Source organism: Talpa occidentalis, unplaced genomic scaffold, assembly GCF_014898055.3.
Source record: "Talpa occidentalis isolate TD23 unplaced genomic scaffold, MPIMG_talOcc4v2.1 talOcc4.12, whole genome shotgun sequence".
NCBI lineage: Eukaryota > Metazoa > Chordata > Mammalia > Eulipotyphla > Talpidae > Talpa > Talpa occidentalis.
This window is the reverse complement of record NW_023601212.1, coordinates 4,142,849-4,208,588: the sequence shown is the minus strand read 5'-3', so window position 1 is coordinate 4,208,588 and position 65,740 is coordinate 4,142,849. Positions and strand designations below refer to the sequence as shown.

Sequence of the window (65,740 nt, the reverse complement as noted above, 5' to 3'; positions counted from 1 at the left end):
AACATGAGTTCCCTGTGATCCAATTGTCTACTTCTGAGTATGTAGCTGGAAAATACACACAAAAACTACTAATTCAAAGAGTGTGTGTCACCCATGTTCACTGCAGTGGAATTTACAATAGTCAAGAGGCAGAAACTATCCAAGTGTCCACTGATCGACAAATGGCCAAAATGATGTGGTATAAGTAGATATTGGAAAACTATTTATTTATTTATATATTAAAAAGATGACCTTGTGCCATTTGCAACAACAGAAGGGAAACAACAGAATTATCCTTACTGAAATAAGCCAAGCAGAGAAAGTCAAATACCATGATTTCACTCACGTGTGATAAAGGAAACAAATAAACAGATCATAAGAATAAAACAAAATGAGAACAATGAGTGGCTAACAGAAAGATGGGGTAAGGGAGGTGTTTAAATCAGAAACTCAGGACAATGGTATAATGAAAGATAAATTTGAACTTTTTTAAAAAAAATATTTCTTTTTTTTTTTTTAATTTATTTATACAAGAACCAGGGTACAGGCCAGATGCGCGGGAGGGTGAGAGGATTCACCAGAGACAAAGCAGGGAACAGAACAGGCAGACTGACGACAGACACTAGTGAGAGGAGCAGCGGGCGAGACAGGAGAGGTCTGCTGCGCCATGTGGGACCCTCGCTGGCCAGGCGGGATCAAACCGGCACTGCTAGGCTGCAGTCAGCTTCACAGCGCTGTGCTCAACCACCTGTGCCACCAGGAGAGGCCCAAATTTGAACTTTTAGCAGTGAACTAAATGTCGCACCTACCTATGTTGATTAATAATCATGCATATCTGAAATTTATATAATGTTATAATGCAAGGTTACTTCAGTGTAATTAATTGAAAGCTAAACTCAAAGGAAATGGAAAGAATTCAATGGGAGTGTCTCCTTTAATAAATAGCTTTATATTAAAATTAACTTATGTTTCAAAGTGAATAATAAAGTTATTTTGTAGTATAAAATAAAATGTGAAATTACTGAATTGGAATAGCCATAAAAAATTAGGCTCACATACTACATGGGTCCCTTTATACATAATACACATAAGGTTACACAAGATTGAGTATCTTTCTTAAATTATTTTTTTAAAAGATGGCCCTAAGTCAGTTTTCTCTTGTCTGATAGTGTGGGAATAATAAACCAATATTCACATGGATGTTTTGAGACAAGTGCTTGTAAATAGTGGTTATTATTTTAGGATGAGTTCCATTTATGTCCAGTTTTTAGGGTTTTCAGCATACCTGGATTTGGATCTAATGATATAATAAACCAGTTCAGTTAAGGTGGCAAGATATAAACACAAACAAAATCAGCTCCCTTCCTATATATAAACAATGAGTTAGGTGAGAAAAAAATCAAGAAAGTGATCCCACTTACAATCAAACCAAAATAAATAAAAGTTAAATACCTAGTTAGTAACCTTAACAAAGGATGTGGAGGGCCTGTATAAAGAAAGCTATAAGACTGTCAAAAGAGATACAAAAAGACACGAAGAAATGTAAAGTTATTTCTTGTTCATGGATTGGAAGAATCATTGTGGTCACAATGAACATCCCACACAAAGCACTACACAGAGTCAACACAATCACATGACATTATCAGTGACACACTTCAAGGAATAAAACATACATTACTGAAATTCATATAGAACCACAAAAGACCCTGGACAGCAAAGCAAATCTGACCAAAAAAGGGAAAACGTCATTATTAAACCAGACTTAAACCAGACTTCAAACTATAGTATAAAGCTATAATAAGTAAAACAATACTGGATGATTAAAATGGTCTGGAACAATGGGATAGAATCAAGACCCAGAAACAAACCAGACTTATAGGAACAGTTACTCAACAAAATAGGAGCCACGAACATACACTGGAGCAAGAAGCCTCTTCAGGAAATGGTATTGGGAAAACTGGACACACATGCAGAAGAATGAAACTAGATGAGTCCATCTCCAAACACACAAAAATCAATTCCAAATGAATATAAAAGTCTTTCATGTAAGACCCCAAACCATAACACACATAGAAAAAAACATGGACAAAACACTCTACAATATAAATTTCAGATGTTTGTGGATTCATCTGCAGCAGCAAGGGAAATAAAAGCAAATATAAATAATTGGGACTATAGCTACCAAAACGACTCTGTACAGTAAAAGAAAACATCACTACAACCCTGAGACAGCCTCCTAAAGGGAGGATATATTTGCACAGCATAATTCTGACAAATAAACTCATACAAAGAACCTGGTGGGCTGAGGTCCACCCTCTCCTGTTCCACACCCACGGAGAGGTGTCAAGTTCAACATGAGCTACTCGGCTGGTTGGGAGACGTCTGGTGGACGGAGGGAGGATATTAGTCCAAGCGAGTGAGCCATTAGATTGTCAGACGTAACAAGTTATTTTCAAAAGCGTGCCTGACTTGCACAGAGACCTGGTATGGGGTGTAAAAACATCCCTACTGTGTTTTGTGGCAATAAAGTGGACATTGAGGACAGAAAAGATAAGGAAAATTGATTGTCTTCCAAAAGAAGAACTTTCAGTACTGACAGGAGTTCATGAAAAGGAGCTACAAGTCGTTCCTCTGGCTGCTGGAAAAGCAAAGGGAGACTCTCACTGGAGTTCGCTGTCATACCTGCTCCTGCCTCACCAGGGGCTGTCACGGACCCTGCTTTGGCAGGGAAGTCTGGGCATGATTTAGAGGTTGCTCAGACAACTGCTGCCGGGGATGAGGATGGTGACCTGTGAGGATGGTGACACCCACTGTCAGGAGTGGAATTTGTGGGCAGCCCCCAGCGCTGGCAGTGGCACAGCAAGTTAGCACTTCCCTGTGCTGCTAAGCAGGACACCTGCCTACTCTTTGGGGGGCCGAGGAGGTGCACGGGCTTCAGAGTGAGTGTGGCCGCTACAAAAATCTCTGCTCTTTAGACCTGCACATCAGCTGGTTAGGAACACAGTCTTTTCCTTCTGGCGTTTCAGACATAAGGCTGCTACACTCACATCACAATAAAAACAAAAAAGAAATTCCTATTGGCTTTTGCAAAAGTGCCATGAAAACAAGGAGCGTGGTTGCTAAGGTTTTATATAGAGGAACTTGGTTCTCTGTTTTATGAGAGAGGAACAGCACTACTGGACATATTCAGGGGTCTGTGCTTGTACCGCATTTGTGCCTTGATGATCCAGGGCATCAAGCCAAGACGGGCTCCTCAGGCACAGACATTTGGAAAACTTGAACACAGAGTGAGAATAAGGTGCTGGATGGTCACAGAACTGGAAGGTGCAGGAGTTCATGAAAAAAGAGTAACAAAAACTGGATGCACTTGACATCTAATCTAGTCTCTTGGGATCAGAGAATCATTAAGAAACTTTCCACTGTCCAGTCCAGTGTCCACAGGGAAATCATGAGCTCAGAGCTTGGAGCAGGAGAGTGAGGTGTGGCTAATGAGACCACGTGGAGGGCGGTAAATACCCTGTCTCCCTCGGTCCCTCAGACTGTCCAACCCGGGACCGGAGAGGACATGATTCCTGTCTGTGGAGCCTGACCTCTGCCCAGGGACCAGCCCTTGGCGCCCTCCTGAGATCCTGTCTGTGACACAGCCCAGATCCATCCTCAAGCGTCCAGGAGGGTCTCAGACGCTACATGGAGAAGCCCCCCTCACAGCCCCCACCCAGGTGAGTCTCAGAGCCCAGCAGGCACTTGGGACAAGTCCAGGGAAAATGCAAACTGAGAAGTTCTGCCTCAGGTCACAGAGATCAAACCAGGCCCAGGGACAAGAGGTTCCCTTGTTCTCTTGCTTGACTGACTCATCAATTTTTAATTAGTTTACTTAATTTGTGACTCAAAACTGTCCACTGCTCTCAACAACACAGAGATGGTGCTGACAGTGAAGAGACGGAAGGAAAATCTGTTAGGATGAGCCTGAAGGGGGAGTGGGAGGCTTAACACGGTTCCAGCAAAGTTACGACCCAGCCAAGAAGGTCTGGAGTTGAGGCAGCAGGAAATAAAGTGTTAAATATGAAGGGGATACGGGAGTGGACGGGGTGATGAGCAGGGCATCTCTGTTGGAGAGATCCGGAGTAATGGAGGCGGATGACCTCACAGAGCAGCTGAGGAGAGGGACAGTGTGTAGTGTTCCCTCATAGTAGGTGCTCACAGAAGTCATCCTTTTTCTTTAATGTCAGTTGGGGGAGACTAAAGTGTTTGACTTTGCAACCACTCTATTCCTGGCAAGTCTGCAGTTTTGCTTGTTAGAATTTTGCTTTTTTCAATTATAAATTGTGCTCATTCTTAGTGTTCATTGACGCACAGGTTCTAATTTTTCATTCTGGTTTGTAACTCAAATATTCAAACAGAATTGGAGTTTTTCAAAATAAGTGTTTTGTACTCAATTCCCCCACATATGTGGAGATTATTGGACAAAATGTTGAAAGTTTTCCATTTTGTGTGGGGCTCGGTAGATCCTATTGTGTCCCATTATGTATTTTAAACATCGGCTGATTTCTTGCATTCTTAGTAGTAATAACCTATTATACACCTTGTGTTCATGTCACATCTGCTTTTCCTCATTACTACATCTCACATTTGATTTGATCTGATGTTTTTTCATTGAGATTTAATTTGAAACGTAACAGTGTGTAAGTTGAGAAAAAAATTTTGATTTGATATATTTCTATATTGCAATATGATTACCACTGTAGTACTAGCTACCCCCTCCATCACTACATGCATTTCATATTCATTTTTGTCACAAAACGATTCAGAAATAATCTCTCGGCCACTTGGAAGGTTATAAGAAAGTACTGTTGATTATGGCACTATGCAGTAGATTCCAGAACCGTATTCATCCAGCAGCTTCTAGTGTGTATCCTGAACCAACTCCTACCAAATTCCCCACCCCCTCCATGTAACCAATTCAAGTCTGTGTAAGGACCACATACAGAAGTGATTTCCAGGATGGGTAGCTCTCTGACTTGTATCGTGGAGCAGAATGTTCTTAAGTGCTTGTGTTGTCGCAAAAGACAGGGTGTCCTTTTTCTTGACTGAATAGTAGCTCATATTTTATTACACAGAATGTGTGTTATAACCACACAAATTCCTGTGTGTGTAATACACATTATAAGTTTTACAAAATCCATGTATATTTATGTGGAAAATTAAGATCAATTATTTATATATATATATATATATATAGAGAGAGAGAGAGAGAGAGAGACCATATATATTTTATCTATACGTGTACACATTATTTTCTTTATTTATCCACTGATGGTCTCATAGGTTATTTCTAAATTTTGGCTCAATAGACAAGGGGTGTGCATAGCTTTCGGTGTCATGTTTTCATCGCCTTTGTACATGTATGAACAGATCATGGGGGGTCTAACTTTGCTATTTCTATTCTCTTTTCCACCGTGGCTGAAGCAGTGTATTAGCCACTGACAGCACCCCAGGGTTCTCTGCTCCCTACCCTCACTGCTGACCTTTGGTCATCTCCCTGGGAGCTCTGTCAGCAGCTGTGGGGTGACAGCTCCTGGTTTAGATTTGCATTTCCCTGGTGAGTGATCCTGAGCACCCCCTCGTGTGCTTGCTGACCATCTAGGTGTCTCCTCTGGGAATACACATATTTAAGAGCTCTCTGGTATTTGCATAGGCAATGACTTCCTGTCTAACTTGAAAAAGCAGGAAGCCACACTTGGTGCTACATACACTGAAAAGCTTCTGCATTCAAGAGAGACAAAGGGACACTGGGCAGACAATTTGTTCCTAAAAACAGCCCCCACCTTCCCATCTCCTGGATCACATTCTTCTGTATTCAAATGACAAATGATATTTTCCTCAAGCATATTGGAATCTATTTTTGTTTATCTAGGTAGAAGTAATCTTGGATCTGCATTTTTCACTGCTTGGAAAGAGTGTGATTTACTATTTTTCATTTTAAGTCTTCGCCAATTTATGTTTTAGAGAACAGTGGATGTGATTCAGTCTTGTTATATCTTTTTTCACAAGGTCTTAGATTTGTGTTCCATTGTGCTTAATGCATTCATGCTGATGCCGCTATATTTAACCAGGCTTTATTTTTCCTGCTGTTTCATTTATTTTATGAATTAAATTCCTTGACATAGTCTCTATAAAATCAAATAACAAAAGTGGGGAAACTAGCTGACATACTTGCTCATGTGGATGTTACGTTATGACAGAGAGGGTTGAGCACAAGGAATAGCGCATGTGGGATATGATGGTCTCAGGAATAAACAACACGGAGGAAAGGGACAGACTGTTGGGGCACAAGCAGGATTTTATGGAATATTGTCTGGGGAGGCCATTGCTTGTTGGACAAGGAGCAAAACAAGGACCAGTTTATTTGTGTCAAAGAGAGATCAAAACCCAAAGTCTAAGGGCCTCCCTGGTGGCGCAAGGGGTTAAGCACCGCACTGTGAAGCAATCTGCAGCCTTTGCAGCATGAGTTCGATTCCCAAGTTCAATTCCCGGCCGGCCAGGGAGAAACCCACATGGCGTGGCAGACCTCTTCTGTCTCTCCTGCTGCTCCTCCCCTCAGCAGTGTATTTCAGCAGCTCTGCCTGTTCTGCTCTCCACTCTGTCTCTGGTGAATCCTCTCTCTCCCCATCTCTGGCCTGTACCTCAGCTCTTGTATGCACATAAAAGCCCAAGAAAAAGAAAAGAATCTATTCCACAAAAATGAAAAACCAGAGGAGGGATCAGCTCACTCACTACTGCATCATGTACAAGTGTGTGGTCACATAAAGGGAAACAGTTACAAAAACAACACTCAGATCAGGAGTCCACTGTCAACCCCATTACAGGTGAGTGGAGTCACAGGGGATCAGTTGGCCTGGGGGCCCTGGAGTTCAAGGAACTGTTTGCCACCCGGCCTGGCTCTTCAGTTGGGGCCTCACTCACATGGTCTCTCCCTCATTAGCAAGAACTGACTTTTAAATATGTCTCTTCTGTATGCAATGTCTTTACTCTGTGATGAAGCTCACCTACCCGCACAGACATACAGAAATGACACACACATGTACACAGGTACACACAACTGATGGACGAGAACTGTTAATCAATGTCCACGGTGTGTTCAGACAATGCATCCAGACATTTTTGTACAGGCTTTGCTTGTTCTTTTCTACTTCATTCATGCAAACCCAGGTCTGACTCCCTAGTGGATGTGAGTCTCAGGATATGGAAATTCCTCTTGTGTGTTCTCCAAACTATTTTAGCATTTCCCTGTCTGTCTTTCTCAACTTGTCATTATTTTTGTGAGACCATATTGTTCATCTAGCTCATGCAATATGCATTTATTTATCTACTATTCCCAACTAAAGGAAATCAGGGTGAGGTGTCAGAGTACAGTGAATATATTAATTTCTCACTTACTATCATGGATATATTCCTGGAAACTGCAACTTTAAGAGAAATGATATATCACAAAACCAATTTTACCATAAGTTCATCAAGATAAACACAAATTAAATTTCCTATGGCAGATTTCTGGTCACAGATACATCACCAAACTTGTTGTGAGACCCTGTCACTGTTACTATTAAACTCTATTTGCTTCATCATCTACTCATTGATCTCCTAATCAGCTTTTTCCAGTGAAAGTTGAGGGTAACTGGGGTCTGCCAAGAAGCAGATGGTACAAAGGAACTGACCCTGACAGGATGCTGTTCAGATGCAGGGCAGTGGGCCACACTTGCTGTGGGTAGGAGTGCAGCCTGGTCCAGCCCTCACAGAGAGAAGTGAGGCTGCGTCTCAAACAGTAAACATGGAACTGCCATTTGACCCAGTCATTCCACTCTCAGGCATCTGTCCACGAAATTCAAAAAACTAGTTTGAAAAAAACTTGTACTCCCATATTTATTGCAGCACTATTTATTATAGTTGAAACATCCCAACATATGAATAGATCAAGAAGATGTAGTATATAGACGCAATGGAATACTACTCAGCAATCAAAAAGACAAACCTATGCCATTTGTGGCAACATGGATGGAGCTTGAAATCATGATGCTAGCTGAAATAATTCATGGGAAAGATAAATATCACATGGTGTGACAGATAATGTGGAATATAAAGTAACTAAATTAACAGATTAAGAGAAGCTGGGCCTAACCCTTGACAGTTGATGACAGAGCTGAGACACCAAAGGGGGAGGCTGGGGGAAGGGGAAGAATAAGGCAGGAAGGAAGCACCATAGTCTGCAGTGGTGAATATGGGTGAGTGGGTGTGGGCACACTATGGTGGCAATACCTGCTGGGGGTACCCCGATATGACCTCGGTTACAAAAAAAATGAATAAATAAATAAGGAGACAATGGCCAAGGTTCTGTTTGTTTAGGTATCCAGTGTTTTAAAATGCAGAAGAAAACAGCAACTTTCTTTACAACAATTCTGCACAGCTGATTCTTTGCAAAGTAAAACACTCCCCATCTTCACTGTCCATAGCGATTTCCAACTGTCAGCTCTGCCTCAAGGCACAGGACAAAATGCCCTAAGTGTGGATCAGAAAGTGTGTGTGGCAGAAATAAGGAAAATAATCCTGATGAGAGGTAGAGGAAGCACAGATCAGACATCTATCCCAAAGTTAAAGATGTCCTCTATAATCCAGCATTCAGAATTTAGATGAAATGGGAGAGAAACAAATTATAGTTTATTGAGGGATTCAATTACAGATAATTTATATATGTGATACATAATACCCACACCTAGGCACAGTGCATGTAACACAATCTAAACACTAGAAGATCAGCAAATGTACAATGTCATGTGCAGGAACTTCCAAGGCCTGAGGAAGTCGGACGTCCTGCCAAGCTCTCTCATCTCACCCCCAACCTGGAGCACGCCCTCCTGTCACACCCCTACTTCTGGTTCTGTAACTGTGCCAGGAACGCTCCTGTACTGACATCTTTTCCTGGCTATTTCCCCAAACCCAAATGTTCTTCTCGTGGATATATTGTTGTCACGTGATATGACCTTCATATAAAAAATCCCACTGACTTCAGATTTTTTTGTTCAAAGTCTCATAATCGGAAGTGATTATCAAGTTTCCTCTAGAATCCACCTCTTCATCCAACTGCATTATTTTACTTAACAATAGTAATCACCATATGAAACATTATTTACCCAGAACACACACATACTTAGAAGAAAACTTGTTTGGGGCTAGGATTTTCCTTTTTCTTCTTTCCTGGAAAAAAATTTGTTCATTAATTACGTGCGCATAGAACTGGAGTGCAGGCTAGAGGTGCCGGGAGTGAGAAGACTCACTAGAGACACGAGTGGGAAGCAGGACAGGCCGATCTACTGAAAGACACTCCTGAGGGAAGCAGTTGGCAAAGCAGGAGAGGTCTGCGCCGGGGTCAGCTTCCAGGCCGGGGATCGAACAGAGACTGTCCCGGTGGAAGCCGTGAGAAAACCCCTAGGCCACCAGGGGGGACCCAGAGCTAGGATATTTCAAAGTCGATCTCACTGCTTTTCCTCCATGATTTCAACAATATTTGGATAATATAATTGGTCAAACATATTTAAAAGAAGAACTCAGGAAATTTTCAAAGAAAATTTTGACTTGGAAAATGTTTTTTTAGATGTACCCATGGCTAATCATTTTCAGCAACAGGGAAAAGGCACTAGCTCAGTAACATGAAATTGATTCACTGAATGTATTTAAAATGAAATCACCCCATTTAAACTCATTCCGTGACTGCTCTGCTGTGGTGAAGTTGACATCACTTCTGTCTCCATCCCCCAGGCTCACCAGCGACCTGGCGCCAGGAAACCAAACCCACCCCACAGCGTTCACCCTCCTGGGGCTCTCAGAAGAGGCCTCGCTGCAGCCCCTCCTCTTCTGGGCATTCTTGGCCATGTACTTGGTCACGGTCACTGGGAATCTCCTCATCATCCTGGCCATCGTCACGGACCCCCACCTGCACACCCCCATGTACTTCTTCCTCGCCAACCTGTCCTTTGCCGACATCGGCTTCACCTCCACCACCGTCCCCAAGATGCTGCTGAACATCCAGACGCAGAACAAAGCCATAACCTACGCGGGCTGTCTCAGCCAGGTGTTTTTCTACATATTCTTTGGAGGACTGGACACCTTCCTCCTGACAGCCATGGCCTACGACAGGTTTGTGGCCATCTGCCATCCCCTGCACTACACGGTCATCATGAACCCCCAGTTCTGTGGCCTCCTGCTCCTTGCATCCTGGGTGATAAGTCTTCTGCATGCTCTGTTACACAGCTTAATGGCTTTGAGACTGTCCTTTTGCTCACAGCTGCAAATGCCTCACTTCTTCTGTGAACTGGACCAGGTGGTCCAGCTTGCCTGTTCTGACACCTTCCTCAATGAGCTGGTGATATATTTAGCAGCGGGGGTTCTGGGGGCCATTCCTCTCAGTGGCATCCTTTTCTCGTACTCTAAGATTGTGTCCTCTGTTTTGAAAATCTCCTCAGCGAGCGGCAGGTACAAAGCCTTCTCCACCTGCGGGTCTCACCTCTCCGTGGTCTCCCTGTTCTACGGGACGGGGTTTGGCGTGTACCTCAGCTCTGCTGCTACCCACGACTCCAGGGACAGTGCAATCGCCTCGGTGATGTACACGGTGGTCACCCCCATGCTGAACCCCTTCATCTACAGTCTCAGAAACCAGGACATAAAGCAGGCCCTGGTGAGGCTTTTCAGCTGCAGAGCAACCCCAACGTGACAGGGGCCGCTTCCTCAGATTGTCTGGTCGGGAGCAGCAGGCCTCAAAGTCCATGGGCTAAGTCATGATCCTGTCATCACTCAGTCAGAGATAATCTGTTTGTCTTATGTATTGAGCTTGATATCAGTGTTTTTTACGTTATAAATATGTTTTCTGTATTTCCCTAATTATGTTTAACTGGTCCGAAAACTGGGGTCTGTATTAAGTAAAGCATAGTCTCAATGAAGTTTTCTTTAGTAAAATGTTTAAAACAGAAAATTGGGTACTTACAAAATAAGTACAAAAAATTGGGTACTTACAATAATAATAAACTGGGTTCTTACAAGATATGAAGGAAAAATATGTACATCTGTTTCGGGTAAAAACAAGCAACTTATGAATTATCTAGTGAAAAATCTTGTCATATCAAAGTATCCATGAGTGTCCAGGGCTAATACTCAGTTGTACCTAATTCTGTCCTTCACTTTCTTCCTTTTGATGCTTTGTTGTTGACCCGTAATATTCCTCTTCATGTCATTTTGCTCAGGGTTTTTTCATTTTTTTCTTTTTTTAGAAGAACTCTTGTCCGCTTAGTGTCAGGCAGGCAGATGTGACAGTGATAAACTCCATGGACTTCTCTGTCTGGGGAAGCTTTTATTCACATTCATAATGGAATAATTCTGCAGGGTGGAGTATTCTTGGCTGGAAGTCCTTGTGTGTAGGATTATGAGCACTTCCTTCCTCTCCTGTCCTGGAGAGTGACTGGGGAAAAAATCTGAGGAAGCCTCCGTTGGATGCCTTTGCAAATCCTCTTTTATTCATGCATCCTGTAAAATTTTTTCCTTTTTTTCTGATTTTTAATAATTTAAATAGTGGAGTGTCAAGGGTAGGTCATTTTCACTTTGAAAATTGGGTGTTATCGCTACTTCCAGAATGTTCACGGTTATTTCAATCTCTTGGTCTGGAAAATTCTCAGCTATGATTTTTTTGAAAGGCGAAACTCCTCCCTTCTCCTTCATCCACTATCCCTATGTTTCCACTTCTAATTGAGTTTGACATTGTTTGTAGTGTTGCCTTATTTTTCCTGTGTCTAAGTCTTATTTCTCTTTTCTTTATTGGGTGATTTATACATTTGGATCCTCTATTTCTCAAGTTATTTTGTTTGCCAGTTTAATTCTACTTAAAACATTACTACATTTGTGTTCATTTACATTCAGACACTTTTGTGTGTCTTAACATTGTCCATCTCTTTGGTGAACACTCTCCTGTTCTTTATCTACTTTCTCAGGTCTCGCAGCTGCCCGTCTGCCCTGAGTCACCTCCCATAACTCACGGGTGTATTTAATGTTGTTGCTCCACGTCGCTGAGACTCCTCTGCTTCTCTCTCAGAACTTCTGTTCTGCTGCTGTTTTTCCTTCCTGCACTCAGATGTTCCTTGATTTCTAAATATTGATGTCATCTCATTTCCAGGTGTACAGCTGAGGTGCTGGGGGTCAGTTTGATTGTTTCTCTTCTAGTTTACCTTGGGGTGAGGTGGGCGGTGGAGAGTCTGGGACTTATGTGTTGTCTGAGTTTGCTGAGACGTGAGCTCTGTCACCTCCACCTCTTCCCCCTCCCTCCACAGAAGCTCAAATTGGTCTTCAATTGTCCTCACCTCCCTCCCCACCTCCTTCAGGTTGTTCCTGCCACTGATTGAGTCTCCTGGTGACTGGAGCTGGGTCTAGTCCACAGGGTTCCATCTCTGAACTCAGCTGGCCTGGATATGAAGGGGGGACCTTCGTGGGCTGTGTGCCCATTGCACAGCTTGGCACAGGCAGTTGGAACAGGCAGTTTCCACAGGCAATGACCACCACAACCACTAGCCCTACTGTCCACTGAGGGACCCGGTTGCAAATGCTACAAGTCTGCTTGATACTTTACAAAGGAGTGCTGTGTTCTCTGTCCCACTGTCCTTCTCGGCTCTGGGATCCATTATGAAGCCATCTGGGCTCTGCCTGAAAACTCTGATTTCTTAACTCTGGTAGAGGCTGGAGATTTCCATTCCTGGACTGGTCATTGAGCTCACAGGGTCTCAGACCAGAAGAGGAAACACTTATGTAATTTGGTGGAATGTAAACTTGTACATCTATTCTGGAAGCAGTATGGAAAGTCCTCAAAACCTGAAGAATATAAGTTCCCTATGATCCAATTGTCTCACTTCTGAGTAAAATACACACAAAAACCACTAATTCAAAGAGGTGTGCGCCACCCATGTTCACTGAAGTGGAATTTACAATAATCAAGAGGCAGAAACTATCCAAGTGTCCACTGATGGACAAATGGACACAAGAGGTGGTATATGTAGATAATGGAATACAATTTAGATATTAAAAGATGAAATTGCACCATTTGCAGCAACAGAGGATAACAACAGAATTATCCTTACTGAAATAAGCCAAACAGAGAAAGTCAAATGACATATGATTTCACTCACATGTGACAAAGAAAACAAACAAGAAAGTCATGTCAATAAAACAAAATATACTTTTGGACTATGACTATGTAAGAACAATTAGTGGCTAACAGAAACATGTGGGAATGGGGGTTAAATCAGAATCAGAGGGAAATGGTATAATGAAAGATAAATTTGAAATTTTAGCATTGAATAATGCCGCATATACATGTTGATGAATAATCATGCATACCTGATTTTTATATAATGTTATAATGTAAGGTTACTCAATTTAAAAAATTAAAAGCCAAACTCAAAGGAAATGGAAAAGAATTCAATGGGAGTGTCTCATTTAATAAATAGCTTTGCATTAAAATGAACTTACGTTTCAAAGTGAATAATAAACTTATTTTATAGTATAAAATAAAATGTATAAATATTGAATGAGAGGAGCTATAAGAAATTAGGCATCCATACTGTATGGTATTTTATACATAAAACACAAAAGATTACACAAGCTTCAACTGCTTTCTTAAATTATTTTTAAAAAAGATGGTCCGAAGTCTGTTTTCTTGTGTATAATATTGTGGGAATAATTAACCAATATTCAGATGGATGTTTTAAGAAATAAGTGTCTGAAATAGTGTTTATTATTGTAGGATGAGTTCCATTTATGTCCAGTTTTTAGGGTTTTCAGGCTACACGGATGTTGGATCTAACTGAAACAATAAACCAGTGCAGTTTAAGTGGCAAGATATAAACACAAACAAAATCAGCTGCCTTTCCGCAGCGGTTGAGCGCTGGGCTGTGAAGCTGCCCTCAGCCTCTGCAGTGCCGGTTCGATCCCCGGCCGCCAGGTGAGGGTCCCACATGGCGCGCAGACCTCTCCTGTCGCACCCGCTGCTCCCCTCAGCAGTGTACTTTGTCAGTTTGCCTGTTCTGCTCCCCGCTCTGGCTCTGGTGAATTCTCTCATCCTCCGGCGCTTCTGACTATACCCAGTGCTTGTATAAATAAATAAATAAATCTTAAAAAAAAAATCAGCTGCCTTCCTATATATAAACAATGAGTTAGATGAGAAAAAAATCAAGAAAATGATCCCTCTTACAATCACACCAAAATAAATAAAAGTTAAATACCTAGTTAGTAAACTTAACAAAGAACGAAAAGGGCCTGAATAAAGAAAACTATAAGACTCTGTCAAAAGAGATACAAAAAGACACAAAGAAATGGAAATTTATTTCTTGCTCATGGACTGGAAGAATCAATGTGGCCACAATGACCATCCTCCACAAAGCACTACACAGAGTCAACACAATCACATGGAATTATCAATGACATGCTTTAAAATATAAAATATACATTACTGAAATTCGTACAGAACACAAAAGACCCTGGAAAGCAAAGAAACTCTGACCCAAAAGGGAAAACTTCATTATTACAATACCAGACTTCAAACTGTACTACAAAGTTATAATAATTAAAACAATACTGGATAATTAAAATGGTACCGGAATTTTATCAGACACAGAGACCAGTGGGATAGAAACAAGACCCCAGAATAAAACCAGACTTACAGGAACATTTAATCTACAAATTTGAGCCAAGAATGTACACTGGAGCAAGGAAAGCCTCGTCAGGAAATGATATTGGGAAAAGTGGGCACACGAGCAAAAGAATGAAACTAGACTTCTCTATCTCAAAACACAGAAATCAAAATACATAAAAGTCTTTGATGTAAGACCTCCAACTATAACACACATAGAAGAAAACTTGGGCAAAACACTCTATAATATAAATTTCAGATGTGTTTGTGGAATCCTCCCCAGCAGCAAGGGGAACAAAGGAGAACATAAATAATTTGGACTATATCAACCAAAATGCTGCTGTACAGTTCAAGAAAACAGCCGGGTAACACTCACTCAGACTACTGAAGGGAGGATGTATTTGCACAGCGTAATTCTGACAAATAAAGACACATAAAGAACCTGGGTGTTGAGGGCCTTCCTCTCCTGTTCCACACCCACAGAGACGTGCCAAGTTCAACATGAGGTACCCCGCTGGTTAGGACACATCTGGTGGACGGAGAGAGGCTATTGGTGCAAACCCATGTGCCATTAGATTGTCTGATGTAACATCGAGTTATTTCCCAGAACGTGCCTAACTTGCATAGAGACCTGGTACGGGGTGTGAAAATATCCCTGTTGAGTTGTGTGGCAACGAAGTGGACATTAAGGACAGGAAAGTGAAGGAAAATCTATTGTCTCCAAAAGAATAATTTTCAGTACTGAGACGAGTCCGCCACCGGTCACTACAAGCCCTTCCTCTGGCTGCTCCAAAAGCAACTGGAGACCCTCACTTGGAGTTCGTTGTCATGGAGTTCATTGTCACGCCTGCTCCTGCTCACTGGGCTGTCACGGACCCTGCTCTGGCAGTGAAGTCTGGGCACAATTTACAGGTTGCTCAGACAACTGCTGCTCGGGATGACGATGGTGACCTGTGAGGATGGTGATGCCCAGTGTCAGGAGTGGGCAGTGCCCCCTGCTGCCAGCGGCACAGCATGTTAACACTTCCCTGTGCTGCTAAGCAGGACACCTGCTTATTTTTGGGGGGCTGAGGAGGTGCACGCGCTTCAGGGTGAGTTGGCAGTTACAAAAATCTTTGCTCTTTGGCCCTGCATATTAGCTGGTTAGGAACACAGTCGTTTCCTTCTGGCGTTTCAAACATAAGGCTGCTGCAGTTACATCACAATAAAAACAAAAACAAAAAATTCCCATTTGCTTTTGCAAGAGTGCCATGACAACAAGGAGTGTGGCCTCTAAGGTTTTATATAAAGGAACTCAGTTCTCTGCTTAATTAGAGTGGAATAGCAGTATTGGGCATTTGGGGGGGTCTGTACCCCCAAAATATTTGTGCCTTGATGATCTAGGGCATAAAGTCAAGAGGGTTCCTTAGCCACAGACATTTGGAAAACTTGGACACAGAGTGAGAATAAGGTGCTGGGTGGCTACAGCTCTCGAAGGTGCAGGAGTTCATGAAAAAGGAGTAACCAAAATTGTATGCACTTGACATCTAATCTAGTCTCTCGGGATCAGAGAATCATTAAGTAACTTTCTTTTTGTCCAGTCCAGTGTCCACAGGGAACTCATGAGCTCAGAGCTTGGAGCAGGAGAGTGAGGTGTGGCTAATGAGACCGCGTGGAGGGCGGTAAATACCCTGTCTCCCTCGGTCCCTCAGACTGTCCAACCCGGGACCGGAGAGGACATGATTCCTGTCTGTGGAGCCCGACCTCTGCCCAGGGACCAGCCCGTGGCGCCCTCCTGAGATCCTGTCTGTGACACAGCCCAGATCCATCCTCAAGCGTCCAGGAGGGACTCAGACGCTCCATGGAGAAGCCCCCCTCACAGCCCCCACCCAGGTGAGTCTCAGAGCCCAGCAGGCACTTGTGACAGGTCCAGAGAAAATGCAAACTGAGAAGTTCTGCCTCAGGTCACAGAGATCAAACCAGGCTCAGGGACAAGAGGTTCCCTTGTTCTCTTGCTTGACTGACTCGTCAATTCATAATTAATTTACTTAATTTGTGACTCAAGCTGTCCACTGCTCTCAACAATACAGAGATGGTGCTGACAGTGAAGAGACAGGAAGGAAAATCTGTTAGGATGAGACTGAAGGGGGAGTGGGAGGCTTAACGTGGTTCCAGCAACGTTAGACAGAGCCAAGAAGGTTTGGAGTTGAGGCAGCAGGAAATAAAGTGTTTAATGGGAAGGGGATACGGGAGTGAGCAGGGAGATGAGCAGGGCCTCTGTGTTGGAGAGATCCAGGGTAATGGGGGCAGATGACCTCACAGAGCAGCTGAGGAGAGGAACAGTGTGTAGTGTTCCCTCATAGCGGTGCTCACAGAAGTCATCCTTTTTCTTGAATGTCAGTTGGGGGAGACTAAAGAGTTTTACTTTGCCACCACTCTAGTACTGGCAAATCTGCAGTGTTTTGCTTGTTGGAATTTTGCTTTTTCTATTATAAATTTTGTTCATTCTAATAGTTCATTTACCCAAGGTTTCTGAGTTTTTATTCTGGTTTGTGATTCAAATATTCAAACATATTAGGAGTTTTCAAAGTAATAATTTTTTTGCACTAATTCTCCCACACATATAGAGCTTGTTGGACAAAATTTTCAAAGTTTTCAATTTTGTGTGGCCTCAGTCGAGCCTTTGTGTCCCACTATGTATTTTAAACATAGGCTGTTTTCTTGAAATCTTAGTACTAAGCTATTATACACCTTGTGCTCATGTCACATCTGTTTTTCCTCCTTACTCTGTCTCCTCACTTTTGTAATTTCATCTGTCGTATTTTCACTGAGATTTAATTGAATTGAAACAGTGTGCAAGTTGGAGAAAAACATGTTGATTTGACATATTTATATTTTGCAATATGATTACCACTGTAGCACTAGCTAACACCTCCATCCATGCACACAATGAATATTTTTTTTGTCACAAAATGATTCAGAGATAATCTCTCGACAACTTAGAAAGTTGTAAGAAAGTACTGTTGACTCTGTCACAATGCAGGAGATTCCAGAACCTTAATCATCCTGCAGCTTCAAGTTTGTATCCTGAAACAACTTCTTCCAAAACCCCACCCGGTCTGGGTAACAAATTTAAGTCTGTTTTAGGAGCGCACACAGAAGTGACGTGCAGTATGTCTAGTTCTCTGACTTCTGTCACATAGCAGAACGTTCTTAGGTGCCCAGGTTGTCACACAAGGCAGGGTGTCCTTCTTTCTCTTGACGGGATATTTTATTAGATAGATATTACATAGAGTGTGTATTATAATAACACAATATCCTGTGTGTGTATTACACATTATATGTTTTACATAATCCATGTATATTTTTTGGACAATTAAGGGCCATCCTATATGAATATAAAGCCTATATATTTTATATCTATACGTGTACACATTATTTTCTATATTCATACACTGATGGACTCGCAGGTTATTTCTAAATTTTGGCTCAATAAACAAGGGGATGCGGAGAGCTTTATGATGTCCTGTTTTCATGGCTTTTGTTACAGGGGAGTCTCACTTTGCTATTTTGAGGCTCCACTGTTCTCTTTTCCGCCCTGGCTGCAGTCGTGTATTAGCCACCAACAGCACCCCAGGCTCTCTGCGCCCCACCCCAGTGCTGACCTTTGGTCATCTCCCTGGGAGCTCTGTCAGCAGGTGTGAGGTGACAGTCCCTGGTTTGGATTTGCATCTCCCTGGTGAGTGATCCTGAGCACCCCCTTATGTGCTTGCTGACCATCTAGGTGTCTCCTCTGGAAAACACATATTTAGAAGCTCTCTGGTATTTGCACAGGCAATGACTTCCTTGTGACATGAAAAAGCAACCCCATTACAAGTGAGTGGAGTTACAGCAGGTCAGTTGGCCTGGGGGCCGTGGTGTCCAAGGTAACTGTTCTCAGCCCGGCCTGGCCCTTCAATTGGGGCCTCACTCACATGGTCTTTCCCTCGTTAGCAAGAACTGACCTTTCAAATACTTCTCTCCTGTATGCGATGATGCAGATTCTTCTTACTGTGGCCTAAAGTCAGACCTGTCTTTACTCTGTGATGAAGCTTACCTACCCGCACACACATACAGAAATGACACACACACATACACAGGTACACACAACGGATGGACGAGAACTGTTAATCAATGGCCACGGTGTGTTCAGACAATGCACTCAGACATTTTCCTATGGGCTTTACTTGTTTTATTCTACTTCATTCATGTAAACCCAGGTCTGACCCCCTAATGGATGTGAGTCTCAGGATATGAAAATTCCTCTTGCGTGTTCTCCAAACTATTTTAGCATTTCATGTCTGTCTTTCTCAACTTGTCATTATTTTTTTGTGAGACCATATTGTTCATCTAGCTCATGCAATATGTATTTATTTATCTACTATTCTCAACTAAAGGAAATCAGGGTGAGGTGTCAGAATATAGTGATTACATTAATTTCTCACTTAATATCATGGATATATTCCTGGAAACTGCAACTTTTAGAGAAATGATATATCACAAAACCAATTTTATCATAAGTTCATCAATATAAACACGAATTAAATTTCCTATGGCAGATTTCTGGTCACAGATACATCACCAAACTTGTGAGACCCTGTCACTGTTACTATTAAACTCTAGTTGTATTCATCATCTACTCATTTATCTCCCAATCAGCTTAGTCCAGTCAGAGTTGAAGGTAACTGGAACCTGCCAAGAAGCAGATGGTACACAGGAACTGACTCTGACAGGATGCTGTTCAGATGCAGGGCAGTGGGCCACACTCACCGCGGGTGGGAGTGCAGCCTGGTCCAGCCCTCACAGAGAGCAGTGAGGACGTGTCTCAAAGCGGAAACATGGATCTGCCATTTGACCCAGTAATTCCACTCCTAGGCATCTGTCTAAAATATTCAAAAAACTAATTGGAAAGAAACTTGCTCTGCCATGTTTATTGCAGCACTATTTATTATAGTGGAAACTGAATAGAGCAAGATGATGTAGTGTATACACACAATGGATTACCACACAGCAATGAAAAAGATGAACTCATGCCACTTGTGGCAACATGAATGGAGCTTGAAATAATAATGTTAGGTGAAATAAGTCATGATAAAGCAAAAAGATGGTGTGACTAATATGTGGAATATAAAGTAAATAAATGAACAGATTAATACAACATGAAAAACTAACCCTTGATGGCTGACTACAGAGCTGAGACACAAAGGGTGATACTGGGCGAAGGAGAAGAACAAAGAGAGATAGAAGAATAAAGGTCTGAAGTGGTGGAATAGGGGTGAGTGGGTGTGGGTGCACTATGGTGGCAATATCTGGTGGGGGTTCCCCAGTACTACCACAGTTACAAAAAAATAAATGAATAAATAAGTAAGGATACAGGGCGAGTTTCTGTGTGTTTAGGTATCCAGCGTGTTAAAATGCAGAGGTAAATAACAACTTTCTTTACAACATTTCTGGAAAGCTGATTCTTTGAAAAGTAAACACTTCCTATTTTCATTGTCCTCAGTGATTTGATTTACAATCCTCAGCTGTGCTTCAATGCACAGGACAAAATGCCCTAAAAGTGGATCAGAAAGTGTGTGTGTGTGGCTGAAATAAGGGAAATAATCCTTATTACAGGTAAAGGAAGCACAGATCGGACATCTGTCCCATTGAAGCTGTCTTCTACAATCTAGCCTTTGGAATTTAGATGAAATGTGAGGGAAAGACATTACAGTTTGGCACAGCACATGTAACACAACCTACACACTAGAAGATCAGCAAATGTACAATGTGACAGGCAGGAACTTCGCACGGCAACAGGATGTTAGGGCCTCCTGCCAACCTCTCATCTCACCCCCTACCTGGAGTGCCCCTCCTGTCACACCCCTACTTCTGGTTCTGTCACTATGCCAGGAACACTGGCTATTTCCCCAAGCCCAATGTCCTCAGGCATATATTGTTACCACGTGATGGCTCCTTTATATAAAAAAATCCTGTTGATTTCAAAATTTTGTTCAAAGACTCATAATCGGAAGTGATTATCACATTTCCTCTAGAATCCACCTCTTCGTCCAAATGCATTACTTTACTTAACAAAATAATCACCATATGAAATATTATTTACCAAGACCACACACATACTAGAAGAAAACTTGTTTGGGGCTAGGGTATTTCTTTTTCTTTTTTTTTTAAAGGATTTATTTACTTATTATGTATGCATAGAACAACTGGGGTACAGGCCAGAGGTGTGGGGGGTAAGAGGACTCACTGGATAATAGTGTAGAGCAGGACAGTCAGATCTACTGAAATACACTGCAGGGGAGCAGTTGGTGAAAAGGAGAGGTCTGCTGCACCATGTGGGTAGCTCCCTGGCTGGGGATTGAACCCAGGATGTTGCATAGTGCTGAGAGTTAACCTCTAGGCCACCAGGGAGGCCCTAGGGCTAGGATATTTCGAAGTCGGTCTCACTGCTTTTTCTTCATAATTCCAACAATACTTGGATAATATAATTAGTCAAACATATTGAAAAGAAGAACTCAGGAAATTTTCAAAGAAAAATTTGACTTGGAAAAATGCTTGTATTAGATATACCCATGGCTAATTATTTTCAGCAACAGGGAACAGGCACTAGCTCAGTAACATGAAATTGATTAACTGAATGTATTTAAAATAAAATCACACCATTTAACCTCATTCCTTGATTGCTCTGCTGTGGTTAAGTTTGCATTACTTCTGTCTCCATCCCCCAGGCTCACCAGCGACCTGGCGCCAGGAAACCAAACCCACCCCACAGCGTTCACCCTCCTGGGGCTCTCAGAAGAGGCCTCGCTGCAGCCCCTCCTCTTCTGGGCATTCTTGGCCATGTACTTGGTCACGGTCACTGGGAATCTCCTCATCATCCTGGCCATCGTCACGGACCCCCGCCTGCACACCCCCATGTACTTCTTCCTCGCCAACCTGTCCTTTGCCGACATCGGCTTCACCTCCACCACCGTCCCCAAGATGCTGCTGAACATCCAGACACAGAACAAAGCCATAACCTACGCGGGCTGTCTCAGCCAGGTGTTTTTCTTCTTACTCTTTGGAGTACTGGACACCTTCCTCTTGACAGCCATGGCCTATGACCGGTTTGTGGCCATCTGCCATCCCCTGCACTACATGGTCATCATGAACCCCCAGTTCTGTGGCCTCCTGCTTCTTGCATCCTGGGTGGTAAGTCTTCTGGATTCTCTATTACACAGCTTAATGGTTTTGAGACTGTCCTTTTGCTCACAGATGCAAATCCCTCACTTCTTCTGTGAACTGACCCAGGTGATCCAGCTTGCCTGTTCTGACACCTTCCTCAATGAGCTGGTGATATATTTAGCAACGGGGATTCTGGGGATCATTCCTCTCAGTGGCATCCTTTACTCTTACTCTAAGATTGTGTCCTCTGTTTTGAAAATCTCCTCAGCGAGCGGCAGGTACAAAGCCTTCTCCACCTGCGGGTCTCACCTCTCCGTGGTCTCCCTGTTCTACGGGACGGCGCTCGGCGTGTACCTCAGCTCTGCCGCTACCCAAGACTCCAGGGACAGTGCAACAGCCTCGGTGATGTACACGGTGGTCACCCCCATGCTGAACCCCTTCATCTACAGTCTCAGAAACAGGACATAAAGCAGGCCCTTGGGGAGGCTCTTCAGCTGCAGAGCAACCCCAACGTGACGGGGGCCGCTTCCTCAGATTGTCTGGTCGGGAGCAGCAGGGTCACAGTCCGTGGACTAAGTCATGATCCTGTCCTCAGTTAGTCAGAGATAATCTGTGGTTTGTCTTAGGAACAGAGTTTGATATCACTCTTTTATACATTATTAATATGTTTTCTGTATTTCCTTAATTATTTTTAACTGTTCTGTATACTGGGTTCCATATTAAGAGAAGCATGGTGTGCCTGAATTTTTCTTTAATAAAATGTTTCCAACAAGAAATAGGGCATTTACAAAATAATAAAAAGAAATGAAGGAAAAAATATGTACCACCGTGTCAGGTAAAAACAAACGATTACAGTATATCTGCGGAAAAATCTGGTCAAAACAAAGTATCCATTAGTGTCATCCCTGACTCTGTCCTTTACTTCCTTCAGTTGGGTTCTTTGTTCTGACCCATAATACTCCAGAACTCTTGTTCAGCTTTTATTGTCATGCAGGCAGATGGATGGCGATCAACTCCATGGGCCTCTCTGCCTGGGGAAGCTGTTATTCACATTCATATTTGAATAATTCTCCAGGGTGGAGTGTTCTTGGCTGGAAGTCCTTGTGTTTAGGATCTTGAGCACTTCCTTCCTCTCCTGTCCTGGAGGGTGACTGGGGAAAAATCTGAGGAAAACCTAATTTAGATGCATTTGCAATTCTCTCTTCTTTCAGGTCTTCTATAAATTCTTCTCCTTTTTCTGACTTTTTTTTTTTTTAATAATAAATTTTATTTTTATATTCCCCCATACAATTGCAAACGCCCCATTCTGACCCCAATCCTTCCCCTCCCGCCCCCCACCCCCAAAAAGTGTCTCTGGTTCATAGTTTTTTGTTGATTTTGATTTTCACTTTCTTATATTCCTTTTCCTGGTCCCTTATTTAAGTTTTCTAGATTCCTGCTATGAGTGAGACCGTCCGGTATTTTTCTTTTTCTTTTTGGCTTATTTCGCTGAGCATGATCCCTTCCAGCGCCATCCATGTTGCTGCAAACTGCATGTGTTTATCTTTTTTGAATGCTGAGTAATATTCCATGGTATATATGTACCACGTCTTCTTGATCCAGTCATCTATTTTTGGGCATTTGGGTTGTTTCCAAAGCTTAGCTATTGTAAACAGTGCTGCTATAAACATAGGGGTGCAGGTGCTCTTTGGAGTTGATGTTTCTGTGTCCTTTGGGTAAATACCTAGGAGTGGAATTGCTGGATCCTATGGAAGCTCTATGTTTAGTAGGTCCAGAAATCTCCACACAGCTCTCCATAGTGGTTGGACCAGTTTGCACTCCCACCAACAGTGCAGGAGAGTTCCTTTTTCTCCACACCCTCGCCAACATTTGTTGTCGCTAGTTTTTTTAATATGTGCCATTCTCACTAGTTTGAGATGGTATCTCATGGTAGTTTTGATTTGCGTTTCCCTGATTACAAGTGATGTTGAACATTTTTTCATATGCCTGTTGGCCATTTGCATTTCCTCTTCAGAGAAGTTTCTTTTTATCACTTCTGCCCATTTTTTGACTGGATTATTTTCTTTGTTTTTGTTGAGTCTCATCAGCTCATTGTAGATTTTTGTGATCAGTCCTTTATCATTAGTGTTGGGTGCAAAAATGTTCTCCCAGTTGGTGGGGTTTCTCTTTGTTTTTGTTATTGTCTCTTTTGCTGTGCAGAAGCTCTTTAATTTGATGTAGTCCCAGCTGTTTATCTTTGTCTTCACTATCACTGCTTTGGGTGATGTGTCTGTAAAGATGTCTTTGATGTGCAAATCCCGTAGTGTTTTGCCTATATTTCCTTCTATGTATTTTATGGTTTCAGGTGTTATGTCTAGTTCTTTAATCCATTTTGAGTTGATTTTTGTGTATGGTGAGAGGTAGTGGTCAAGCTTCATTCTTTTGCATGTAGCGACCCAGTTTTCCCAGCACCATTTATTGAACAAACTTTCTTTGCTCCAATGCATAGTCTTTGCTCCTTTGTCAAAGATTAGTTGACCATAAATCTGTGGGTTTATTTCTGGATTTTCTATTCGATTCCATTGGTCTGTATGTCTGTTCTTGTTCCAATACCATGCAGTTTTGATGATTATGGCTTTGTAGTATAGTTTGAAGTCTGGGAGTGTGATGCCTCCATTTCCTTCTTTTTTTTTCAGTAGAGCTTTGGCTATTCGGGGTTTTTGGTGATTCCATATGAATTTCATCAATAATTGTTCTATTTCTTTGAAGAATGCCATTGAGATTTTGATTGGAATAGCATTGAATCTGTATATTGCTTTTGGTAGGATGGCCATTTTAATAATGTTTATTCTTCCAATCCATGAGCAGGGAATGTCTTTCCATTTCTTTGTGTCTTCTTCTATTTCTTTTAAAAGTGTTTTATAGTTTTCTTTGTATAGGTCCTTTAACTCTTTTGTTAGATTTATTCCCAAATATTTGATTTTTTTTGTTTCGATAATAAAAGGGATGGTTTTTTTGATTTCTTCTTCTTCAGATTTATTGTTTGTGTATAGGAAGGCTACTGACTTTTGCGTGTTGATTTTGTATCCTGCCACTTTACTGAATTGATTGATGAGTTGAATTAGTTTTTCTGTGTAGATTTTGGGGTTATCTATGTATATTATCATATCATCTGCAAATAGTGATAGTTTGACTTCTTCTTTTCGTATTTGGATTCCTTGGATGTCTTTCTCTTGTCTTATTGCTCTGGCTAGGACTTCCAGTATTATATTGAAAAGCAGTGGTGAGAGTGGACATCCTTGTCTTGTTCCAGATCTTAATGGAATTGCTTTCAGCTTTTCACCATTGAGAATGATACTGGCTGTTGGCTTGTCATAGATGGCCTTTATGATGTTGAGGTATGTTCCTTGTATCCCAAGAATTTCAAGGGCTTTTATCATGAATGGGTGTTGCACTTTGTCGAAAGCTTTCTCAGCATCTATTGATATTATCATATGGTTTTTATATTTCTTTTTGTTGATGTGTTGGATAATGTTGATTGATTTTCGGATGTTAAACCATCCTTGTGCCCCTGGAATGAATCCAACTTGGTCGTGGTGAATTATCTTATGGATACATTGTTGGATTCTGATAGCTAAAATTTTATTGAGGATTTTTGCATCAGTGTTCATTAGGGAGATTGGCCTATAGTTTTCCTTTTTTGTGTTGTCCTTATTCGGTTTTGGTATTAGTGTAATATTGGCTTCGTAGAACGTGTTTGATATTGTCCCTTCCTTCTCAATTTTTTGGAAGAGTTTGTGAAGGATAGGCACTAATTCGTCTCTGAATGTTTGGTAGAATTCATTTGTAAATCCATCAGGTCCTGGGCTTTTGTTTTTGGGGAGGTTTTTTGATTACCATTTCAATTTTGCTGCTTGTAATTGGTCTGTTTAGGTGTTCTATTTCTTCTTTATCTAGTTTTGGGTGATTGTAGAGTTGTAGGAATTTGTCCATCTCCTCTAGATTGTTGAACTTGTTTCCATATAACTGTTCATAGTAGTTACTGATTATTCTTTTGATTTCTGCTGTGTCCGTTGTGATTTCTCCTCTTTCATTTATGATCCTGTGTAGTTGTGCTTTCTCCCTTTTTTCCTTTGTGAGCCTGGCTAGGGGTTTGTCTATTTTATTTATTTTTTCAAAGAACCAGCTCTTGGTTTCATTGATCTTTTGGATTGTTTTTTTAGTTTCAATTTCATTTATTTCTGCTTTGGTTTTTATTATTTCTTTTCTTCTACTGGTTTTGGGTTTTTTTTGTTGTTCTTTTTGTAGATCTTTGAGCTTCAAGATTAGGTTGTTTCTTTGAGTTCTTTCTTGTTTTTTGATGTGAGCTTCTATTGCTATATATTTTCCAAAGGTGGGATGTCACGGTGAAGGTCATTTTCACTTTGAAATTTGGGTGTTATCCCTACTTCCTGGACATTCATGCTTCTTTCATGCTTTAGTAATGATGTTTTTGAAGGGTGTCCCTCCTCCCTTCTCCTTCATCTTCTGGGTTATCCACTATCCCTATGTTTCCACTTCCAGTTGAGTCTAACATTTTTTGTAGTGTTTCCGTATTTTCCCATGTCTGTCTTCTTTCTCTCTGTTTTCCTAATTATGTGATTTATACATTTGGATCGTCAAGCTCTGAAGTTATTTTGTTTGCCTTTTTAGTTCTACCTAAAACACTTTCTACATTTGTGGTCATTTGCATTCAGAGACTCTTTTGTGTTCTCTTAATCTTGTCCATCTCTTTGGTGAAGACTCTCTGGTTCTTTATCTTCTTTCCAGGTCTCGCAGCTGCCCGTCTGCCCTGAGTCACCTCCCATAACTCACGGGTGTATTCAATGTTGTTGCTCCACGTCGCTGAGACTCCTCTGCTTCTCTCCCCTGTATATGAGCCAGAACTTCTGTTCTGATCCTTTTTTTCCTTCTTGTGCTCAGATGTTCCTTGATTTCTAAGTATTTATGTCACCTCATTGCCAGGTTTATAGTAGGTCAGAGTTGACTGCTTCTCTTCTAGTTTACCTTGGCGTGAGGTGGGCAGTGGGGAGTCTGGGACTTAAGTATTATCTCAGTTTGTTGAGAAGTGAACTCTGTCACCTCCACCTCCTCCCCCTCCCTCTACAGAAGCTCCAATTGGTCTTCAGTTGTCCTCACCTCCCTCCCCACCTCCTTCAGGTCGTTCCTGCCATGGATTGAGTCTCCTAGTGATGGAGCTGGGTCTAGTCCACAGGGTTCCATCTCTGGACTCAGCTGGCCTGGATATGAAGGGGGCACCTGATAGGCCGTGTGCCCATTGCACCGCTGTGGCCACAGGCAATGACACCACAGCCACCTGCCCTGCTGTCCACTGAGGGACCCGGGTTGCAAATGCTGCAAGTCTGCTTGATACTTTGCAAAGAAGTGATGTGTTCTCTGTCCCACCGTGCTTTCCCTGCTCTGGGATCCATTACGAAGCCGTCTGGTCACTGGTCACTGAGCTCACAGGGTCCCAGGCCAGAAGCAGAAACACTTATTTACGTAATGTTGGTGGAATGTAAACTTGTGCATCTGTTATGGAAAGCAATATGTAAAATACTTAAAAATTTAAGAATACAAGTTCCCTATCATCCAATTGTCTCACTTCTGAGTATTTAGGTGGAAAATACACACAAAAACCACACATTACAGAGGTATGTGCCACCCATATTCACGGCAGTGGTTTCACAACAGCCAAGAGGTAGAAACAATCCAAGTGATCGACAGATGGAAAAAAAGATGTGGTATATGTGTATCATGGAATACTATTTACATAGTAAAAAGATGAAATTGTGCCATTTGCACAAGAGAATTATCCTTACTGATATAAGCTAAGCACACAAAGTCAAATATCCTATCATATGTGATAAAGAAAACAAATAAACAGATCATGTCAATAAAACAAACTATACTTTTGGACTATATAAGAACATTTAGTGGCTAACAGAAAGATGGGCAAAGGGAGGTGATTAATCAGAAACAGAGGGCAATGGTATAATGAAAGGCAAAGCTAAACTTTTGGCAGTGAACTTAATGTTGCATATACACATGATGACTAATAATCATGCATACCTGAAATTAAAAGAAATAGAAAGTGACACAAGGAAATGGAAAGTTATTCTTGCTCATGGACTGGAAGAATCAAGGTGGCCACAATGAACATCCTCCACAAAGCACTACACAGAGTCAACCCAACACATGATACTATCAACAGCACCTTCATGGAATAAAACATACATTACTGACATTCATATGGAACCACAAAAGACCCTGGATAGCAAAGCAACTCTGACAAAAAGGGGAAAAATTATGACAATACCAGACTTCAAACTATACTACAAAGCTATAGCAATTAAAACAATACTGGATGATTAAAATGGTCTGGCAACAATAACAGACACAGAGACCAAAGGGGTAGAATGAAGATCCCAGAAATTACCCAGACTTATAGGAATAGTTAAATCTACACATTAGGAGCCAAGAACAGATACTGGAGCAAGGAGCCTCATCAGTAAATGGTAATGGGAAAACTGCACACACATGCAAAAGAATGAAACTAGATGACTCCATCTCAAATCACACAAAAATCAATTCAAAATGAATAAAAGGGGCCTTCCTGCTGGTGCGGGGTTAAGCACCACACTGTGAAGCTGTCCACAGCCTGTCAACACGAGTTTGATCCCCCAGCTGGCCAGGGAGCTACCCACATGGCATGGCAGACCTCTCCTGACTTGCCCGCTGCTCCCCTCAGCAGTGCAGTTCAGTCACTATGCCTGTTCTGTTCCCCACTCTGTCTCTGGTAAATCCTCTTACCCTCCCGCCTGTCTGACCTGTACCCCAGCTCTTGTATGCATAAATAAATGAATCTTTAAAAAAACAAAATGAATAAAAGACTTTGATGTAAGACCCAAAATGATAACACACATAGAAGAAAACGTGGGCAAAACACTCTTCAAAATAAATTTCAGATGTGCTTGTGGAATCATCCCCAGCAGCAAGGGAAACAAAGGAGAACATGAATAACTGGGACTGTATCAATCAAAATGCTCTGTGCAGCACAAGAACACAGCACTAGAGCACAAGGACGGCCCACTAAAGGGAGGACATATTTGCACAGCGTAATTCTGACAATTAAATATACACAAAGAACATGGGTGTTGAGGCCCATCCTCTCCTGTTCCACATCACAGAGACATGCCAAGTTCAACGTGAGGTACCCAGCTGGTTAGGACACATCTGGTGGACAGAGAGAGGCTACTGGTGCAAGCCCAGTGAGCCATTAGATTCTCTGATGTAACATCGAATTATTTCCCAGAACCTGCCTAATGTGCATAGAGACCTAGTCGGGGGTGTGAAAACATCCCTATTGTGTGTGTGGGAACAAAGTGGACATCAGGATAGGAAAATTAAGGATACTAAGGACAAGAAAGTCTCACAACAAAGTGGATACTAAGGACAGAAAGTTAAGGAAACTCTATAGTCTTCCAAAGAAGATTTTCAGTACTGAGGCGAGTCGTCACAGTCACCACAAGCCCTTTCTCTGGCTGCTGCAAGAGCAATGGGCGACCCTCACTTGGAGTTCATTGTGGCGCCTGCTCCTGCCTCCCTTGGGGGCTGTCATGGGCCCTGCTTTGGCAGTGAAGACTGGTCAGGATTCAGAGGTTGCTCAGACAACTGCTGCTCGGATGACGTGGTGACCTGTGAGGATGGGTCGCCCGGTGTCAGGAGTGGACTGTTGTGGGCAGCACCTCACGCTGGCAGCAGTGAAGCGTGTTAGCAGCTCCCTGTGCTCTAAGCAGGACACGTGCTTAGTCTCGGGGGTCAGAGGAGGCGCACGGGCTTCAGAGTGAGTGCGGCAGTTGCCAAAATCTTCACTCTTGGGCCCTGCACATTTGGCTGGTTAGGAACACAGGCGTTGCCTTCTGGAGTTTCAAACATAAGGCTGCTGCAGTCACATCACAGTAAAAACAAAGAAGAAATTCCTATTTGCTTTTGCAAGAGTGCCATGATAACAAGGAGTTTGGTTGCTAAAGTTTTATATAGAGGACTCGGTTCTCAGCTTTACGAGAGAGGAACAGCACTACTGGACATATGATGGGGGTCTGTGCCCCCAACACATTTGTGCCTTGATGATCCAGGGCACCGAGTCAAGTTGGGATCCTCAGCACAGATTTTTAATTTTTTTTTAATTTTATCTATTTTTTACATCATTTTTCCTTTCTTGCACAATGTTTGCATTTTCATCTTGATTCTAGTCCCCACGCAATCGCCAGCACATTTGACAACTTGAACACAGAATTAGAACAGGTGCTGGGTGGTTACACCATGAAGGACGGGGAGTAACAAAACTGGATGCACTTGACATCTAATCTAGTCTCTCGGGATCAGAGAATCATTAAGGAACTTTCCTTTTGCCCAACCCAGTGTCCACAGGGAACTCATGAGCTCAGAGCTTGGAGCAGGAGAGTGAGGTGTGGCTAATGAGACCGCGTGGAGGGCGGTAAATACCCTGTCTCCCTCGGTCCCTCAGACTGTCCAACCCGGGACCGGAGAGGACATGATTCCTGTCTGTGGAGCCTGATCTCTGCCCAGGGACAAGTCCTTGGCACCCTCCTGAGATCCTGTCTGTGACACAGCCCAGATCCATCCTCAAGCGTCCAGGAGGGACTCAGACGCTCCATGGAGAAGCCCCCCTCACAGCCCCCACCCAGGTGAGTCTCAGAGCCCAGCAGGCACTTGGGACAGATCCAGGGAAAATGCAAACTGAGAAGTTCTGCCTCAGGTCACAGAGATCAAACCAGGCCCAAGGACAAGAGGTTCTTCCCTTGCTCTCTTGCTCGAATGACGCATCAATTTTTAATTAATTTACTTAATTTGTGACTCAAAACTGCCCACTGCTCTCAACAATACAGAGATGGTGCTGACAGTGAAGAGACAGGAAGGAAAACCTGTTAGGATGAGACTGAAGGAGGAGTGGGAGGCTTAACATGGTTCCAGCAAGTTAGGACAGATTCAGGAAGGTCTGGAGCTGAGGCAGCAGGAAATAGAGTAATGTGAAGGGGACATGGGAGTGGACGGGGTGATGAGCAGGGCATCTGTGTTGGAGAGATCCAGAGTAATCGGGGCGGACGACCTCACAGGGCAGCTGAGGAGAGGAACAGTGTGTAGTGTTCCCTCACAGCAGGTGCTCACAGAAGTCATCCTTTTTCTTGAATGTCAATTGGGGGAGACTAAAGAGTTTTACTTCACACCCACTCTAGTACTGGCCAATCTGCACAGTTTTGCTTGTTAGAATTTTGCTTTTTTCAATTACAAATTGTTCTCGTTCTTACAGTTTATTTACTTACAGCCTTAGCTTTTATCCTGGTTTTTCTTTCAAATATTGAAATAGAATGAGAGTTTTTCACAATAAATATGTGGCAGTTAATTCTCCCATATATGTAGAGATTGTTGTACAAAATGTTTGAAAGTTTTCTTTTTTTTTTTTTTTGTTTGAAAGTTTTCAATGTGTGTGTGGGCCTCAGTCGATCCTCTGTGTCCCACCATGTATGTTAAACACAGGCTGTTCTTGCAGTCTGAGTAGTACTAAGCTCTCATACACATTGTGCTCAAGTCACATCTGTGTTTCCTCATTACTGTGTCTCTTCACATTTGTGATGTGATCTGTTGTATTTTCATTGATATTAGTTGACATGAAACAGTGTGAAAGTTGGAGACAAACATGTTGAGTGGATATAGTAATCTACTGCAATATGATGACCACTGCAGCACTAGCTGACCCCTTCTCAATACACAAATTAATATTTATTTTTGTCACAAAACGTTTCAGAAATAATCTCTTCACAACTGGGAAGGTTGCAGGAAAGCACTGCTGACTGTCACATGCAGTAGATGTGCAGAACCTTGTTCATTCAGCAGCTTCCAATGTGTGTCCTGAAACAACTATTTACAACTGTCCCACCCCGGTCCCTGTAACCAATTCAAGTCTGTTTCAGGACCCACACAGAAGTGATAGCAGTATCTGTAGTTCCTCGACTTCTATCACGGAGCAGAATGTTCTCAGGTGCCTTTGTGTTGCCTTCTTTCTCTTGGATATCATGTGATATTTTACTATGTAGAATGTGTACTATAACAACACCATATCCTGTGTGTGTGTTACTCATTACACGTTTCACATAATCCATGTATTTTCATTTGGACAGTAAGAGCAATCGTATACACATATAATACAGCGCATATATTTTTTATATCTACATATGTACACACTATGTCCTGTATTTGTCCATGATGGACTTATGGGTTATTTCTACATTTTGCTCACTAAGCAAGGGGCTGCAGACAGCTTTTCAATGTCCTGTGTTCATTTCCTTTGTACATGTATGAAGAGAGTGCAGGGGAGTCTAACTTTGCTATTTTGAGGCGCCTCTGTTGTCTTACCCAACCTGGCTGAAGCGGTGTATTATCCCACTGACAGCACCCCAGGGCTCTCTGTGTCCCACCCCAGTGCTGACCTTTGGTCATCTCCCTGGGAGCTCTGTCAGCAGCTGTGAGGTGAGGCTCCTGGTTTGGATTTGCATTTCCCTGGTGAGTGATCCTGAGCACCCCCTCATGTGCTTGCTGCCCATCTAGGTGTCTCCTCTGGAAAACACATACTTAGGTGCTCTCTGGTATTTGCATAGGCAATGACTTCCTTGTGACATGAAAAGCAGGAAGCCACACGTGGTGCTACATGAACTGAAAAGCTTCTGCATACAAGAGAGACAAAGGGACGATGGGCAGCCAATTTGTTCCTAAAAACAGCCTCCACCTTCCATCTCCTGGATCACATTCTTCTGTATTCAAAGGACAATCTCGATCTATTCCTCAAGCCTATGGAATCCATTGTTGTTTCTCTAGGGAGAAATGAGAGCTTTGGATCTGCAGTTTCCACTGCTTTGGAGAGAGTGTCATTTCCTCTTTTCATTTTCAAGTCTTTGCCAATTTACTTTTAGAGAACCTGTGGATGTGATTAAGTTCTTGTTATAACTATTCTTCCAAAGTCTTAGATTCTGCTCCACTGTGCTCTAATGCACTCATGTTGATCCCGGTATATTTAACCAGGCTTTATTTTTCCCACTACTCCATTCATTTTATGAATTACAGTTCCTTGACATAGTTTCTATATGATGAACTCACAAAAGTGAGCAAACAAGCTGAAGTTCCTGCTCATGTGGATGTTACGTTATGACAGAGAAGGTTGAGGACAAGGAAATAGCGCATGTGGGATATGATGGTCTCAGGAATAAACAACAGGGAGGAAAGGGACAGACTGTTGGGGCATGAGCAGGATTTTATGGAATATTGTCTGGGGAGGACACTGCTTGTTGGACCAGGAGCAAAACAAGGACCAGTTTATCTGTGTCAAAGAGAGATCAAAACACAAACCCAGGGAAAGCAAAGAATCAATCCAGAAAACAAAAAACCAGAGGAGGGACCAGCTCACTCACTCTGTATCATGTGCAGTGTGTGGTCACATAGTGGGAACAGGTACAAAAACAGCACTCAGATCAGGAGCCTACTGTCTACCCCACTATAGGCGAGTGGAGGGACAGCGGGTCAGTCGGCCTGGGGGCCCTGCTGTCCAAGGCAACTGTTCTCCACCCGGCCTGGCTCCTCAGCTGGGGCCTCACTCACATGGTCTCTCCCTCATTAGCAAGAACTGACCTTTCAAATACTTCTCTCCTGTATGCAATGGATGCCAGATTCTTCTTACTGTGGCCTAAAGTCAGACCTGCCTTTACTCTGTGATGAAGCTTACCTACCCACACATACATACAGAAATAACACACACATGTACACGCGTACACACAACTGATGGAAGAGAACAGTCAATGTCCACGGTGTGTTCTGACAATGCACTCGGACATTTTCCTACAAGCTTTGCTTGTTCTATTCTACTTCACTCATGTAAACCCTGGTCTGACCGCCTAATGGAGGTGAGTCTCAGGATATGAAAATTCCTCTTGCGTTTCTCCACAACTAGTTTAGCATTTTCCAGTCTGTCTTTCTCAACTTGTCATTATTTTTGTGAGACCATATTCTTCATCTAGCTCATGCAATATGCATTTATTTATCTACTATTCCCAACTCAACTAAGTCAGGGTGGGGTGTCACAGTATAGTGAATACATTAATTTCACACTTAAATATCATGCATAGATTCTTGGAAACTACAAGTTTAAGTGAAATGATATACTGTAAAGCAAACTATCGTTAGTTCATCAAAATAAACACGAATTAAATTTCCTATGGCAGATTTCTGGTCACAGAAACATCACCAAACTTCTAAATAAAGACCCTGATGCTTCTCATATTAAACACTATTTTTATTCATCATATTTTCATTTATCTGCCAATCAGCCTTTCCCAGTCAGGAATACAAAGTAACTAAATTAACAGAGTAAGAGAAGCTGGGAAACTAACCCTTGACAGCTGAGGACAGAACTGAACCATCAAAGGGGGAGCTGGGGAGGGGGGAAGGGGAAGAACAAGGCAGGAAGGAAGCACAAGGGTCTGGGGTGGTGGAATATGGGTGCGTGCGTGTGGGTGCACTATGGTGCCAATATCTGGTGGGGGCTCCCCAATACTACCTCAGTTACAAATGAATACATGAATAAATAACTATGGACACAGGAAATGGTTCTTTGATCTTAGGTATCTAGTGTCTTAAAATGCAGAGGAAATAACTTTCTTTACAACAATTCTGGATAGGTGGCTCTTTGCAAAGTAAAACGCTTCCTATTTTCCTTGTCCTTAGTGATTTGATTCCAATTCTCAGCTCTGCCTCAATGCACAGGTCAAAATGCCCTAAGCGTGGATCAGAAAGTGTGTGAGTGGAGGAAATAAGGGAAATAAGCCTTATTACAGGTAAGGGAAACACAGATTGCACACCTCTCCCAAGTGGAAGCTGTCTTCCGTAATCAAACATTCAGAATTCAGAAGAAATATGAAGGAAAGAAATTATAGTCTATGGCGGGATTAAATGAGGGATCATTTATGCATGTAACACATAATGCTCACACTTAGGCACAGCACACGTAACACAGTCTACACACTAGAAGATGTACAATGTCAGGTGCAGGAACTTCACACGGCAGCAGGATGTCGGGGCCTCCTGCCCACTCTCTCATCTCACCCCCAACCTAAAGCACCCACTCCGGTCACATCCCTACTTCGTGGATCTGTAACTGTGCCAAACACACTCCTAGATTGCATCTTTGTCTGGCTATTTCCCCAAACCCAAATGTTCTTCTCATGCGTATATTGTTGCCACGTGATGTCTCCTTCATAGATAAATCCTGCTGCCTTCAGATATTTTTATTCAAAGTCTGTTAATTAGAAGTGATTATACAAGATTCCTCTTGATTCTAACTCTTCATCCAACTACATTATTTTACCTAACAATAGTAATCACCTTATGAAATATTATTTTCCCGTGACCACACACATACTTAGAAGAAAACTTGCTTGGGGCTTGGATTTTTCCTTTTTTATTTTTTTAAATTTTTTTTAAAGATTTATTTATTTATTCATACAAGCACTGGGTACAGTCAGAAGCGCGGGAGGGTGAGAGAATTCACCAGAGCCAGAGCGGGGAGCAGAGCAGGCAGAAGGACCGAAGTACACTGCTGAGGGGAGCAAGCACACTGCTGAGGGGAGCAGCGGGCGGCAGGAGAGGTCTGCGCGCCATGCGGGACCCTCCTCTGGTGGCCGGGGAGCAGCCGGGGATCGAACCGGCGTCACAGAGGCTGCGGGCAGCTTCACAACCCAGCGCTCAACCGCTGTGCCACTGGGGAGGCCCGGATTTTTCCTTTTTTAAAAAAATTATTTATTTATTACGCATGCACAGAAGAACAAGGAAGCAGGCCAAAGATGCAGTGGGTGATGCACTCACCAGAGACAGAGTGGGGGGCAGGACAGGCAGATCTACTGAAATACACTGCTGAGGGGAGCAGTGTGGAGACAGAAGAGGTCTGCTGTGCCATGTGGGTCGCTCCCTGGCCGGGGATCATACTCAGGCAGTCCCAGTGGTGGCCCTGAGACTTAGCCCCTGTGCTACAGGGCCACCTGAGGGCTAGGATTTTTCAAAGTCAGTCTCACTGCTTTTTCTCCATGATCCAACAATATTTGCATAATGCAATTGGTCAAATGTATTGAAAAGAAAGTATTAGGACATTTCAAAGAAAATTTTGACTTGGATATATGTTTACATAAGATGTAAGAATGGCTAATTATTTTCAGTATCAGGAGAAGGTGTTAAGTGTAACAGCCTTGAAAATTTTGGGTAACAGGTACTAGCTCTAAGAAATGAAATTGATTAACTGAATGTATTTAAAATAAAATCACCCCATTTAACCTCATTTCTTGATTGCTCTGCTGTGGTTAAGTTGACATCCTTCTGTCTCCATACCCCAGGCTCACCAGAGACCTGGCGCCAGGAAACCAAACCTACCCCACAGCATTCATCCTCCTGGGGCTCTCAGATGAGGCCTCGCTGCAGCCCCTCCTCTTCTGGGCATTCTTGGCCATGTACTTGGTCACGGTCACTGGGAATCTCCTCATCATCCTGGCCATCGTCACGGACCCCCACCTGCACACCCCCATGTACTTCTTCCTCGCCAACCTGTCCTTTGCCGACATCGGCTTCACCTCCACCATCGTCCCCAAGATGCTGCTGAACATCCAGGCACGGAACAAAGCCATAACCTACGTGGGCTGTCTCAGCCAGATGTTTTTCTCCATAATTTTTGCAGCAGTGGACACCTTCCTCCTGACAGTCATGGCCTACGACCGGTTTGTGGCCATCTGCCATCCCCTGCACTACATGGTCATCATGAACCCCCAGTTCTGTGGCCGCCTGCTTCTTGCATGCTGGCTGTTAAGTCTTCTGCATTCTCTATTACACAGCTTACTGGTTTTGCGACTGTCCTTTTGCTCACAGCTGCAAATCCCTCACTTCTGTGAACTGGACCAGGTGATCCAGCTTGCCTGTTCTGACACCTTCCTCAATGAGCTGGTGATATATTTAGTAGCGGGGGTTCTCGGGATCATTCCTCTCAGTGGCATCCTTTTCTCCTACTCTAAGATTGTGTCCTCTGTTTTGAAAATCTCCTCAGCGAGCGGCAGGTACAAAGCCTTCTCCACCTGCGGGTCTCACCTCTTCGTGGTCTCCCTGTTCTACGGGTCGGTATTCGGCGTGTACCTCAGCTCCACCACTACCCAGGACTCCAGGGACAGTGCAACAGCCTCGGTGATGTACACGGTGGTCACCCCCATGCTGAACCCCTTCATCTACAGTCTCAGAAACAGGGACATAAAGCAGGCCCTGTCGAGGCTCTTCCACTGCAGAGCAACCCCAACGTGACGGGTGCTGCTTCCTCAGATTGTCTGGTCGGGAGCAGCAGGCCTCACAGTCCATGGACTAAGTCATGATCTTGTCCTCAGTTAGTCAGAGATAATCTGTGCTTTGTCTTATATACACAGTTTAACATCAGTTTTTTTATGTATTATAAATATTTTTTCTGCATTTCCTAAATAATTTTTTTAAAAATATTTATTTATTTATTTATACAAGCACTGGGTACAGTCAGAAGCGTGGAGGGCTGAGAATTCACCAGAGACAAAGTGGGGAACAGAACAGGCAGAATGACTGAAGTACACTGCTGAGGGGAGCAGCGGGCGGCAGGAGAGGTCTGCGCGCTAAGTGGGACCCTCACTGGCAGCCGGGGATCGAACCGGTGCTGCAGAGGCTGCAGGTAGCTTTGCAGCCCAGTACTCAACCGCTGAGCCACCAGGGGAGGCCCATTCTAAATTATTTTGAACTGGTATGAACGCTGGGAAGTGTTAAAAAACAATCTGTGTGTCTTTTCTTCAGTGAAATGTTTAAAACAGGAAATTGGGTACTTACAAAATAATAGAAAGATGGAGGAAAACATATACAACTCGATCAGGAAAAAATAAGCAATTTATGGATTTTCTGCAGAAAAATCTTGTGATATCACAGTATCCATGGGTGTCCAGGGCTAATATTCACTGTCCCTTACTCTCTCCTTTACTTCCTTCCTTTCGATGCTTTATTGTTGACCCATAATACTTCTGTTCATGTCATTTTGCTAAGGGTTTGTGTCATTTTTTCTTTCTAGTACATGAACTCCTGTCAGTTTTTATGGTCAGGCAGGCAGACCTGAGGGTGACAAACTCATTGGCTTCTCTTTCTGGGAAGTCTTTATTCACATTCAAATTGAATAATTTTGCAGCAGAGAGTGTTCTTGGAGCGAAGTCTTTGTGTTTAGGATTATGAGCACTTCCTTCCTTAGGGATCCCTGTATGGAATTAGCTTTAGGACATCCTTTTCTCCCTAACATTTCCTCTCCTTTCCAGGAGGGAGACTGGGGGAAAATCAGAGGAAAGCCTACCTTGGATGCCTTTGCAAATCCTCCTCCATTCAGGCCTCCTGTACATCTTCTCTTTTTTTCTGATTTTTTTTTTGATTTAACAGTGGGGTGTCATGGTGTAGGTCATTTTCACATTGAAAGTTGAGTGTTCAACTCAAGTTGAAAGTTGAGTTCCTGGACATTTGTGCTTATTTCACTCTCGGTTTGGAAAATTCTCAGCTGTGGTTTTTTGAAGTTTGTCACTCCTCTCTTCTCTCTTCACCTTCCAGATTATCCACGTCTGTGGAGTCTGACGTTTTTTGTGTCGTTTCCTTATTGTTCCTGTGTCTGAGTCTCATTTCTCTCTGTTTTCCGAATTGGGTCATGTATATACTGGGATCCTCCATTTCTGAAGTTATTTCAGTGGCCCGTTTAATTCTATTTAACACACTTCCTATATTTGTGTTCATTCACTTTCAGACAGTCTTTTGTGTTCTCTTAATCTTGTCCAGCTCTTTGTTGAAGACTCTCTGGTTCTTTTATCTTCGTTCAAAGGTCCTGCAGATGCCTCTCCGCATCTGAGTTGTTTTCCCATAACTCAGGGGTGTATTTACTGTTGTTGCTCCACGTCACTGACACTCCTTACTTCTCTCTCCTGTATTAATGAACCAGAACTTCTGTTCTGCTGCTTTTTTCCCTCTTGTGCTCAGGTGTTCCTTGATCTAAGTAATTATGTCACCTCGTTTCCAGGTTTGCAGCTGGGGGGCTGTGGTGAGATTGTTCCTTTTGTAGTTTTCCTTGGCTTCTGGTGGAGGCAGTGGGGAGTCTGGGGCTGAAGTGTTGTCTCAGTTTGCTGAGACGTGAACTCTGTCACCTCCACCTCCTCCCCTCTCTCTCTCTCACAGCAAGGTCCATTTGGTCTTCAGTTGTCCTCACCTCCCTCCCCACCTCTGTCTGGTAATTCCTGCCACAGGCTGAGTCTCCTGGTGAGTGGGGCAGGGTCTAGTCCACAGGGTTCAAGCTGTGGAATCGGCTGACCCTGACATGTCGGAGGCACCTATGTGGGCTTGTGCCCACTGCACACATGTGGAAACAGGTAATGACCACCACAGGCACCAGCCCTGCTGTCCACTGAGGGACCCGGGTTGCAAATGCTGCAAGTCTGCTTGATACGTTGTAAAGAATTGCTGTGTTCTCTGTCCCACTGTCCTTTCTCTGCTCTGGGATCCATTATGAAGCCATCTGGGCTCTGCCTGAAAACTCTGATTTCTTAACTCTGGTAGAGGGTGGAGATTCCTTTCCTTGACTGGTCACTGAGCTCACAGGGTCCCAGGGCAGAAAAGGAAACACTTATATAGTGTTGATGGAATGTAAGCTTGTGCATCTGTTATGGAAAGCTCTAAGGAAATTCCTCAAACATTGAAGAATATAAGTTTCCTGTGATGCTAATGTCTTACTTCTGAGTATTTAGCTGGAAAATACACACAAAAAGCACTCATTCCAAGAGGTGTTTTCCATCCATGTTTACTGCAATGGTATTTACAATAGCCCAGAGGCAGAAAAAACCCAAGTGTCCACTGATTGACAAATGTCCAGAAAGATGTGGTGTATGTAGATAGCGGAATACTATTTATATTTGGACGAACAAAAGGATAAGAACAGAATGATCCTTTCTGAAACAAGCCAAGCAGAGAAAGTCAAATACCATGTGATTTCACTCTTATGTAATAAAGAAAACAAATAAACAGATCATGTCAATAAAACAAAATATGCTTTTGGACAATATAAGAACAATAGTGGCTAACACAAAAATGGGAGGAGGGAGTTGGTTTATCAGAAACGAGGATAATGGTATATGAAAGATAAATGTAAACTTTTAGTACTGAACTTAATGTCACATACACATATGTTGATTAATAATCATGCAGGGCCTCCCGGGTGGCGCAGCGGTTGAGCGCTGGGTTACGAAGCTGCCCGCGGCCTCTGCGGTGCCGGTTCGATCCCTAGCTGCTCCCCGGCCACCGGAGGAGGGTCCCACATGGTGCGCAGACCTCTCCTGCCACCCGCTGCTCCCCTCAGCCGTGTACTTCGGTCTTTCTGCCTGCTCTGCTCCCCACTCTGGCTCTGGTGAATTCTCTCATCCTCCTGCGCTTCTGATTGTGCCCCGTGCATGTATAAACAAAACAAACAAACAAACAAACAAATAAATAAAACATGCCTCTACTAAAAAAAATAAAGTTTAAAAAAATAATCATGCATACCTGAAATTTATATAACGTTATAATGCAAGGTTACTTCGGTGTAATAAATGGAAAGGTAAACTCACAGGAAATGGAAAGAATTTCATGGGAGTGTCTCCTTTAATAAATAGCTCTGTATTAAAATTAACATGTTTCACAGGAGAAAACACATATCAATTGGATTATAAATGAAAGGAGAAATCACAACAGACTCAGTAGAAATCAAGGGAATAATCAGAGATTACTATGAACACTTATATACAAACAAACTCAGCAACCTAGAAGAGATGGACAAATTCCCAGAATGATAGAATCATCCAAAGCTGAACAAAGAAGAAATAGAACAACTAAACAGACCAATTACAAGCAGCGAAATTGAGGCAGTATGAAAGTACTCCCCAAAAACAAAAGCCTGGTCCCAGACAGCTTCACAAATGAATTCTACTAAATGTTCAGCAGTGAATTAGTGCCTATCCTACACACACTCTTTCAAAAAATTGAAAAAGAAGGAATACTACCAAATACATTCTATGAAGCCAAGTTACACTAATACCAAAACCCAACAAAGACAGCCACAACAAAAAAATTACAGGCCAATCTCCTTAATGAACATTGATGCAAAAATCCTCAACAAAATCCTTGCCAACAGAATCCAACAATGCATCAAAGGGATAGTACACTACAATCAAGTGGGATTCATCCCAGGGGCACAGGGATGGTTCAACATACAAAAATAGATCAGTGTAATCCAACACATCAACAAAAAGGAAAATAAGAACCATATGATCATATCAATAGATGCTAAGAAAGCATTCGACAAAGTCCAACATCCATTTATGATGATGGCCCTTGAAATTCTCGGGATTTAGAAGGAACATCCCTTAACATGATAAAAGCCATATACAACAAACCCACTGCCAATATTATTCTCAATGGCGAAAAGATGAAGGCCTTTCCTTTAAGATCAGGAACAAGACAAGGATGTCCTCTCTCACCCCTGCTCTTCCATATAATACTGGAGGTCTAGCCAGGGCAATAAGACAAGAGAAAGACATACAAGGAATCCAGATAGGGAAAGAACAAGTAAACTATCACTATTTGCAGATGATATGATGATATACATAGAGAACCCTAAAAACTCCATAGAAAAACTACTCAAAATAATCAACCAGTTCAGTAAAGTAGCAGGATACAAAATCAACATGCAAAAATCAATAGCCTTCCTATACACAGTCAGTCTGAAGAAGAAATCAAGAAAACCATACCCTTTATAATTGAAACAAAAAAAAAAATCAAATTCTTGGGAATAAACCTAACAAAAGAGGTGAAAGACCTTTACAAAGCAAATTATAAAACACTGTTAAAAGAAACTGAAGTAGACACAAAGAAATGGAAAGACATCCCCTGCTCATGTACTGGAAGAATCAACATTATTAAAATGGTCATCCTCCCTAAAGAAATATGCAGATTCAATGCTATTCCATTAAAAATCTCAATGACATACTTCAAAGAAATAAAAAAAATACTGGGCCTCCGACTGGTGGCACAGGCAGTTGAGAGACATGCTGTGAAGTTTTCTGCAGCCTCTGCAGCACCAGTTCTATTCTGGCCAGCCAGCGAGGGTCCCACGTGGTGCGGCAGAACTCTCCTGTCTTGCCTGCTGCTCCTCTCAGCAGTGTATTTCATCAGTTTGCCTGTTCTGTTCCCTGCTCTGTCTCTGGTGAATCCTCTTACCCTTCCGTGCATCTGGCCTGTACCCGAGTTCTTGTATAAAAAAAAAAATACATCTTAAAAAAAAAAGAAATAGAACAAATACTGATGACATTCATATGGAACCACAAAAAAACTGAATAGCCAAAGCCCTACTGATGAAAACAAAGGAGAAAGGTGGCATCACACTTCCAGACTATAAGCTATACTAATAGCCATAATAATTAAAACAGCTTGGTATTGGAACCAAAACAGACATACAGACCAATGAACCAAATAGAGAGCCCAGAAATAAAGCCACAATTATATAAACAACTAATCTTTGACAAAGAGCAAAGGATATGCAATGGAACACAGTTTGTTCAATAAATGGTGCTGGGAAAACTGGACCTTCACATGCAAAAAAATGTAACTAGACCACTACCTCTCACAGTGCACAAAAATCAACACAAAATGGATAAAAGAACTGGACATTACACCTGAAACTATAATATATGTAGAAGAAAATATAGGTAAAACACTACAAGACATACGTCTCAGAAACATCTTTAAAGACTCATCACCCAAAGCAGTGATAGTGAAGGCAAAGAAAAACACCTGGGATGACATCAAACTGAAAAGCTTCTCTACAGCCAGACGTTAACCAAAACAGAGAGACACCCCACTGATTGGGAAAAAAATCTTTGCACTCCATTCAACTGATAAGGGACTGATATCACAAAGATACACAAAGAACTCACAAGGCTCAACCAAAAACAAAATAAACAATCCAGTGGAGAAATGGACAGAAGAACTTAAAAGACATTTCTCCAAAGAGGAAATGCAAATGGCCAACAGGCATATAAAAAAATGTACAACATCCCTTATCATCAGGGAAATGCAAATCAAAACCACACTGAGATACCACCTTACACCAGTGAGAAGGGCACATATCAAAAAAACAAGCAACAACAAATTTTGGCGAGGATGGTGAAAAAGGAACTCTCCTGCACTGCTGGTGGGAGTGCAAACTGGTCCAACCACTGTGGAGAGCAGTGTGGAGGTTCCTCAATCTACTAAAAATGGAGCTACCATACGACCGGCAATTCCACTCCTAGGGATCTACCCAAAGGACACAAAAACATTGATTCAAAAGACCACCTGAACCCCTATGTTTATTGTAGTACTATTTACAATAGGTGAAACCTGGAAACAACATAAATGCCCCAAAATAGATGACAGGATTAAGAAGATGTGGTCCATATACACTATGGAATATTATTCAGCCATCAAAAAAGCTAAACTCAGGCCATTTGCAGCAACATGGATGGAGCTAGAAGGAATGATGGATGATCAGTGAAATAAGCCAGAATATAAATAAGATATCTGTGTAAAAAAAACAACAGTACAATACACATTGAAAAAAAGATTGAGTCCATTTTAAGTAAAACGAACATTACCAGTTTTCATAAGGAACCACAAAAGACCCCACAGCGCAAAGCAAATACGACAATAAAAGGAAAAAGTCATATTATAATACCAGAATTCAAACTACAGTATAAAGCTATAATGATTATAATAACACTGGATAATTATAATGGTACGGGACGATGACACAGAGACCAATGGATAGAATCAAGTCCCCAGAAATCATCAGACACATAGGAACTGTTAATCTACAAAATGGGAGCCAAGAACATACACGGGAGCAAGGAGCCTCTCCGGTAAATGGTATTGGGAAGACTGGACACGCATGCAAAAGGAAGGATGAAGCTAGATGACTCTCTCTCAAAACACACAAAAATCAATTGAAAATGAAAAAAAGACTTTGTGGTAAGACCGAAAACCATAACACACATGGAAGAGAACTCTGCAATATAAGTTTCAGATGTGTTCGTGGAATCATCCCCAGCAGCAAGGGAAACAAAGGAGAACATAAATAATTGGGCCTATAGCAACCCGAATGCTCTGTACAGCCCAAGAAAACAGCACTACAGCAACAAGACACCTGCTGAAGGGGAGGGTGTATCTGAACAGCATAATTCTGAAAATTAAAGACATAGGAAGAACCTGGGCTGTTGAGGTCCTTCCTCTCCTGTTCCACAACAGCAGAGACAGACGGGTCCAGTTCACTGTGAGGTGCACAGCTGGTGGGAGACATCTGTACGGAGAGAGAGGCTGTCAGGCCAAGCCCCGTGTGCCACTGGATTGTCTGATGTAACATCCAGTTATTTCCCAGAACGTGCCTAACTTGCAAGGAGACCTGCTGGGGTGTGAAAACATCCCTACTGTGTTGTGTGGCAACAAAGTGGACACTAAGGACAAGAAAGTTAAGGAAACTCTACAGTCTTCCAAAGAAGATTTTCAGTACTGAGGCGAGTCGTCACAGGTCACCACAAGTCCTTCCTCTGGCTGCTAGAAGAGCAATGGGTGACCCTCCCTTGGAGCACGTTGTGGCGCCTGCTCCTGCCTCCTCGGGACTGTCAGGGCCCTGCTTTGGCAGCGAAGACTGGTCAGGATTTAGAGGTTACTCAGTCAACTGCTGCTCAGATGACGTGGTGACCTGTGAGGATGGGACACACAGTGTCAGGAGTGGACTGTTGTGGGCAGCACCTCACGCTGGAAGCAGTGAAGTGTGTTAGCAGCTCCCTGTGCTCTACGCAGGACACGTGCTTATTCTTGGGGGTCAGAGGAGGCGCACGGGCTTCAGGGTGAGTGCGGCAGTTGCCAAAATCTTCACTCCTGGGACCTGCACATTTAGCTGGTTAGGAAAACAGTCGTTTCTTCTGAGAGTCAAACATAAGGCTGTTGCAGTCGCATCACAGTAAAAACAAAGAAGAAATTCCTATTTGCTTTTGCAAAAGTGCCATGACAAAAAGAGTGTGGTTGCTAAAGTTTTATACAGAGGGCTCCGTTCTCTGCTTTACGAGAGAGGAACAGCACTACTGGGCATATGATGGGGGTCTGTGCCCCCAACACATTTGTGCCTTCATGATCCAGGGCATCAAGTCAAGTTGGGATCCTCAGCACAGATTTTTAATTTTTTTTTATTTTATCTATTTTTTACATCATTTTTCCTTTTTTGCACCATGTTTGCATTTTCATCTTGATTATAGTCCCCATGCAATTCCAGCACATTTCGAAAACTTGAACACGGAATTAGAACAGGTGCTGGGTGGTTACAACATGAAGGCCGGGGAGTAACAAAACTGGATGCCCTTGACATCTAATCTAGTCTCTCGGGATCAGAGAATCATTAAAAAGCTTTCTTTTTGCCCAATCCAGTGTCCACAGGGAACTCATGAGCTCAGAGCTTGGGGCAGGAGAGTGAGGTGTGGCTAATGAGACCGCGTGGAGGGCGGTAAATACCCTGTCTCCCTCGGTCCCTCAGACTGTCCAACCCGGGACCGGAGAGGACATGATTCCTGTCTGTGGAGCCCGAGCTCTGCCCAGGGACCAGCCCGTGGCGCCCTCCTGAGATCCTGTCTGTGACACAGCCCAGATCCATCCTCAAGCGTCCAGGAGGGACTCAGACAGCTACATGGAGAAACCCCCCTCACAGCATCCACCCAGGTGAGTCTCAGAGCCCAGCAGGCACTTGGAAAAGATCCTTGAAAAAGCAAACTGAGAAGTTCTGCCTCAGGTCACAGAGATCAAACCAGGCCAAGGGACAAGAGGTTCCCTTGTTCTCTTGCTTGACTGACTCGTCAATTTATAATTAATTTACTTAATTTGTGACTCAAAACTGTCCCCTGCTCTCAACAATACAGAGATGGTGCTGACAGTGAAGAGACAGGAAGGAAAATCTGTTAGGATGAGACTGAAGGGGGAGTGGGGGCTTAATGTGGTTCCAGCAACGTTAGGACAGATTCAGGAAGGTCTGGAGTTGAGGCAGCAGGAAATAAAGTGTAAATGCGAAGGGGATGCATGGTGGTGGATGGGGTGTGTGAACAGGTGATGTGTGTCAGAGAGCTCTAGACTATTGAAGGCAGATGACCTCACCGAGCAGCTGAGGAGAGGAACAGTGTGCAGGAGATGAACAGGAGACGAACAGTATTCCCTCATAGTAGGTGCTCACATAAGTTATACTTATTATTTAATTTCAATTGGGGATCTAAAGAGTTTTCCTTTGCAACCACTGCAGTAGTCAAATCTGCATCGTTTTGCTAGTTAGTATTTAACTTTTTAAATTATAAATTGTGCTCATTCTTATAGTTTATTTACTTACTAGGGCTCAGTATTTATTCTGGAGTGTGATTCAAATACTCAAACGGATTTGGAATTTCTCAGGATAAATGTTTTGCACTCAATTCTCCCACATATGTATAGATTGTTGGGCAAAATGTTCTAAAGTTTTCAATTTTGTTTGATCCTCATTTAATTCTATTGTGTCCCACCATGGATTTTAAACATCGGCTGTTTTCTTGCATTCTTAGTGGTAATAAGCTATTGTACATATTGTGTTCATATGTCACATCTGTGTTTAGTCATTACTGTGTCTCCTCACACTGTGATTTGATCTGTTGTATTTTCATTGAGATTTCACTGATATGAAACAGTGTGTACGTTGGAGAAAAACATGTTGACTTGATATATTTATATTGCAGTATGATTCCAGTTAGCACAGGCTAACACTCTATCAATACACACAATCGATATTTATTTTTGAAACAAAATGATTCAGAAATAATCTCTCAGCAATGTTGAAGGTTACAAGGAATGACTGTTGACTATGTCACACTGTAGTAGAATCCAGAACCTTATTCATCCAGCAGCTTCCAGTGTGTATCCTCAAACAGCCTCTTCCAAATTCCCCACCCTAGTCCGTGTAAGCAATTTCAGTCTGTTTTAGATGCGCACACACAAGTGATATCCAGTATTTGTAGTTCTCTGACTTCCATCAAGGAGCAGAATGTTCTTAGGTGCTCATGTTGTCACAAAAGGCAGGGTGTCCTTCTTTCTCTTGACTAATATTATTTCATATTTTATTATATAGAATGTGTATTATAACAACATGGTATCTTGTGCGTGTATTACACCTTATATGTTTTATATAATCCATGTATATTCATTTGGATAATTAAGAGCCATACTATATACATATATATATATATATATATATATATATAGCACATGTGTATTTTATATCTATACATGTACACATTATTTTCTTTATTTATCCACTTATGGACTCATAGTTTATTTCTAAATTTTGGCTCAACAAACAAGGGGTGCGGATAGCTGTTCCATGTCCTGTTTTCATTGCCTTTGTACATGTATGAACACATCACAGGGGAGTCTATCTGCTATTTTGAGGCGCCTCTATTTGCTTATCCCCCATGGCTAACATGGTTTATTATCCCACCGACAGCACCCCAGGGCTCTCTGCGCCCCACTCCCACTGCTGACCTTTGGTCATCTCCCTGAGCTCTGTCAGCAGCTGTGAGGTGAGGCTCCCGGTTCAGATTCACATTTCCCTGGTGAGTGATCCTGAGCACCCCTTCATGTGCTTGCTGCCCATCGAGGTGTCTCCTCTGGAAAACACATACTTAGGTGCTCTCTGGTATTTGCATAGGCAATGACTTCCTTGTGACATGAAAAAGCAAGAAGCCACAGGTGGTGCTACATGAACTGAAAAGCTTCTGCATACAAGAGAGACAAAGGGACGATGAGCAGCCAATTTGTTCCTAAAAACAACCCCCACCTTCCCCTCTCCTGGAGCACATTCTTCTGTATTCAAATGACAAATGATATTTTCCTCAATCATATTGGAATCCATTTTTGTTTATCTGGGTTTATCTCCCAATTAGCTTTTTCCAGTGAGAGTAGAGGGTAACTGGGGCCTGCTAAGAAGCAGATGGTACAAAGGAACTGACCCTGACAGGATGCTGTTCACAAGCAAGGCAGTGGGCCACACTCGCTGTGGGTGGGAGTGCAGCCTGGTCCAGCCCTTACAGAGAGCAGTGAGGACATGTCTCAAACAGTAAACATGGATCTGCCATTTGACCCAGTCATTCCAGTCCTAGGCATCTGTCTACGATATTCAAAAAGCTAACTGCAAAGAGATCTTGCACTGCCTTGTTTATGGCAGTCCCATACATTATAGCTGAAACATCCTAACATATGGGCAGATCAAGAAGATGTAGTGTATACACACCATGGAATACTACTCAGCAATCAAACAGACAAATTTTAGCCATTTGGGGCACATGAATGGAGCTTGAAATCATGATGCTAGCTGAAATAAGTCATGAGAAAGATAAATATCAGACGATGTGACTGATGTGTGGAATATAAAGAAACTAAATTAACAGATTAAGACAAGGTTAGAGACTAACACTTGCTAACTGACTACAGAGCTGAGACACCAAAAGGGGAGGCCGGGGGAAGGGGAAGAATGGGGTGGGAGAGAAGCACAATGGTCTGCAGTGGTGGAATATGGGTGAGAGGGTGTGGGTGCACTATGGTGGCAATACCTGGAGGGGGTTCCCTGGTACTACCTCAGTTACAAAAAAATAAATGAATAAATAAGGACACAAAAACCAAGGTTCTCCGTTTTTAGGTATCCAGTGTCTTAAAGTGCAGAAGGGCCTCCCTGGTGGCGCAGGCGGTTGAGCGCAGCGCTGTGAAGCTGTCTGCAGCCTCTGCAGTGCCAGTTTGATCCCCACCGGCCTCAGAGCAACCCACATGGTGAGCAGACCTCTCCTGTCTCACCCGCTGCTCTGCTCAGCACTGTGTATTTCATCAGTCTGCCTGTTCTGTTCCCCGCTCTGTCTCTGGTGAATCCTCTCCCCCTCCTGCACATCTGGCCTGTACCCTGGCCCTTATATAAATAAAATAAATCTTTAAAAAATGCAGAAGAAAATAGCAACTTTCTTTACAATTCTGGAGAGCTGATTCTTTGAAAGGCAAACCACTTCCTATTTTCATTGTCCTTAGTTATTTGATTTCCAATCTCAGCTCTGCCTCAGTGCACAGGACAAAATGCCCTAAGCGTGGATCCGAAAGTGTGTGTGGGGCTAAAATAAGGGGAATAAGCCTTATTGCAGGTAAAGAGACGCACAGATTGGACATCTATCCCAAGTCGAAGCTGTCTTCTGTGATCAAACAGTCAGAATTTAGATTAAATGTGAGAGAAAGAAATGATAGTTTACAGAGGGATTTGAATTACAGATAACTTTTACATGTAGGCCTACTGCTCACACTTAGGCACAGCGCATGTAACACAATCTACACACCAGAAGATCAGCAAATGTACAATGTCATGAGGCACCAGGATGTCCGGGCCTCCTGCCCACTCTCTCATCTCACCCCCATCCTGGAGCACCCCCTCTTGTCACAGCATACTTCTGGGATCTGTAACTGTGCCAGGAATGCTGCTGTACTGACATCTTTTTCTAGATATTACCCCAAACCCGAATGTTCTTTTCTTGGATATATTGTTACCACGTGATATCTCCTTCATTAAAAATCCTGATGACTTCATATTTTTTGTTCAAAGTCTCCTAATTGGAAGTGGTTATATAAGCTTCCTGTAGATTCTACACCTCATCCAACCGCATTATTTTAATTAACAATAATAATCACCATATGAAATATTATTAATGGAGACCACACACATACTTAAAGAACACTTGCTTGGGGACAGGATTTTATTTCTTTTAAAAAAAGATTTATTTTTTTTTATGATTTATGCATAGAAGAGCTGGCCAGCAGGCCAGAGGTGCAGAGGATGAGAGGACTCACCAGAGACAAGGTTGGGGAGCTGGACAGCAGATCTACTGAGATACACTGCTGAGGGGAGCAGCTGGCACAACAGGTGAGGTCTGTTGCACCATGTGGTTCAGCAACCTGGCCGGGGATGGAATACAGGCTGTCTGGGTGGTAGCCCTGAGACATAACCCCTAGGCCATCAGGGAGGACCCAGAGCTAGGATTTTTCAAAGTTGGTCTCACTGCTTTTTCTGCATGATTCCAACAATATTTGGATAATATAACTGGTCAAACGTATTTAAAAGAAAATCTCAAGGCCTCCCTGATGGCACAAGGGGTTAAGATGTAACCTATGAAGCTACCCACATCCATGGCAGCACGAGTTTGATCCCTGGCCAGGGAGCTACCCACCCATATGGCATAGCAGACCTCTCCTGTCTCCCCGCTGCTCCCCTCAGCAGTGTTATTCAGTCAATCTGCCTGTTCTTTTTAAAAAGAAAAATGAAAATCTCAGGAAATTTTTAAAGACAATTTGGACTTGGAATATATTTGTATTAGATGGAAGAATGGCTAATTATTTTCAGCATGAAGAGAAGGTGGGTCATTAAGAGCCTTGAAAATTTCAGGTAAAAGGCACCAGCTCTATAACATCAAATTTATTAACTGCATGTATTTAAAATAAATTCACCCCATTTAAACTCATTCCTTGATTTCTCTGCTGTGGTTAAGTTGACATCACTTCTGTCACCATCCCCGAGGCTCACCAGTGACCTGGCGCCGGGAAACCAAACCCACCCCGCAGCGATCATCCTCCTGGGGCTCTCAGAAGAGGCCTCGCTGCAGCCCCTCCTCTTCTGGGCATTCTTGGCCATGTACTTGGTCACGGTCACTGGGAATCTCCTCATCATCCTGGCCATCGTCACGGACCCCCACCTGCACACCCCCATGTACTTCTTCCTCGCCAACCTGTCCTTTGCCGACATCGGCTTCACCTCCACCACCGTCCCCAAGATGCTGCTGAACATCCAGACACAGAACAAAGCCATAACCTACGCGGGCTGTCTCAGCCAGATGTTTTTTTTCTTACACTTTGCAGGAGTGGACAACTTCCTCCTGACAGCCATGGCCTATGACCGGTTTGTGGCCATCTGCCATCCCCTGCACTACACGGTCATCATGAAGCCCCAGTTCTGTGGCCTCCTGCTTCTTGCATCCTGGGTGATAAGTCTTCTGCTTTCTCTATTATACATCTTCATGGTTTTGCGACTGTCCTTTTGCTCACAGCTGCAAATCCCTCACTTCTTCTGTGACCTGGACCAGGTGATCCAGCTTGCCTGTTCTGACACCTTCCTCAATGAGCTGGTGATATATTTAGCAGCGGGGGTTCTGGCGATCATCCCTCTCAGTGGCATCCTTTACTCTTACTCTAAGATTGTGTCCTCTGTTTTGAAAATCTCATCAGCGAGTGGCAGGTACAAAGCCTTCTCCACCTGCGGGTCTCACCTCTCCATGGTCTCCATGTTCTATGGGACGGGACTCGGCGTGTACCTCAGCTCTGCCTCTACCCATGACTCCAGGGACAGTGCAATCGCCTCGGTGATGTACACAGTGGTCACCCCCATGCTGAACCCCTTCATCTACAGTCTCAGAAACAGGGACATAAAACAGGCCCTGGTGAGACTATTCAGCTGAAGAGCAGCCCAACGTGATGGTGTTTCTACCCTCAGATTGTCTGGTCGGGAGCAGCAGGGCTCATATTCCATGGACTAAGTCATGATCCTGTCCTAAGTTAGTCAGAGATAATCTGTGTTTGTCTTATGTACAGAGTTTGATATCAGTTTTTTTATACATTATAAATATGCTTTCTGTATTTCCTTAATTATTTTTTACTGCTCTGAATACTGGAGTCAGTAGTAACAAAGGCATAGTGTACTTGAATTTTTCTTTAGGAAAATGTTTAAAACAAAAAGTTGGCATTTACAAAATAATAAAAACAAATGGAGGAAAAATATGTACAACTGTGTCAGGTAAAAACAAGCAACTTACTGATGATCTCCAGAAAAATCTCGTCATATCACAGTATCCCTGCGTGTTCAGGATCAATATTCAGCTGTCCCTGATTTCTGTCCTTTACTTCCATTCCTTCGGTGATTTTGTGTAGACCCGTAATATTTCTGTTCATGTCATTTTGCTCAGGGCTTTGTGAGCTAAGGCTCAGTTTTTCTTCCTTACAGAAGAACTCTTGTCAGCTTTTATTGTCAGGCAGGCAGCCCAGACAGTGATAAACTCCATTGGCTTCTCTGTCTGGGAAGTTTTTATTGAACATTTATATTTGAATAATTCTGCAGGATACAGTATTCTTGGCTGGAAGTCCTTGCATTCATTCCTCTTCTTTCCTGGAGATGGACAGGGGAAAATCAGAGGAGAGCCTAATTTGGGGCCTTTGCAAATTATCTTTTACTCAGGCCTCCTGTAATTTCTTCTGTTTTTCGTGATTTTTTTATAATTTAACAGTGCGGTGTCAGGTGTAGGTCATTTTCAATGTGAAATTCGGGTGTCATCTCTACATCCTGGACATTCCTGCTTATTTCATTCTTTAGGTTGGATAATTCTCAGCCATGAATTTTTGGAAAAGCATCCCTCCTCGCTTCTTTCTTCACCTTCTGGATTATCCTCTATACTTACGTTTCCACTTCTAATTGAGTCTGACATTGTTTGTAGCATTTCCTTATTTTTCCTGACTCCTTGAATCATTTCTCTCGGTTTTCCTAACTGGGTGATTTATCTATTTGGATCCTCTATTTCTGAAGTAAATTTGTTTGCCAGTTTAATTGTATTTAAAACATTTTCTATATTGTGTTCATTTACAGTCAAACACTGTGTGTGTCTTAATATTGTCCATCTCTTTGGTGAAGACCCTCCGGTTCTTTTATCTACTTTCTAAGGTCTCGCAGCTGTGTGTCTGCCCTGAGTCACCTCTCATAACTCACGGGTGTATTCAAAGTTGTTGCTCCACATCGCTGAGACTCCTCTGCTTCTCTCTCCTGTATTTATGAGCCAGAACTTCTGTTCTGCTACTTTTTTCCCTTCTTATGCTCGGATGTTCCTTGATTTCTAAGTATTGATGTCACCTCATTTCCAGGCGTATAGCTGGGGTGCTGGGGGTCAGTTTGATTGTTTCTCTTCTAGTTCACCTTGGTGGGCAATGGGGAGTCTGGGGCTTAAGATTTGTCTCAGTTTGTTGAGATGTGAACTCTCTCACCTCCATCTCCTCCCCTCTGTCCGCAGCAGCTCCAATTGGTCTTCAGTTGTCGGAACTTCTCTCCCCACCTCCCTATAGTTGTTCCTGCCATGGATTGAGTCTCCTGGTGACTGGAGCTCACAGGGCCCCTGCCGGAAGTGGAAACACTTATGTAATTTTGGTGGAAGGGATACTTGTGCATCTGTTCTGGAAGCAGTATGGAAATTCCTCAAAAATGGAGGAATAAGAGTTCCCTATAACCCAATTGTCTACTTCTGATTATGTAGGTGGAAAATATACACAAAATCTACTATTCAAAGAGGTGTGTGTCACCCATGTTCACTGCAGTGGAATTAACAATAGTCAAGAGGCAGAAACTATCCAAGAATCCACTGATCAACAAATGGCCTTAATGATGTGGTATGTGTAGATAATGGAAAAGTATTTATTTATATATTAAAAAGATGACATTGTGCCATTTGCAACAACAGAAGGGAAACAACAGAATTATCCTTACTGAAATAAGCCAAGCAGAGAAAGTCAAATACCATGATTTCACTCAGGTGTGATAAAGGAAACAAACAGATCATGTGAATAAAACAAAATAAGAAAAATTAATGGCTAACAGAAAGATGGGGTAAGGGAGGTGTTTAAATCAGAAACTGAGGACAATGGTATAATGAAAGATAAATTTAAACTTTTTTTAAAAAACACATATTTTTTCAATTTATTTATGCAAGAACCAGGGTACAGGCCAGATGCGTGGGAGGGTGAGTGGATTCACCAGAGACAGAATGGGGAGCAGAACAGGCAGACTACGAAATACACTGCTGAGGGGAGCAGCGGGCAAGACAGGAGAGGTCTGCTGCACCATGTGGGACCCTCGCTGGCCAGCCGGCATCAAACCGGCACTGCTAGGCTGTGGTCAGCTTCACAGTGCTGTGCTCAACCACCTGCACCACCAGGAGAGGCCCAAATTTGAACTTTGAGCAGTGAACTAAATGTTGCATATACCTATGTTGATTAATAATCATGCATATCTGAAATGTATATAATGTTATAATGCAAGGTTACTTCAGTGTAATAAATTGAAAGCTAAACTCAAAGGAAATGGAAAGTGTCTCCTTCAATAAATAGCTTTATATTAAAATTAACTTATGTTTCAAAGTGAATTATAAAGTTATTTTGCAGTATAAAATAAAATGTGAAATTACTGAATTGGAATAGCCATAAAAAATTAGGCACATATACTACATGGGTCCCTTTATACATAATACACATTAGGTTACAAAGATTGAATATCTTTCTTAAATTATTTTTTAAAAGATGGCCCTAAGTCAGTTTTCTCTTGTCTAATAGTGTGGGAATAATAAACCAATATTCACATGAGTGTTTTGAGACAAGTGCTTGTAAATAGTGGTTATTATTTTAGGATGAGTTCCATTTATGTCCAGTTTTTAGGGTTTTCAGCATACCTGGATATGGATCTAACGATATAATAAACCAGTTCAGTTAAGGTGGCAAGATATAAACACGAACAAAATCAGCTCCCTTCCTATATATAAACAATGAGTTACGTGAGAAACAAATCAAGAAAGTGATCTCACTTACAATCAAATCAAGATAAATCAAAGTTAAATACCTAGTTAGTAAATTTAACAAAGGATGTGGAGGGCCTGTATAAAGAAAACTATAAGACTGTCAAAAGTGATACAAAAAGACACGAAGAAATGTATAGTTATTTCTTGTTCATGGATTGGAAGAATCAATGTGGCCACAATGAACATCCCACACAAAGCATTACACAGAGTCAATACAATCACATGGAATTGTCAGTGACACACTTTAAGGAATAAAACATACATTACTGAAATTCATATAGAACCACAAAAGACCCTGGACAGCAAAGCAAATCTGACCAAAAAGACAAAACGTCATTATTAAACCAGACTTAAACCAGACTTCAAACTATGCTATAAAGCTATAATAAGTAAAACAATACTGGATGATTAAAATGGTCTGGAACAATGGGATAGAATCAAGACCCAGAAACAAACCAGACTTATAGGAACAGTTACTCAACAAAATAGGATCCAGGAACATACACTGGAGCAAGAAGCCTCTTCAGGAAATGGTATTGGGAAAACTGGACACACATGCAGAAGCATGAAACTAGATGAGTCCATCTCCAAACACACAAAAAACAATTCAAAATGAACATAAAAGTCTTTCATGTAAGACCCCAAACCATAACACACATAGAAGAAAACATGGACAAAACACTCTACAATATAAATTTCAGATGTGTTTGTGGATTCATCTGCAGCAGCAAGGGAAATAAAAGCAAATATAAATAATTGGGACTATAGCTACCAAAACGACTCTGTACAGTAAAAGAAAACATCACTACAACACTAAGACATCCTCCTAAAGGGAGGATATATATTTGCACAGCATAATTCTGACAAAGTCATACAAAGAACCTGGTGGGCTGACGTCCATCCTCTCCTGTTCCACACCCACGGAGAGGTGTCAAGTTCAACATGAGCTACTCGGCTGGTTGGGAGACGTCTGGTGGACGGAGAGAGGATATTAGTCCAAGCGAGTGAGCCGTTAGATTGTCAGACGTAACAAGTTATTTTCAAAAGCGTGCCTGACTTGCACAGAGACCTGGTAGGGGTGTAAAAACATCCCTACTGTGTTTTGTGGCAATAAAGTGGACATTGAGGACAGAAAAGATAAGGAAAATCGATTGTCTTCCAAAAGAAGAACTTTCAGTACTGACAGGAGTCCATGAAAAGGAACTACAAGTCGTTCCTCTGGCTGCTGGAAAAGCAAAGGGAGACCCTCACTGGAGTTCGCTGTCATGCCTGCTCCTGCCTCACCAGGGGCTGTCACGGACCCTGCTTTGGCAGGGAAGTCTGGGCATGATTTAGAGGTTGCTCAGACAACTGCTGCTGGGGATGAGGATGGTGACCTGTGAGGATGGTGACACCCACTGTCAGGAGTGGAATTTGTGGGCAGCCCCCAGTGCTGGCAGTGGCACAGCAAGTTAGCACTTCCCTGTGCTGCTAAGCAGGACACCTGCCTACTCTTTGGGGGGCCGAGGAGGTGCACGGGCTTCAGAGTGAGTGTGGCCGCTACAAAAATCTTTGCTCTTTAGACCTGCATATCAGCTGGTTAGGAACACAGTCGTTTCCTTCTGGAGATTCAAACATAAGGCTGCTACACTCACGTCACAATAAAAACAAAAAAGAAATTCCTATTTGCTTTTGCAAAAGTGCCATGACAACAAGGAGTGTGGTTGCTAAGGTTTTATTTATTTATTTGTTTGTTTGTTTGTTTATACATGCACTGGGTACAGTCAGAAGCGCAGGAGGGTGAGAGAATTCACCAGAGCCAGAGCGGGGAGCAGAGCAGGCAGAAGGACCGAAGTACACTGCTGAGGGGAGCAGCGGGCGGCAGGAGAGGTCTGCGCGCCATGTGGGACCCTCTTCCGGTGGCCGGGGAGCAGCCGGGGATCGAACTGGCGCCGCAGAGGCCGCGAGGAGCTTTGCAACCCAGCGCTCAACCGCTGCGCCACTGGGGAGGCCCGCTAAGGTTTTATATAGAGGATCTTGGTTCTGTTTTACGAGAGAGGAATAGCACTACTGGACATATTCAGGGGTATGTGCTTGTACCACATTTGTGCCTTGATGATCCAGGGCATCAAGCCAAGACGGGCTCCTCAGGCACAGACATTTGGAAAACTTGAACACAGAGTGAGAATAAGGTGCTGGATGGTCACAGAACTGGAAGGTGCGGGAGTTCATGAAAAAAGAGTAACAAAAACTGGATGCACTTGACATCTAACCTAGTCTCTCAGGATCAGAGAATCATTAAGAAACTTTCCTTTGTCCAGTGCAGTGTCCACAGGGAAATCATGAGCTCAGAGCTTGGAGCAGGAGAGTGAGGTGTGGCTAATGAGACCGCGTGGAGGGCGGTAAATACCCTGTCTCCCTCGGTCCCTCAGACTGTCCAACCCGGGACCTGAGAGGACATGATTCCTGTCTGTGGAGCCCGACCTCTGCCCAGAGACCAGCCCTTGGCGCCCTCCTGAGATCCTGTCTGTGACACAGCCCAGATCCATCCTCAAGCGTCCAGGAGGGACTCAGACGCTCCATGGAGAAGCCCCCCTCACAGCCCCCACCCAGGTGAGTCTCAGAGCCCAGCAGGCACTTGGGACAGATCCAGGGAAAAAGCAAACTGAGAAGTTCTGCCTCAGGTCACAGAGATCAAACCAGGCTCAGGGACAAGAGGTTCCCTTGTTCTCTTGCTTGACTGACTCGTCACTTTATAATTAATTTATTTAATTTGTGACTCAAAACTGTCCACTGCTCTCAACAATACAGAGATGGTGCTGACAGTGAAGAGACAGGAAGGAAAATCTGTTAGGATGAGACTGAAGGGGGAGTGGGAGGCTTAACGTGGTTCCAGCAACGTTAGGACCCAGCCAAGAAGGTCTGGAGTTGAGGCAGCAGGAAATAAAGTATTAAATATGAAGGGGGTGATGGGAGTGAAAGGTGATGATCAGGGCATCTGTGTTGGAGAGATCCAGAGTAATGTGGGCGGATGACCTCACAGAGCAGCTGAGGAGAGGAACAGTGTGTAGTGTTCCCTCACAGCAGGTGCTCACAGAAGACATCCTTTTTCTTGAATGTCAGTTGGAGGAGACTGAAGAGTTTTCCTTTGCAACCACTCTAGTGCTGGCCAATCTGCATAGTTTTGCTTGTTAGAATTTTGCTTTTTTCAATTATAAATTGTGCTCATTCTTAGTGTTCATTGATGTACAGGTTCGGATTTTTTATTCTGGTTTGTGACTCAAATATTCAAACAGAATTGGAGTTTTTCAAAATAAGTGTTTTGCACTCAATTTCCCCACATATGTGGAGATTGTTGGACAAAATGTTGAAGGTTTTCAATTTTGTGTGGGGCTCGGTAGATCCTATTGTGTCCCACTATGTATTTTAAACATCGGCTGATTTCTTGCATTCTTAGTAGTAATAAACTATTATACACCTTGTGTTCATGTCACATATGTCACAAGGTCATAGATTTGTGCTCCATTGTGCTTAATGCATTCATGCTGATCCCACTCTATTTAACCAGACTTTATTTTTCCTGGTGTTTCATTTATTTTATGAATTAAATTCCTTGACATTGTCTCTATAAAATCAAATAACAAAAGTGGGGAAACTAGCTGACATACCTGCTCATGTGGATGTTACATGACAGAGAGGGTTGAGCACAAGGAATAGCACTTGTGGGATATGATGGTCTCAGGAATAAACAACACGGAGGAAAGGGACAGACCGTTGGGGCACAAGCAGGATTTTATGGAATATTGTCTGGGGAGGCCACTGCTTGTTGGACGAGGAGCAAAACAAGGACCAATTTATTTGTGTCAAAGAGAGATCAAAACCCAAAGTCTAAGGGCCTCCCTGGTGTCGCAAGGGGTTAAGCACACCACTATGAAGCAATCTGCAGCCTTTGCAGCATGAGTTCGATTCCCAAGTTCAATTCCCGGCCGGCCAGGGAGAAACCCACATGGCGTGGCAGACCTCTCCTGTCTCTCCTGCTGCTCCTCCCCTCAGCAGTGTATTTCAGCAGCTCCGCCTGTTCTGCTCTCCACTCTGCATCTGGTGAGTCCTCTCTCTCCCCATCTCTGGCCTGTACCTCAGCTCTTGTATGCATATAAAAGTCCAAGAAAAAGAAAAGAATCAACTCCACAAAAATGAAAAACCAGAGAAGGGACAATCTCACACACTACTGCATCATGTAACAGCGTGTGGTCACATAAGGGGGAACAGGTGCAAAAACAACACTCAGATCAGGAGCCCACTGTCAACCCCATTACAGGCGAGTGGAGTGACAGAGGGTCAGTTGGCCTGGGGGCCCTGGTGTCCAAGGAACTGTTCTCCACCCGGCCTGGCTCTTCAGTTGGGGCCTCACTCACATGGTCTCTCCCTCATTAGCAAGAACTGACCTTTTAAATACGTCTCTCAGTTTGCAATGATGCCAGATTCTTCTTACTGTGGCCAAAAGTCTGACCTGTCTTTACTCTGTGATGAAGCTCACCTACCCACGCACACACACAGAAATCACACACATACGTAACAGGTACACACAACTGATGGACGAGAACTGTTAATCAATGTCCACGGTGTGTTCAGACAATGCACTCAGACATTTTCCTGCGGGCTTTACTTGTTCTATTCTACTTCATTCATGCAAACCCAGGTCTGACCCCCTAGTGGATGTGAGTCTCAGGATATGAAAATTCCTCTTGCGTGTTCTCCAAACTATTTTAGCATTTCCCTGTCTGTCTTTCTCAACTTGTCATTATTTTTGTGAGACCATAATCTTCATCTAGCTCATGCAATATGTATTTATTTATCTACTATTCCCAACTAAAGGAAATCAGGGTGAGGTGTCAGAGTACAGTGAAAACATTAATTTCTCACTTAATGTCATGGATATATTCTTGGAGACCGCAACTTTAAGAGAAATGATATATCACAAAACCAATTTTATCATAAGTTCATCGATGTAAACAAGAATTAAATTTCCTATGGCAGATTTCTGGTCATAGATACATCACCAAATTTGTTGTGAGACCCTGTCAGTGTTACTATTAAACTCTATTTGTATTCATCATCTACTCATTTATCTCCCAATCAGCTTTTTCCAGTCAGAGTTGAGGGTAACTGGGGTCTACCAAGAAGCAGACGGTGCAAAGGTAGTGACCCTGACAGGATGCTGTTCACACGCAGGGCAGTGGGCTACATTACTGCGGGTGGGAGTGCAGCCTGGTCCAGCCCTCACAGAGAGCAGTGAGGACGTGTCTTGAACAGTAAACATGGATCTGCCATTTGACCCAGTAATTCCACTCTTAGGCATCTGTCCACAAAATTCAAAAAAATAGTTTGAAAAAAACTTGCACTCCCATATTTATTGCAGCACTATTTATTATCATTGAAACATCCTAACATATGAATAGATCAAGAAGATGTAGTATATACACACAATGGAATACTACTCAGCAATCAAAAAGACAAACCTATGCCATTTGTGGCAACATGGATGGAGCTTGAAATCATGATGCTAGCTGAAATAATTCATGGGAAAGATAAATATCAGATGGTGTGACTGATCATGTGGAATATAAAGTAACTAAATTAACAGATTAAGACAAGCTGGGCCTAACCCTTGACAGTTGACTACAGAGCTGAGACACCAAAGGGGGAGGCTGGGGGAAGGGGAAGAACAAGGCGGGGGGGAGGCACAATGGCCTGGGGTGGTGAATATGGGTGAGTGGGTGTGGGCACACTATGGTGGCAATACCTGCTGGGGGTACCCCGATATTACCTCGGTTACAAAAAATGAATAAATAAATAAGGAGACAATGGCCAAGGTTCTGTTTGTTTAGGTATCCAGTGTTTTAAAAGGCAGATGAAAATAGCAACTTTCTTTACAACAATTCTGCACAGCTGATTCTTTGCAAAGCAAAACACTCCCCATTTTCGCTGTCCATAGCGATTTCCAGTTGTCAGCTCTGCCTCAAGGCACAGGACAAAATGCCCTAAGTGTGGATCAGAAAGTGTGTGCAGCAGAAATAAGGAGAACAATCCTGATGAGAAGTAGAGGAAGATTAGACATCTATCCCAAAGTTAAAGATGTCCTCTATAATCCAGCATTCAGAATTTAGATGAAATGGGAGAGAAACAAATTATAGTTTATTGAGGGATTCAATTACAGATAATTTATATATGTGATACATAATACACACACTTAGGCACAGCACATGTAACACAGTCTACACACTAGAAGATCAGCAAATGTACAATGTCATGTGCAGGAGCTTCCAAGGCCTCAGGAAGTCAGGACGTCCTGCCAACCTCTCTCATCTCACCCCCAACCTGGAGCGCCCCCTCCTGTCACACCCCTACTTCTGGTTCTGTAACTGTGCCAGGAAGGCTCCTGTACTGACATCTTTTCCTGGCTATTTCCCCAAACCCAAATTTTCTTCTTGTGGATATATTGTTGCCACATGATATGACCTTCATATAAAAAAATCCCATTGACTTCAGATTTTTTTGTTCAAATTCTCATAATCGGAAGTGATTATCAAGTTTCCTCTAGAATCCACCTCTTCATCCAACTGTATTATTTTACTTAACAATAATAACCACCATATGAAATATTATTTACCGAGACCACACACATACTTAGAAGGAAACTTGTTTGGGGCTAGGATTTTCCTTTTTCATCTTTCCGCGAAAAAAAATTAGTTCATTAATTACGTGCACATAGAACTGGAGTGTAGGCCAGAGGTGCAGGGAGTGAGAAGACTCGCTAGAGCCATGAGTGGGAAGCAGGACAGGCCGATCTACTGAAGGACACTCCTGAGGGAAGCAGTTGGCAAATCAGGAGAGGTCTGCACCAGGGTCAGCTCCCTGGCCGGGGATCGAACAGAGACTGTCCCGGTGGAAGCCTTGAGACCTGACCCCTAGGCCACCAGGGGGGCCCCAGAGCTAGGATATTTCAAAGTCGATCTCACTGCTTTTTCTCCATGATCCCAACAATATTTGGATAATATAATTGGTCAAACATATTTAAAAGAAGAACTCAGGAAATTTTCAAAGAAAATTTTGACTTGGAAAAATACTTTTTTAGGTGTACCCATGGCTAATCATTTTCAGCAACAGGGAAAAGGCACTAGCTCAGTAACATGAAATTGATTCACTGAATGTATTTAAAATGAAATCACCCCATTTAAACTCATTCCGTGATTGCTCTGCTGTGGTTAAGTTGACATCACTTCTGTCTCCATCCCCCAGGCTCACCAGCGACCTGGCGCCAGGAAACCAAACCCACCCCACAGCGTTCACCCTCCTGGGGCTCTCAGAAGAGGCCTCGCTGCAGCCCCTCCTCTTCTGGGCATTCTTGGCCATGTACTTGGTCACGGTCACTGGGAATCTCCTCATCATCCTGGCCATCGTCACGGACCCCCACCTGCACACCCCCATGTACTTCTTCCTCTCCAACCTGTCCTTTGCCGACATCGGCTTCACCTCCACCACCGTCCCCAAGATGCTGCTGAACATCCAGACACAGACGAAAGCCATAACCTACGCGGGCTGCCTCAGCCAGATGTTTTTCTACATATTCTTTGGAGGACTGGACACCTTCCTCTTGACAGCCATGGCCTACGACCGGTTTGTGGCCATCTGCCATCCCCTGCACTACATGGTCATCATGAACCCCCAGTTCTGTGGCCTCCTGCTTCTTGCATCCTGGGTGTTAAGTCTTCTGCATTCTCTGTTACACAGCTTACTGGTTTTGCGCCTGTCCTTCTGCTCACAGCTGCAAATCCCTCACTTCTTCTGTGAACTGGACCAGGTGATCCAGCTTGCCTGTTCTGACACCTTCCTCAATGAGCTGGTGATATATTTAGCAGCGGGGATTCTGGGGGCCATTCCTCTCAGTGGCATCCTTTACTCTTACTCTAAGATTGTGTCCTCTGTTTTGAAAATCTCCTCAGCGAGCGGCAGGTACAAAGCCTTCTCCACCTGCGGGTCTCACCTCTGCGTGGTCTCCCTGTTCTACGGGACGGCGCTCGGCGTGTACCTCAGTTCTGCTGCTACCCATGACTCCAGGGACAGTGCAATCGCCTCGGTGATGTACACGGTGGTCACCCCCATGCTGAACCCCTTCATCTACAGTCTCAGAAACCAGGACATAAAGCAGGCCCTGGTGAGGCTCTTCAGCTGCAGAGCAACCCCAACGTGACGGGGGCCACTTCCTCAGATTGTCTGGTCGGGAGCAGCAGGGCTCACAGTCCACGGACTAAGTCATGATCCTGTCATCACTTAGTCACAGATGATCTGTTTGTCTTATGTATTGAGCTTGATATCAGTTTTTTTTACATTATAAATACGTCTTCTGTATTTCCCTAATTATGTTTAACTGGTCTGAAAACTGGGGTCAGTATTAAGTAAAGCATAGTCTGAATGACGTTTTCTTTAGTAAAATGTTTAAAACAGAAAATTGGGTACTTGCAAAATAAGTACAAAAAATTGGGTACTTACAATAATAATAAACTGGGTTCTTACAATATACGAACGAAAAATATGTACATCTGTTTCGGGTAAAAACAAGCAACTTATGAATTATCTAGAGAAAACTCTTGTCATATCATAGTATCCATGAGTGTCCAGGGCTAATACTCAGTTGTACCTAATTCTGTCCTTCACTTTCTTCCTTTTGATGCTTTGTTGTTGACCCATAATATTCCTGTTCATGTCATTTTGCTCAGGGTTTTTTCATTTTCTTCTTTCTTGTAGAAGAACTCTTGTCCGCTTAGTGTCAGGCAGGCAGATGTGACAGTGATCAACTCCATGGACTTCTCTGTCTGGGGAAGCTTTTATTCACATTCATATTTGAATAGTACTGCAGGGTGGAGTGTTCTTGGCGGGAAGTCCTTGTGTTTAGGATTATGAGCACTTCCTTCCTCTCCTGTCCTGGAGGGTGACTGGGGAAAAAAATCTGAGGAAGCCTCCGTTGGATGCCTTTGCAAATCCTCTTTTATTCACGCATCCTGTAAATTTTTTTCTTTTTTTCTGATTTTTAATAATTTAAATAGTGGGGTGTCAAGGGTAGGTCATTTTCACTTTGAAGTTTGGGTGTTATCGCTACTTCCAGAATATTCACGGTTATTTCAATCTCTAGGTTTGGAAAATTATCAGCTATGATTTTTTTTGAAAGGCGAAACTCCTCCCTTCTCCCTTCATCCACTATCCCTATGTTTCCACTTCTAATGGAGTTTGACATTGTTTGTAGTGTTGCCTTATTTTTCCTGTGTCCTTGTCTCATTTCTGTTTTCCTTATTGGGTGATTTATACATTTGGATCCTCTATTTCTCAAGTTATTTTGTTTGCCAGTTTAATTCTACTTAAAACATTTTCTATATTTGTGTTCATTTACATTCAGACACTTTTATGTGTCCTAATATTTTCCATCTCTTTGGTGAAGACTCTCTGGTTCTTTATCTTCTCTCTAAGGTCTTGCAGCTGCCCGTCTGCCCTGAGTCACCTCCCATAACTCACGGGTGTATTCATTGTTGTTGCTCCACGTCACTGAGACTCCTCTGCTTCTCTCTCCTGTATTTATGAGCCAGAACTTCTGTTCTGCTACTGTTTTTCCTTCCTGCACTCAGATGTTCCTTGATTTCTAAGTATTGATGTCACTCATTTCCAGGTGTACAGCTGAGGTTCCGGGGGTCAGTTTGATTGTTTCTCTTCTAGTTTACCTTGGGGTGAGGTGGGCAGTGGGGAGTCTGGGACTTAAGTGTTGTCTGAGTTTGTTGAGAAGTGAACTCTGTCACCTCCACCTCCTCCCCTCCCTTTCCATGGCAAGCTCCTTTGGTCTTCAGTGTCTTCACCTCCCTCCTGACCTTCCTCTGGTACCTCCCGCCATGGACTGAATCTCCTGGTGACTAGAGCTGGGTCTAGTGCACAGGGTTCCATGTCTGGACTCAGCTGGCCTGGCTATGAAGAGGGCACCTATGTGGGCTGTTTGCCCATTGCACAGCTTGGCACAGGCATTTTCCACAGGCAATGACCACCACAACCACTAGACCTGAGTTGCAAATGCTACAAGCCTGATTGATACTTTACAAAGGAGTGGTGTGTTCTCTGTCCCACTGTCCTTCCTCTGCTCTGGGATCCATTATGAAGCCATCTGGGCTCTGCCTGAAAACTCTGATTTCTTAACTCTCGTAGAGGCTGGAGGTTTCCATTCCTGGACTGGTCACTGAGCTCACAGGGTCTCAGACCAGAAGAGGAAACACTTACGTAATGTTGGTGGAATGTAAACTTGTGCATCTATTCTGGAAGCAGTATGGAAATTCCTCAAAAACTGAAGAATATAAGTTCCCTATGATCCAATTGTCTCACTTCTGAGTATGTAATTGTAAAATACACACAAAAACCACTAATTCAAAGAGGTGTGCGCCACCCATGTTCACTGCAGTGGAATTTACAATAGTCAAGAGGCAGAAATTATCCAAGTGTCCACTGATGGACAAATGGACACAAGAGGTGGTATATGTAGATAATGGAATACAATTTAGATATTAAAAGATGAAATTGCACCATTTGCAGCAACAGAGGATAACAACAGAATTTTTACTGAAATAAGCCAAACAGAGAAAGTCAAATGACATGTGATTTCACTCATATGTGATAAAGAAAACAAATAAGCAAGTCATGTCAATAAAATAAAATAAACTTTTGGACTATGTAAGAACAATTAGTGGCTAACAGAAACATGTGAGAATGGGGGTTAAATCAGAATCAGAGGGAAATGGTATAATGAAAGATAAATTTGAAATTTTAGCAGTGAATAAGGCCGCATATACATGTTGATTATAATCATGCACCTGATTTTTATATAATGTTATAATGTAAGGTTACTTCAATTTAAAAAATTGAAAGCCAAACTCAAAGAAAT

The 65,740-nt window shown here is 42.8% G+C and overlaps 5 protein-coding genes and 2 pseudogenes across 5 annotated transcripts; all 7 read left to right on the top strand.

Moving 5' to 3' along the window:
• LOC119240316 (GTP-binding nuclear protein Ran-like) overlaps positions 1–2,774 on the top strand; it is a 5,107-nt pseudogene extending 2,333 nt beyond the window's left edge.
• Positions 2,775–9,808: 7,034 nt separating this feature from the next.
• On the top strand, positions 9,809–10,741 carry LOC119240315 (olfactory receptor 7C1-like; the record flags this gene model as incomplete). The annotated part of the gene is made up of 1 exon (XM_037504669.2): positions 9,809–10,741. A coding segment is annotated over one exon (933 nt), but the record flags the coding sequence as incomplete, so codon positions are not given.
• A 328-nt stretch (positions 10,742–11,069) lies between these two features.
• LOC119240313 (GTP-binding nuclear protein Ran-like) lies at positions 11,070–16,290 on the top strand (annotated as a pseudogene).
• Positions 16,291–20,127: 3,837 nt separating this feature from the next.
• Positions 20,128–22,345, top strand: LOC119239807 (olfactory receptor 7A5-like). Its single transcript, XM_037504200.2, has 2 exons — positions 20,128–20,135; positions 21,442–22,345. The coding sequence occupies exons 1-2, from the start codon at positions 20,128–20,130 to the stop codon at positions 22,343–22,345; spliced, it is 912 nt and encodes a 303-aa protein (XP_037360097.2).
• An 8,229-nt stretch (positions 22,346–30,574) lies between these two features.
• LOC129145437 (olfactory receptor 7A5-like) lies at positions 30,575–37,297 on the top strand. Its single transcript, XM_054692928.1, has 2 exons — positions 30,575–30,606; positions 36,349–37,297. The coding sequence occupies exons 1-2, from the start codon at positions 30,575–30,577 to the stop codon at positions 37,295–37,297; spliced, it is 981 nt and encodes a 326-aa protein (XP_054548903.1).
• Positions 37,298–43,845: 6,548 nt separating this feature from the next.
• On the top strand, positions 43,846–51,639 carry LOC119240312 (olfactory receptor 7A17-like). Its single transcript, XM_037504668.2, has 2 exons — positions 43,846–43,959; positions 50,677–51,639. The coding sequence occupies exons 1-2, from the start codon at positions 43,846–43,848 to the stop codon at positions 51,637–51,639; spliced, it is 1,077 nt and encodes a 358-aa protein (XP_037360565.2).
• A 10,447-nt stretch (positions 51,640–62,086) lies between these two features.
• LOC119240311 (olfactory receptor 7A5-like) lies at positions 62,087–63,019 on the top strand (the record flags this gene model as incomplete). The annotated part of the gene is made up of 1 exon (XM_037504667.2): positions 62,087–63,019. A coding segment is annotated over one exon (933 nt), but the record flags the coding sequence as incomplete, so codon positions are not given.
• Between the last annotated feature and the right edge of the window lie 2,721 nt (positions 63,020–65,740).

Coding starts and splice junctions, on each gene's coding strand:
- LOC119240312 (XM_037504668.2), top strand. CDS start 43,846: ATGACACAGAGACCAATGGATAGAATCAAGTCCCCAGAAATCATCAGA. Junction 43,960..50,676: donor GGGAGCAAGGAGCCTCTCCG/GTAAATGGTATT, acceptor GCTGTGGTTAAG/TTGACATCACTTCTGTCACC.
- LOC129145437 (XM_054692928.1), top strand. CDS start 30,575: ATGGAGAAGCCCCCCTCACAGCCCCCACCCAG. Junction 30,607..36,348: donor CCCTCACAGCCCCCACCCAG/GTGAGTCTCAGA, acceptor TCCATACCCCAG/GCTCACCAGAGACCTGGCGC.